General features: G+C 32.1%; 1 protein-coding gene and 1 long non-coding RNA gene across 2 annotated transcripts; both read left to right on the top strand.

The window, feature by feature from the left end:
• The first annotated feature begins 2,143 nt into the window (after positions 1-2,143).
• LOC117691905 (uncharacterized) lies at positions 2,144-7,103 on the top strand. The gene is made up of 3 exons (XR_010708953.1): positions 2,144-2,331; positions 3,652-3,843; positions 6,918-7,103. It is a non-coding gene; the product is annotated as an uncharacterized lncRNA (long non-coding RNA).
• A 19,617-nt stretch (positions 7,104-26,720) lies between these two features.
• Positions 26,721-51,861, top strand: LOC117685378 (uncharacterized). Its single transcript, XM_066070446.1, has 4 exons — positions 26,721-26,774; positions 48,135-48,543; positions 48,631-48,806; positions 50,167-51,861. The coding sequence occupies exons 2-4, from the start codon at positions 48,318-48,320 to the stop codon at positions 51,595-51,597; spliced, it is 1,833 nt and encodes a 610-aa protein (XP_065926518.1). The 5' UTR covers positions 26,721-26,774; positions 48,135-48,317; the 3' UTR covers positions 51,598-51,861.
• The last annotated feature ends 20,228 nt before the right edge of the window (positions 51,862-72,089 follow it).

Genomic DNA, 72,089 nt, shown 5'->3' with positions numbered 1-72,089 from the left:
CATGAAGTGAGGTATACATTTTGTTTTCATCGACAACGTGTTACAACTAACAATTTCACAAAAAAGTTACGGATTTTACACACTGATATTTTTTTTTATTTTTGATTATTTGCATTTATTTCTCTTATTACGAGAATTATGTGGAATAGAAAGAGAGAGAGAGAAAGAGGGGAGAGATAATGAGAGAGATTGGTAGTTGACAGATTACAAATGAAACTTCCTTGGTAAGGGTACAAAATGATGGTTGAAAAAAGACTAAGTTTTAGGGGTTTATAGTCACGATTTTGGTCAAAGAATTATAAACTATGTACCTCGCTCATTACTCAACGAATGACACTCAAGTTTTGATTGCCTATCAAAAATGCCCACCTGAAGCATTGTAATCATTGAAATTGACTCCCGGGGGTAGAAAGAGGCAACAATGGGGGTTTCAATTTTACAAATGAATATATTTAGTAAACCTTTAAATATCTTTTCAAAACCATTAGGCCAGGAAAGCTGAAAATTGTGCAGAAGCATCCTCAGGTAGTGTAGATTCAAAGTTGTGGAAATCATGACCCTTGGGGTAGGGTGCGGCCACAATGGGGGGGGGGGGCGACTTTTTACAAAGGAATATATAGAGGAAATCTTTAAACATCTTCTCAGAAACCATTATGCAAGAAAAGCTTAAACTTGTCTGGAAATATCCTCAGGTAGTGAAATTTCAAAGTTGTGAAATTCATGACCCTCGGGGGTTCGGTGGGGCCACAATGGGGGTCGGAAGGGGTCGACTTCTTTTTACATAGGAATATATAGACTAAATCTTTTAAAATCTTCTTCTCAAGAACCATTTGAGCAGGAAAGCTGAAACTTGTTTGAAAGCACCGTTAGGTAATGTGAATCCAATGTTATTAAAATCATGATCCTCTTGGGGGGGGGGGGGTGATGGGGTCACAAGGGGGGGGGGGGCATATTTTTACATAGGAATATATAGAAAAATACCTTAAAACCTTTTCCAAAAAAGAATTTGCCCAGAAAAGCTGTAACTTCAGTGAATGCAACTTAAGATAGTGTAGATTAAAATTTATTCGAATCACAATCTTTAGGAGTATTGAGGGGGCCACATTGGGGATTCAGTTGTACAAAGGAAAACATTTTAATTATTCACAAAAAAGGAAATGTTATCATATACGCTTTTACTTAAATGCGATCATTTTTATATATTTCTGATTATTTAAAATTGTTTAAACTTTGGCCCCTGGACGATTAATGGGACCCACAAGGGTTTTATAGCTTGATATTACAATCCTGTATATAAACAATTGTTAAGGATCTTTTGAGAACTGCAATGCTGAATGTGATTTGACTATAAAAACATTCTGTTAGAAAAGGGACTTTTTATCAATTTAAGAATATCCAGGGGGAAAGATATTTTTTTGTATAGGATCTACAATCATGTGTTATACAACATTGTCTAGATATTTTGTATTATGACTCCAAGAAGCTGATTTTATAATACTTATTGTTTCTCAGGTGAGCGATGTGGCCCGTGGACCTCTTTTTTTTAGAATCACAAATCAACATTTTTTTTTCTATCAAAACTTGAAATAACAAATCATATCAGATGTGACTAGAACGTAGATTGAGACAAACCTCACCGCACAATATAAACAAACATTTTAAATCATCAATGAGGGCTGTCCCAAAATAACGTAGACAACACAAAACTCAAATCTTTTTGGTGCAATTTAATCACACAATTGTATTTTGTTATATGACATTTTATCAAACTCTACCCATATATTCAAACCATGCTATATTTTTTTTTTTTAAATGAAACTAGTAATAACCTATTTTTCCGGCGGTGCAATGTGCAACTTCGAAAAATTACGGTTTGGCATTAAAAAAAAACACAACATAAAAATATCAGTAGAATGTTTGGATCAAGGGATATCACAAGTGTTTGTTCAAACGCAGAGAAATGAACCAGTTTAATATATATATATATATATATATATATATATATATATATATATATATATATATATATATATATATATATATATATATATACTTGCTTGTAGCAACATTTTAGTTTACCTATTACCAATGCTTACCCAATACCAATATTACGAGAAGGGTATACTTTTCATTTTACAGCAAGTGCAAGCTTGGACAAGACATAGTTTGCGAACCGTGTTCCATCGAAAACAACCAAGTCTTAGCTAACTCTTTCTGCAAAACATGTGATCATCCTGAGCCTTTGTGTGATGATTGCGCTTATCAGCACACTAAACAGAAACTGAGCAGAAATCACGAATTGTGTAAAGATTTGAAGGAGTTTCCAAAAAGGTACGAAAAGCGAAATTTAATTCAAACTTTAGGAGTAAAGGTATACGTTTACTAACAATGAAAAAATTCTACTGATGATAATGAAAAACAATCTATTTTGTATTACAGATCTAACTCTGTATTGATTTTTTTTCACTTTTATAAAAGTAGATCAACGACATACCTTTTTAGTTCATGACCATTGAATATATTCTGAAAATTTAAAAAAAAAATCCTTAAAACTTTTACACTTTGATTGAAATTTTCTTAATTGTGAAAAAAATACAAATACCTAAACGTTAAAAAAAATGAAAGACTGTTTATGAATGGCCTTGACACCGAACAGACACAAGGCAGTAAGTTTTCATTCAGACTTTATATAAATATTTCAGTCTCAATTTCCAAATTTCTTCCCATTTTTAATTAAATTAAACCCCCAAAAAAAACTAAATGATGATAATACTAACATATTTGTAGCATTAAACTTAGTATACATGTATTTACCTTACTCTGCAGGCATAAAACGTTTATGAGGTCAATGTTCATTATTTTGAGATAGTGTGTCTTTTATTGTTTTTTGAGCATTTTTCAATATTTTTGGTAGTGTGTGCCATTCGATTATCTAAACGAAAAAGTGAGATAAAACCAACAGAAAATATGCAAAATTATGTTGACTAACAAATACAATCTTAACTTTGAATACTACAGTAACAGAACTATCAACATTATTTCAATGAAAAACAAAATCTGAAATATTAGTCCGAATTTCCTCTGTGTTGCTAAAGGTCTAATTTTGTTTGATCTTAATTCCTTAATGTAGTAAAAATATTAAATGATATGTCAATAAAAATTTATTTCATAAATACTTTTAGTGTTTAGAACAAATTTTACTTATGACATTGAACTTGATAGCAATCAGAGTTTTAGAACTCAAAGCTTTATGAAAACAGTTTAATAAGATCTTTGCATGGACTGCAATATCTAATATTTGACATGACTATGACATTTTCTAGTCAGTGTTATACAAAAGAAATTCAGCTTCGAAACAAATTAGTCAAAGTATTTTAGGTTTACTGGTCATATTGCAATATGTACAAGCAAAAGATCAGCTTCCTATGAGTAAAAAAATCATGTGAAATCTGGGTTATATACTCAATATATCAAGATTGCGTATTGTCAGTATTATAAGAAACTGTGGTATAAATTTCATTTTATGAAATAAACCAACATTTTATATATAGTAAGCAACATTTTGAATGTAGAAGACACATGCTACTGTAACTAAACCTATATATTTCGAATACATATTTGTAGAACTATGGTATATTCTAATTTTTTCAGCAAAAGTAAAGTTGTGAATGAGATACTTTGCGAACCGTGTTCCATTGAAAACAAACAGGTCTTAGCTAAATATTTCTGCAAAACATGTGATGATCCTGAGGGGTTGTGTACTGATTGTGCTACTCAGCATACTAAACAGAAACTGGGCAGAAATCACAAATTGTGTGAAGATTTGAAGGAGTTTCCAAAAAGGTACAAAAAGCGGAATTTAATTCAAAATTTAGTTTAAAATTTGCTTAATATGAACAGTTGAATAAGATCTTTATATGAACTATAATGCTCATTATTTTATATGACCATCAACTCTTCCAGTCACAATAGAGGCTCGGAGTAATGCATTTAAATTTCTGGAAATAATTTTGAAAATGCAGGATATGTTTTTCTTCATTGCCGATATATTTTGAGTTTAACCCTGTGTGGCTAATTTTATCGTGGTTTTTGTTGCTAAACAGAGCGATGTGGCCCATGGGGCTTATTTAAGAAATAAACAACGTTATTTAGTGAACATGGCGTTATGAATAGTAATTGCTCAGTTTGCATATTCAATGATGCGCGCTAGCGCATCATGGAAAATATGCCAGCAGAGCAGTTGCTATTCATAACGCCATGTTCACTAAATAATCGTTGTTTATTACTTATATTTGCATTTTACCACTCCCAAATACCTTGTATTAGCCTAGACCTTGACATTTAGCTATTGCATCAAACATAAACATTCAGACTGTAATGTATCTTTTGTAAAACGGAAATATTTTAAATATTTTGATATTTTAAATGTTCCCTTTCCTTTGCGGAAAGGGAACATTTAAAATATATTCGTTTTACAAAATGTGGACTTCAAATGAAATCGCCTGAACCACAAAAGAGGACTATTTTATTAAAATATTTAGCCCGAAACTTAATCGAAAATAGATTTATCATATATATGATTTTGTATATGTATTGTATTATATGTCTATGCATTGCTTAACTGCGTTGATAAAGTTCACGCCATCGCTACCTTGATGTACATTGTGACGTCATAATGAACTTTAAAAACACGACGTCATTGACAACGTTACGAACAACGTTTTTAATTTTGTATAACTGTCTGAAGAGCCGACATGGCTGAAAGCGCTAACAGTAAACAATTTATTTAATTTGGACGGTCGCATTCTGTTTTATCTATTTAAGTATATATAGATTTATATATATAAGATAACTTATGTACGTTCACCTGAAGAAGGATGTAAATCCAGAAAGCGCTAGTGAATATTAACTTTGGAACTGTTCATTTTCTTTTTCTTTTTTGATTATTTATACTGTGTGATATCGCCTTTCACTCATTTTGGATTATATATATATATATATATATATATATATATATATATATATATATATATATATATATATATATATATATAATTATAATATAATTATTTGCTATGAGATTTGTATGCTATGCTATGAGATTTGTATGCTATGCTATGAGATTTGTATGCTATGCTATGAGAAATTGAAATTAAGTGCTTAATGATATGGTATGCTATGCTATGGTATGGTATGCTATGAGATTTGAACAAAAACGCATCCATACAGAAAAGAGTTCCACACATTTTGAAGTAAAATAATAAAAAGCCAAAGTTTACCACAAATCTGTAATGTAAACATTTATTTTTTCAAATAAAAACATTTAAAACCGAGTTAAAAGAATGTTGTATGATATGCTATGGTATTTTAATGCTATGCTATGCTATGGTGTATGTTGTAAAAGATATGCTCAAACCGACTGTATATATATATATATATATATATATATATATATATATATATATATATATATATATCAGTGATTTTTATTTCAAAAGGACATATCAAATTGGTTATGTAAGATTCAAAGTTCAATTTAATTTTACAAATTTAAAAAATAAAATTATTCAAAACACATGAAGATGATTGTATCTGTGCTCAAGACGTATAAACTAACAAAGTGTAATCAAAGAAATTGAACGTCGCAGATGTCCAATGCAAACCTAAGGGGAAATATAAACTGAAAGTAAATAGAACCCCGTAAAACTGATTTTATCGTGTTGCTCAACAGAGCGATGTGGCCCACGGGGTTTTAAGTAAATAATACATCTGTTAATAAAAAAAAACCTTTTTGATATTTAACAAACAATTGATTAAAGCTATCAACAGATAAAAACTTTCATTTAGTTTTACTGACAGAGAGAAATAGAGTCGGGTTCGAAAAGAAACAAGAGACAAATTGCAACAATAATTAAGGCATGATGAAAGTGCCTACAGGTAACCTGAGTAGTTAATGAGCGTGAATACAATACGTGTACATGCAATTCAAATTTGAATGACATTAATTTAATTATAATTTAATCATAATTATAAATAACCACTTTTACAGTATTTTTTACAACGCTATGTATAGCATAATTAACACAGTGCCAACATCTTTGTTACAACTATCTTATATAGTATTAAAATAGAAACTAAAAAAATAATGTTTCATATAGAATTTTTCTTTCATGGGTTATCTTGGTTTCACACTTGTATTTTCAATGTCTGTTTAATGTCTTTCAAACATCATGTCTATGAAATTATAACCATTCAAGGCGTACTATATACGATATGTATCTATATTATATATAGGATGATATGATACCAAATGAATCAAAATATAAAAATTATATCATTATTGTAACCAAATTTAATATCCTGATAATGAAGCATATATTATGTCACTGCAAAATCGTATAAACTAGAAAAACAGTCTAAATTAAATATATTCATTGTTGAAAAAGCACCTATTTCGCACAATATCATAAAGTTCTGGTTTCCCCTATTAAAAAAAAAATACGCTATAAATAGAATTCCCTCCTTTGTTTAATTTTCCTTTTAGAAATTCAACATCGGAACAATCTGTCAATTTTTAGGTTTATTGGTCATACTTCGATATTTATAAACAAAATGTCAATTTCTTGAGAGTAAAAAAATCATGTTAAATCTGGGTTATATATTTAATGTACATGTGTCAAGACGGTGTATTATAAGTATTAAGAAACTATTATATAAATTACATTTTAAGAAAAATACAAACTTACATTTAAAATACAGCAATCATGATTTTGAATGTAGAAAACACGCTTCTTTAACTAAATCTTTGCTATTCAAATACTTTAATTGTAAAACACTATACTAGTATGCTTGTGTAATTTTTGTTTATGCTATGCAACTATTTATGTTTGAACTATGGTATATTCTTATTTTTTCAGCAAGAGCAAACTTGTGAATGAGATACTTTGCGAACCGTGTTCCATTGAAAACAAGCAGGTCTTAGCTAAATATTTCTGCAAAACATGTGATGATCCTGAGGGGTTGTGTACTGATTGTGCTACTCAGCATACTAAACAGAAACTGGGCAGAAATCACAAATTGTGTGAAGATTTGAAGGAGTTTCCAAAAAGGTACAAAAAGCGTTATGTTATTTATTATGCATAACATTTTTAAATCTATCTACTAATACAATTTGTCAAAAGTGATGCTCTCTATCATTTTCTTCTGTTCAATGCTTACTTGACAATTTAAGTGAATTAGGACACTTGTTGATAAGAATGTGGACTTAAAATTAATTGTCAGTATGTTTACAATAACGAAGGTGAGTTCATTAATGGTACTTTAAATAAATCGATTAGTTAAGCATTTATCAGTTTATGCGAAAATTATATCCGGGTTCATCAATTACGTCAATTTGAATTTTAATTTTAGTTATTTTGGGAAAGTCAAACGTAGTTGATTTAAGGTTTATGATATCATTTAATATTTATTCGTTTGATGAGATATCGGCGTTTCTGATTAGTCAAAATTATCTGTGATACTAGCATCAATAAAATGTTTGCCATATCTACTTTTCTCAACTGTTCTGAACTAACACTATTTATAGAACGGGAATATCTAAAATAAACACTGTCAACAAAGTGTTAAGCTGTGTCTGTTTTATTGTCAGCAAACAAAATACAACTTTATAAACATAAAAACTTGAAAGTTTAACCTTCAAAAATAGACAAAACACAATATCTTATTCACGAAATAGAAAATTAAGCGTCTTCTCACGATTTCGTCTGCTTGAGATCGATCAACATTACTGCGAGGCTGGCTGTTCCTTTTCCAGAACAATTATAACGAACATATAGGCCCATACATTTTCACGGTAACACTGCTGTTCAAATTTGGTAACGATGATCTTTAAATTCACACAGCACCCTACATGATCAGTCATCAGAAATTCAGAATAAGCGTCGTTATGAGTACAATGCATCAACTTCTTTGGCGCATTCCAAGCGGCAGATACTAGTACACCATCTAAGTACATCACTGGCTATATAGTTACCACAACGTTTACAAAAGTCGCTTATACATACTATTCTTTGTCGACATATCAAGTATTTTCGTCCACGATCGCCTCTCCTTGGATGGTTATGTCCAGTTGCATTTTCCACCGATCTCACATGAAAACTAGTTTTATTACGAATTTTTCTGCACAGTGAATAATATCACAAGCTATCGCATGTATTTTCCTTTCGTTTTCAATTCAGCCGGTTCAGATTTTAACTCTTATTTGTGTTTAATCCATTAAATTCAGTACCATAGCTCTGCATCAGCTGAAGGCGCATCCATTTTGAATATTGTTGTTGTTGTTTTGTATTCATACGCGCCGTTTTATTTACATTATATACATTTTTGATCAATGACACTTCACATTATTTGATTTGAAAATTTTATATTAAACTAGAGACGAGATTGTTGCAAGCAACGATTAGGTTTTCCGTCGTAGCTGCGTCATACTTGTGACGTATTACAAAAAATTGATAGCTGACCATAGTACAATATTAGATGTGTAAACACTGAGAAACAAAGTGTTATATTTCTGTGACCGCGTAGATTTTACGGTGATAGAGAATTCGTCTGGATCTGCATCGGTCGTGTGCAGTACGAACCGGGTGAGGGGAATGTTGGCGTAAAGTGTATAAGGTAAAAGGTTGGGGCGCGCTGTGGGCCGTAAGCTAAAACGAAGGGTAGGTTTGCCGTATTCCCGAAGGTCCACCAGTATACAGTTCCAGAGAAATAAACAAGCAATTGATGCAGGATTCCACATTATTGGACGAGGCTCAACGATGGCAACATTATAACAATTTAACAGACAGACATGTTACGAACAAGTCGGATATGGCCAGAAGTGGCCTCCGGACTTAAGACTCTGGGAGAGTCGGACGTGGCCGGGGCTGGCCGCCGTATTCCAGACTGCGCATTAACAATTGTACATAACTATTTATAAGAATCTTAACAATGAGTATAAATTGCAATTGACAGGTAATGGTATAAGTAAGCTGAGTGAAAGGTTCACAGATATAGAATAATTAAATAAACTCAATGAGTCTTTGATGTCCAAGAAATGAAAATCTGATAATTGCACAATGTTGTTTTAAGAGATTAACAGTCCTTGAGACATGACACCCTGTCTCTTTGAAATCACATATAAAGTCTGAAAAGATCTCAATCACTAAATAAAAAAAGTAACTATGTAAGAAATAAAATGTGAGAAAAAATTACAAAACAGATGTTGAATTTTACAAGTAAAGTAAAAAAAAATTATAATTGAACCGTGCATTTTGCACGATGATACTACATGTTTATAAGCAAATACAGATCTTAACACGGTGTCTCTAGTTTGATTCGCCGCATTTTATTCACAGAGTGGGACTGTGGTTATGCCCGGTACGAAGGTAAAAAGACCATTGGCAAACGTTTTACACGCATTTTTAGCTCACCTGAGCTGAAAGCTCAAGTGAGCTATTCTGATCACATTTTGTCTGTCTGTCCGTCTGTCCGTCCGTTAACTTTTCACATTTTCCACATCTTCTCAATAACTACTGGGCCAATTTCAACCAAACTTGGCACAAATCATCCTTAGGCAAAGAGGATTCAAAATTGTGAAAATTAAGGGCCACATCCGTTTTTAAGGGGAGATAATTAAAAATTAATGAAAAATTTCGAGAATTTTTCAAAAATCTTCTTCTCAAGATCCAGAAAGCCAGGAAAGCTGAAACTTGTGTGGAAGCATTCTCATGTAGTGTAGATTCAAAGTTGTGAAAAACATGACCTCTGGATGTAGGGTGGGGCCACAATGGGGGTCGAAGTTTTACATAGGAATATATAGAGTAAATCTTTAAAAATCTTCTGCTCAGAAACTAAACTGCCAGGAAAGCTGAAACTTGTGTGGAGCATCCTCAGGTAGAGTAGATTCAAAGTTGTGAAATTCATGACCCCTGGATGTAGGGTGGGGCCATAATAAGGGGTCGAAGTTTTACATAGGAATATATAGAGTAAATCTTTAAAAATCTTCTTCTCAGAAACTAAACTGCGAGGAAAGCTGAAACTTGTGTGGAAGCATCCTCAGGTAGAGTAGATTCAAAGTTGTGAAAATCATGACCCCCGGGGGTAGGGTGAGGCCAAAGTGGGGGGTCGAAGTTTTACATAGGAATATATAGAGTAAATATTAAAAAATCTTCTTCTCAGAAACTAATCAGCCAGGAAAGCTGACACTTGTGTGGAAGCATCCTCAGGTAGTGTAGATTCAAAGTTGTGAAAATCATGACCCCCGGGGGTAGGGTGGGGCCACAATGGTGGGTCAAAGTTTTACATAGGAATATATAGAGTAAATATTAAAAAATCTTCTTCTCAGAAACTAATCAGCCAGGAAAGCTGAAACTTGTGTGGAAGTATCCTCAGGTAGTGTAGATTCAAAGTTGTGAAAATTATGATCCCTGGGGGTGGGATGAGACCACATGGGGGGGGGGTTAAAGTTTTACATTGGAATATATAGAGTAAATCTTTAAAAATCTTCTTCTCAGAAACTAACCAGCCAGATGATTCTTTATAATTGTTAAGACTTTGGCTCCAGGACGATTCTTCAGCCTCACAAGAAGGTTCAGAGTTTGATGAAGCTTTATATCCCATATATAAACAATTGTTAAGGATATTTTTGAGAACTGCAATACTCAACATGTGATATGCCTATAAAATCATCCTGTTAGAAAAGGGACTAATGAATATAAACATAAGAATATGCCGGGGAAAAATTGATTTTATTTATACATGATCTACATGTATTATTGTACATTGTCCAGATTGTTTGTATTATGAGTCCATTAAGCTGATTTTATCAAACCTATTGTTCCTCAGGTGAGCGATGTGGCCCATGGGCCTCTTGTTATCGAACGCAAGCGCAAATGAATCTCTTAGTATATATGCGGAGATCCTGGAAATTTTACAGGGGGTTTTGAAAAATAATTTTGTATTTCGAGGAGGGGGAACATGCGCGGATCAGAAAATTTTTCCGGGGTGGGGGTTGAAAAGTCAGACGGTTATTTGAGTTTGCCAAGGGATGTCCGAGGCATATTTGGTAAGTTTATAATGTACATGTAATTGAAAGAAATTTCGCTGGGGGGGGGGGGGGGTCTGGAACCCTTCCCCTTCTAGATCCGCACACGGAGAAGACCGATGCCGGTAATTTCACTGTATTTTTAACCATTTTTATTTAATTATTCATGTTCATAATTAAACAGAAAACCAATATTACCTTTCAAACAGTTAAAACCTAAGATACGAACCATTTAGTCTCGGTGAGCATTGCGTCCGCGTACGAAAATAATGGCAATTTTCAAGAAATTCGGATTGACGATCTGTGTCCTAGGTCGTCCATCCGATTCCTTTTCTGACTAAAAGCTACAGACCTGCAGTTAGAGATTGTCAAACTCTTATTGATTATGTCAATTTTTTTGTCTTAAAGAATCATTTTTTAAATCAATAAAGTTTTACCTTAAAAAAAAAAAAAGAAATCGGGCACAATTTTCAATGTTAGCATTTTACAATTTTATGATCTAATAAAATTTCAAGAAACAACTCTTCATTGCTTTATCCGAAATATTGCATGAAAAAAAAATTACATCGCATTTTTTAAATTACAAAAGGATATTCAAAATGAACTTGGATTAACAGCTAACAAACAGGCATAAAGAGAGACTGAGAACCAATTTCTTCTCTTTTTTTTTTACATCAAAAGAAATTCAAAAATCAATCAAAATATATCTTTTCTGTGTATGCGTAAATGAAAATGTAGATCAGCAAGGGGTTCTTTTTCGTGCAAGCACCTACTTAACAGATTGTTACACGGGTCTACAACGATGACAAATATCGAAAAGGCAATATTGTGGGTAAAGGATGAATGTGTAGTTTGTTTTTTAAGTTTATTTTTGATACATGTAATTATATTTATCTGGATCGGTTATGCTTGTTAGTTTGTTTTGTTTATTAAAGAGGCGAATAAAGAAATGAGTAATTTCCAAGCACGTAGCATCGTTTTTGAAAGTGTGGGGGGGGGGGGGGGGCAAACTCATCTAACAAATCTTGACAAAACTTCACTCATTATTTCATGATTTTCATACCATTTTTTTTACATGCTACCAAAATGGGGGGGGGGGGGGGCAACTCCATGATAATTCAATTTTTTTATGTAAATCTTATAAAAATAGTTGCTTCGAGAAAAAGTGGGGAGAGGACATCTTTATGTCATATAACATGTGAAACTTATTTCATTCCACCCACAAGCTTGAAATAATGAAATAATTTTAATGAAAACAATATAAATAGACGTCATAAATCCCACATCTAACGACATATTACCACTTGATTCTGCGCGTCTTTTTAATGAATTTATAAACAGGGGCAAATTCTAAAATGTATTTTTAAAGGTAATGTTAGCTGCAAGTCTGTAGACCTTGTATGAAAAATTTCGGATGGTAGTCAATTTTTCCGGGATACAGACCGAGCGGTACATATATGCAGCCAATAAATACTTTGTTGAGTAATGCAAGCCTTTAAGAAAGCAATACTTATATTTGTTTAAAATATAACACCCAAATACTTCGTCTCACATTCGCTATTTGTAGAACAAGCAGAACCAGTATCAGTCTGACCGGCCTCACCATATACATTGTTGGAATTTTATTGTCCTAGCATTGCATTGATCTGCATGTACACAATTTCTTTTAAAAATTAAACACTTAAAGTGTTAATCTATATGGCTACACATAACGTACAGACGTGATTCAAAATAACCCAGACGGAAAACGGTAAAGAATTCAGTCATTGAGTCTACGTTTTATAGAACTTGTAAGAAAACATATTGCGGGTCTGAATGTTTGTTGATATGTCAATCTATCAATATACAGTTTGTTAATTATTTTCGATTGCCAAGGCTACAGCGTATTTGATAAACATTGAAAAACATTTTTTCCATGTCACTTTTTTCCATGGAAGATAGCAAATACAAGTATAAAGCATTTATGAAATTCATTTAATTACCTCTTTAGAATTGTGTATGGAATAAATAATTTATAAGTTGCTGCTAAAGGTTGTTTGGTATATTCGTTTGTAGATGTTTTGCAAGTAAAAAAAACCGGCAACGCGGGGCAAGTCATAATTAATATCCCTAATAACCGTAACTTAAAACTAGCGGCTTTGGATTCAAATATTATCGTAAACGAATATTAAGTTCACTTTTTAAAATCATCTCCACGATGATAATTATATTATATCCATCGCAAATCAGTATTTATTTTTTTGCTTTAAAAGAATTGTTCTATCGGTAGCAATCCCGCGTTCGATTAAATTACCAGAGTATATTTGTCATATCAGTAATACACATTGTGCTTTATATGACGGCCGTGTATACGTATTGTAGAAAAGTTGAGTGTAATTACCATGCATTGGAACCATTTTATTAACACATCTCCCAGTACTGTCTCTGTTACAGTAACACAGTGGGGCGCTAATCGTGTACGTCCAGCTCTACAAGCACATGCACTGTCGTCTAGGCGACGGCCTGAATACAGCTAGCGACTCTCCTATCGATCTGTTACCTGAGTCTCGTAATGCATCTAAATATAGACAGGGGAACATTTATGAAACAAACAACAAAAATAAGGTCAAAGAGGTTTATCTATATGAAATGAAAATGTACATATGTATAAAAACATATGGGAATTTTATGTGGAATTGTTTTTGCGCGCTACATGTATCAGTTAGTGCATTAAAAAGCCATTTCATAACCTCATAAACGTGCGCAACCCCACAAAAAATGGACCGAACTGACAACAATTTTTTCTGCAAATACTGACTATTAAATTAAATTGAATACTATAGAAGGATTCAAAATTAAATACTTTACAACTTTGCTTCAATAATGCATTAGAAATGTTTATTCCTTTTTAAGTTATTGACAAGAAACTTTGGACGCCTCTAACTCCCTTATTATAAGGGCCAGCCCCTTTTTCGGTATACCGAATGAAAGGTCTGGGTAAGACCAAGAACTTTTAAAATACATGTTCTAACAAATTTTTATCAGGTAGAAAACTAACACGGAAAATACGCGAATTTTTTTGATTTTTTTTCTTACCTTTGGTTCAACATCTATACCACCCCTTTTATTTGCATTTAAATAATAAATAAAATATATCTGGCACAAATTCAATGTATTAGCTTCCAAACCAGCCCATCTTTGAGACTCTGCCAGGCATCGTTAAAGCTAAACCCCCTCGACAAAAGAAGTCGTTAAATTTTACTAAAAGGGGAATAACTCAAAACCGGATAGGGATTTTCCTCAACTAAAATATGCAACGACAACATCACGCGGCATGTTATCAGTCCTGAAAATTTCAAAACAATCGGTGAACAAACGAGCGAGATATTAAGGATCAAAGTTGGCGTCTAGAAGAAAAAAAAGTAATAAGAAATTTGAATTTTTTTCAGAATAATAGTAAGAGCGGAAAACCTTAATGATAAGAAATGAAGATAATAATTTTTCTATTGATCGCGCATTGATGAAGTTTTCCGGTCAATTTTTTCTTTGATATGTCGATCAATAGAAAAATTATCTTCATTTCATAAATCAATGCAAGTAATGGGCAATATACTTTAAGTCAAGATATAAGTTGTTTTTGTTTTGACACCGCATTGTAAATATAAAATAACCTCCGATATTTAAGATTTTTATTTAAGTACATTTTAACTTACAGCTGCTAAACACTTTAGACAATTTTATAAACAAAAATAAACATATTCGGTTGTTAAAAGACAGGAACGAGGTACATGTAAATGTAACAACATGTAATGAGAATGCTCGTCCGGGCATTAATGCCAACAGTACACATAAGTACCAACTAGCTAAGGACGTCGTTTACTCGGGGTTTGAGTTCTCAAATTCGAATTGTTATAAAGTTCAATATCATAAGTATAATTTGCTCTAAACACTTCATGTATTTATAAAATGAATTATTATTGACATAACATTCGATATTTTTACTTTATTATAGAATTAGGCTTAAACAAAATTGGACTTTTAGAAAAACAGAGGAAACTCAGACTAAAACTTTCAGATTTTTTTTTCACTAAAATATTTTTGTTGATACTGTAATATTCAAAGTTAATATTTGATTTGTTAGTCAACATAGTTTTTCATATTTTCTGTTGGTTTTATCTCACTTGTTCATATAAATAATTGAATGGCACACGCTACAAAAAATTAGAAAAATGCTTGAAAACGATAAAAGACATCATATCTCAAAGGTTTGATCATTGACCTCATATAAGTTTTATGACTGCAGAGTAAGGTCAATATACTTAGTTTAATGCTATAAATGTTTTAGTATTATCATCATTCGTTTTTTGTTTTGTGATTTTTTTTAGTTTTTTTTTTTTTGTTTTGTTTTTTTTTTTGTTTGTTTTTTTTTTTTGGTTTTTTTTTGTTTTTTTAACTGAATAAAAAATTTGCAGGGAATTGAAAACTTTTAGAGGAAATTTGGACTAAAATATTTATAAAAAATGTGAATGAAAACTTAATGCTTTGTGTCTGTTTAGTGTCACTGCCATTCATAAACTGTATTTCATTTTTAAAAGAGTTAAGCAGTTTGTATTATTTTTACAATTAAGAAAATCTCAAACATTGTAAATTTTTTTCAAGAATCTTTCGTAATTTTTCAAAATATATTCAATGGCCATTAACGCAACAAGTAGGTCATTGACCTACTTTTTTGAAAATGAAAAACAAGTATTCCTTTTAAAGGAGTGATCGGCAATAATAATATATTGATAGCTAGAAGCAATCAACATGATCAGTTTGATGTAAATTAATTAAAAAAGTTCTGTATTTTTACAAAATTGGAATATTTTGAATCTGCATGTACACCATAATTTCATCATTATAAACCGTCAACCAATTTAATTTTGAAATAAATTTGGAGAAAGCCGCTCGTAAACTCCTTGTCTAATTTTATATTTTTAACGTAATTATTTAATGTTAATGTATCTTCTTCTTCTTCTTCTTCTTCTTCTTCTTCTTCTTCTTCTTCTTCTTCTTCTTCTTCAGAATACTGAGTAGGGCTCTTCAAAGAGCATTTACACGTACACAAAAAAAGAGTTGTATTAAAACAATTTAATGCGACTGAAAAACATTGAATGCCATCATAACTTGCTATTGAGGTCGCATTTTAACGTAACTTTGTTTATAAATCAAGCCGTCTTCCTATCTACTATTAATCAACATCAATAGATCGAGTTCATGGAGCATCTTCTTATGATTGAGGTCAGTTCATCGAGGTCAACTGCATTACTGAATGAATCTTTCGATCGAAATTCTTACGCGTGAGACAAAATGTGCATTCTTGAATTAACGGGTCGAACCGTATTTTATGTATGTTTGCATCTCTTAAGGTAAATGAATTGAAATAAAACTGAAAATGTTATATACATACTAAACCAAACTTCTTTTTTTTATAAGAACTACTTCTGCAAGCGGAATGTGTGCGCACGTGGAAGCATTGGCCTAATGCCTCATATGGACACAACAGTGATCGGCCGAAGCCGATCAAAATAACACTTCCATGATAGATCTTTAGCACACAATAGATGATTTTTCGTAATCATCAGTGGAATTTTTTTCATTCTGAGTAAACGTATACCTTAAATATAATATATGCGCATATATGTAGACAATGAATCGCATGTATCATAATATGACGGATTTATGCACAATTTCTTCACAGTAATACATACATGTAGAATTTTCCGACATCTCCTCAGAAAACAAGTATGGGGTAGATTTTTTTTTATTGTCGAAAAAGGGCTCAACATTAACGAATTTAAGGTGGCTAGACACAGCAGTACATTATTTGATCGATCAATAAAGAATCATTTTTGAAAGATACTTTCACAAAAATGATATCGATATCATCTTCAGATTATTTTAATGATTTTGAACAAAATCCTATTTATAAGTTAGAATATATCTGTCAATTTTTTGCAAAAACTTCAGTCTGATTAGCTGTATAATAGTTTGTTCGGTTTTTTTAATTTCATAATACATATCGACATCTTATAATAAACTACAGTGTAATTGTTAATTATGAATTTTAGAATAATTTTTGTCTGGATTAAATCAAATAATGTTCTGGTGTGCTGAGTCATCTTAGATACAGGGCGCTTCTTCGACGATGAAGAAAATCTAACCGGTACATGTACCCATACTTGTCTTCTGCTGAGAGAGATTATTAGTGGGCAGGTTCTGTGTATCACCATAAAAAATTGTGCATTAAACCGTCATTTCAAAATAAATGCCATTCATTGTACAGCAAAACTCGTTTATAACGAATTTCAAGGGACCATAGAAAAAACTTCGTTATAGCCGTAATTCGCTATACGTTTATAACGAATTCGTTATAAAATAATTAAGGGTTTTTCCGGCTAACAGTTTTCTAAACTATCGTAAGTTATAAAATTAGTATTACCGTCATTTAAAAAAAATGTCAATATAACCATTTCATTTCAATTTCTTAAAAAATTCCGTATACTATTTGAATTTCAGTATTTTATATATGCATCTTAAAATTGCATGTTTCTTCACTGAAATTTGAAATGGAAAAAAATCGTTATAAAAATGATAAAATACGTTAAAATTTTGCCAGCGGGGGTCTTAAAATTACTTCGTTATAGCCGTAAATTCGTTATAGCAGTGTTCGTTATATACATCAATTTGCTATAGGTTTATATAAGAAATTTGCCGGGACATGAATAATAATTCGTTATAGCCGTAAATTCGCAATATCCGTGTTCGTTATATTCGAGTTTTGCTGTATACATATGTGAATGTATTATATTCAAGCTAATAGCTACCTATTTTAATTGTTGGCATTATAGCCCGAGTGAACATTTCCGTTGTATGTTGTTATATGTATCTTGTTTTTGTCGCTCCCAACCGATTCTTTTTCTCTTTGTTTATAAAATTGTATGAAATAATTAGCTGTTATAAGTTTAAATGTAATTTTGTAAATTTAAAATATCAAAAGGTTATTTATATTGAAAAATACTATTTTTGGCATGTGGTTTTTTTTTCTATAAATAAATTTCGTATCGATTGAAATCAAATTTCAAGCTTAATATATATCCACTTATTTTTCGTATTATTTTCCTGTTTTACTAAAAAATACAAAAAAAAAAAGATTTACAATAATAAAATCATGACATCGATCTCTGTTTTGAGTTTGAGGAATAATATTTCAGAAATGATTCTTTTTTAATACATCTCAAAAAAAAATTGGGCGTGTCTAGGCAGCTTTATCAAAACAATTCCCTAAGCTAATCTTTTGTACTACAAAAGAATTTTGCCATTTTTTAAAACGAAATTTACAATAATCTGTCAAATTTATTTTTTTTAAGTTGTCTTTTTGTACTGCAAATTATATTTCGAAATATTGAATAGTTCTTATGAGTAAAAAAGAAATCATGTGATATCTTAGTATTACATTTAAAAAAAAAATACATCAAGGCGATGTATTATGTTTTACAAACTGTGATAACAATTGCATTTTAAGACATAAACATTCAAAAATCTTTTTAAAAAGTGAAAACCTTTATGCTTGTGTAATTTTAGTTTATTTTATGCAAATACTTACTTGTTGAACTACGGCATATTTCATTTTTTTTTTCAGCAAGAGTAACCTACTTTGCGAACCGTGTTCCATTGAAAACAACCAGGTCTCAGCTAAATATTTCTGCAAAACATGTGGTGATCCTGAGCCGTTGTGTGCTGATTGCGCTAAGCAGCATACTAAACAGAAACAGAGCAGAAATCACAAATTGTGTGAAGATTTGAAGGAGTTTCAAAACAGGTAAAAATCGTAATGCAATTTGAAATGCAACATGCTTATGATTCCACCTTCTAATTACAACTGTATAAATAACTAGAGCAGAGCTCGTGGCAAAGCCACGAGTAGGTCTTCCGTTGTTGCTGCGAGTTGAAAATATATGTGATATGGTGTCAAACGATTATAATTACTAAACTTTCAGTTCTGCTTTTGTTATTAAAACGTGTTGTGATTGAAAGCCTGCATATAAAACGTGTTTTGAAAAAGAAAATAAGAAAATGTTTTAGGAAAACTATTTGTCGCACACGATGTAATCGTAACAAACATTATTTAAAAAATGAAATATTTAATGGCGAGTTAAATTTTCAGGGGGTAGCAAGCATTGTTGTAAACAGTATGTACTCATGGGTCATGTCAGGAATTGTGTTTTTTTTTTTAAACCGAACCCGTTTACAAAACACGTAACCTTTTCTCTAAGATAACTTCTTTATTTAAATATTTGTAAATTTTTGAAGACAATGTGCAATTTAGAATTGTTGCGTGCTGACAAAATTTACAGACCCTGAAACGTACTACTATACAACAACAAAAAAGCGTGCGACTTACGTGCGAAAAACGTTTCGTAATAACCGTTTAGCGTTTCGTGTGAATCGTGAAGCGTTTCGTGTAAACCGTTTAGCGTTTCGGACAAAGCGTGCAGAATTTCGGACATTGCGTTTAAATCATTTCGAGCAAAGCGTGCGAGAACCATGTGAAACGTTTATCAGATTTCATTCGGAACTCTCTGACAATTTGTTTCAAAATGGAGCCCGTGTTTTACATTACATGTACTTTAAACTGTTTGTGATTGGCAAAACTCTCTTGTAGGTATTTTCATGAAAAAAAAAATCTAGAAGAAATGATATACTTATCTTTTAACAAAATTGAATTTATTTTTAACAAACAAAAGAAAGGTATATGTATTAAAAGACGACTAGTTACAGAGTACATGTATATATAACGTTTTTATACGATGTTTCAGTACTGGTACAGTTTTACCGGTAACGAATATTTGCCAGTATCGAATAATTTTTAGAAAAATTATTGGTGGAAGACAAAGTTGAGGTTTTAAAAAATTCTAGCTAGGTGATTATAACACAGAAATAAATATTATATCAGTACGTGAAGTTGTTTGCCATTTGCACGATTATTTACCGAATTGTTTAACAATTAAAAATGTGCCCCAGATATGAGCTACCGGATGTTCAAAGCAGAAAAAACGAAAGTGTGAAAACAATTAAGCCTAACTATGAAAATAAGTTTGTTATTGATCCCTATTTAGTGAATAATTAGTAAATATAATTCATTTAAAAAGATAATACATCATATCAAATAATAATGGAGCTTTGAATGAAATAACGACTTCAAATAGAACCACGTGTAGTTTTCCTAGTTACGGTTCACTGCGACAGCAGTATTATTTGGCTGCAAAAATTGATAGATATACGGAAAAAACAAAGGAAAATGGCAACTACTTATCATCAATTACTATTATAAAGTGTTTTTATGAAAATTCAATATTATAAAGTAACGGAAATGAAAACTGTTCAAGTCCAGTTTCAATTTGACCGGAAAACGGTATGATAAAAATAACGATCATATAATTTGTTTAAATGACATATTCCCACAATCGTTTTTCCTTGTTCATTTATAAGTCCATTAACATGTACCTCTAGAATATTTTTGAAATTAATTCGCCTCAAAATATTCGGTCAGAAGTGATAAAGGGCGCTTAATTCGACACTGGGAAACGAATTCGAAACTAGGAAACTGGAGGGGGTGTTGAAATTACTGTCTCCGTAATTCATCCTTTATATTTTCGGAAGTTTGATACAGTTTAGAAGGACAAAGAAACGCGATTTAAACAAAAAATAAAAACATTTGGAATTTTGATAATAATAGTTGCATGCACGAGAAACCGCATACTGATTCGTTACCGGTAAAATGACTGTACAATATTAAAATTCGCTATACATAAAAAATATTAAATACAGTTAGCAAAACATGATTTCTGTTGGAACAAGCCTTAATCAACTTTAACTTACACGAGCATGTTTTGATAAGCATGTATCTTTTTTTAATTTATTTACATCGATAACTCTTATTGAGACCACTCGCGGCACACATAACCTCGGACATCGGGTGAGACCTGCACCTGGCTGAACCTGTCAATCAAACTCTGTGTATTTGTTTTCATTGGATGGTCAAGCGTCTCTTTTTTTGTCAATAGCCAATGGAAAAATTAATCACTTCAAGGTAATTGGAATCAGTATCTGATGAAGCACACAATTTAAATGATAGAAAATTTATTAATTATTTGAACAAAATTAAATGTAAACATAGAAAGAAAACATACTGATCATTTCTATGAATTGCGGGAAGTAAGTTCTTTGGAATCCCGATTATAGATATTTTTACAAGTAATTATTTTAATTACTTAAACCACTGTTAACGGAAAACAAGACGTAATTAACGCACAGGGATTTGCCTACAATGTACACAGTCATGCAATAAATTATTAAGGGAATCTTTACGAATGGAACTTAATTCAAATAGATCATGATAATCTATATACACTGAACGCCGTTATACATGTAAGGAGCGCCGGTAATATATACGAAGATTGAGTCAAAAATTTAAATCATTTTTATTTCTGGTTCTTTTCAATACAATGTTAAATTACTTTGAAAAAAATCCGAAATAGTAATTACAACTTTCTTTTTTGTTTAATCATTTGAATTTTTTCTGAGGTACATGGATATGTACAGAACATATTTATTTACGCGAATGATACGACATAGGAAAAAAATTATCGGATGTTTGTATAACATTGTTTTCTAACGAATGTGACTAATTTAATTTTAAATATTTTTCAACATTATCAATGTAAATAATATCAGATTTATTTCCTGTTTGTATTTTTACATCGTATTCTCTGAAACCAATAAAAATACTAATGTTAGAAGAAAAAATAAAATCCCGCCGAATACTGAAAAACCGATTTCAGTTTGTAATCATACGGATTTTTATTTTTGGTATTGACTATTGAGTTACGGTAACATTTTTTCTGGATGATTTTTTTATTTATATTTTATGTAGTAAAAGCACCATTCCAACTGTTACTCAATTACATAACAATTGATGACCCGGGGCTATAAATGTTCTGAGCTGTGTGCGCTGAAGCGACACAAGATTCTCGGTCGCACGTGGCGATTGAATTAACACAGACTGACCGAATAAACAAACGGTTGGGAAAGTGAAACAAAATGTTACACATAAGAAGAAGCCACCAAAAATGATTTTCGACAGATCTTGATATCGTTTCGCCCCCCCCCCCAAAAAAAAATACAGTGCGAGCTCCTGTCAGCGGGGCGGGAGGAGGGGGGCGGGGGGGGGGGGGCAGCAATGAGTTCGCTTCCATAATGAAACGAACATGTAGAAAAACTACAGAAGTGATTAATATGTGACCGACAGAATCTAATCTAAAGTTGTTTAAAACTCATGTGAATATTCTTTTAAATAATCATCGAATGCCTCAACTCAGGACATTCTTTTATCGTTCTAGCACCTACCGCAAACATGTAACATGGAACTTTGATTATAATTTGATTTGATTTTTAAACTACCTTGTACGCTATCGTATACACCAATGCTTAATCAACTGTACAAGTAAAATAAATTTATCTTTTCATCTTAAACCAAAATAATAGTTGAAAACATAATAAAATATAGTTGTGCCCGTGCAAAATGCCAAAATATGAAACATGAACGCGTGATAAGGTACAAGATCACGAACCGACCGCGGATCACTTGTCCAATCGTGCCGGATCTCCTCAGCCATGGGCGATGGATGATCATCATTTAAATGTTTAATATTTAGGGGGTTGTTGTTGTTGTTGATTTAAAACATTATTTGTACAGTTTATAAAATATTTTATATAAACAAACCAACCATTAATTTATGTCTGACGATGTTTCCGATTTGGGTTAATATCGTTCATTAATATTCATTTACACTCAAATTTAATTAAATAAATACAAAATGGACAAACTTTTATAACATAAAATTAAAACAGTTCTTGTATTTACGACTATATTAACTCAAACACGTTCATATGCATGGAAGTGTGCGTCTCGGTGTGCGAATCTTGTGTATAAATAACCGCTATGTAGTGCAGCCGTGGCTGAGATCCTCGGCCGTGGGCGAACGATAGATTACGTAAAGGTACAACGCACAGACCCACACAGCTCAGAACCCAGTAAGCCTTGAAAATTGCAGTATAATGACCTTACTCTATCAAATAGAAGTTATTTATTTTAAACTTAAAACCCACAATTTATCTATATCTATTATTGCTTTAGATTGAGAATGACATTGCTTTTATTAATTAACTGAACGATTTCTTAATTGACACCCAATCGTTTAATCCATAAAAAAACATGTGCAATCAAAACGAGCATTTTAAGAACTTAACAACAATGACTTAAACTCCTAATAAAAGCACGTATATTCTAAAAAAAACAATTCTTATGAATTAATGCCGTTTGTATAAACCAGCATACTTTCTGCGGTGACTTTATGCCAGTTGTACGCGCAAAGACTTTCGTTAACTTGTCAAATGAAAACAGGTACATGTTAACATGTAAAGCTTTTTACACTCATACTACACAAATCACATACAAAATAACATTGTAGCGACCTTTATGAGATCCCAACAAACAACTTTTCCAGCGACAGCCATATCAAAATACTAACCGTTTTTGAGTTATTAAGCAAACTTTTTTAGGGGCCATTGGCCCTTAATCTAAGGGGCCAGCCCTTTTTTATTGGTGTCAAATGAAAGCCCACTATATTTTGCACAACTTTTATTCTACATGTCTTAACAAAATATTTTTCGTTTAAAAGATATAAAGGAAAATATGTCTAAATTTTCGCACTTTTTTGAATCCTGTTTTTTGACCCCCTACCTTTTCCTAAATAAAAAACGTAATCTAAAAACAAAAACAGATGTGCACAACTACAATGTCTCTGTTATTCAAATTCGTTGGATTCCCATTCCCTGCTATCATAGTCTCGGAGCCTTTGTCTGGAAACAAAAGGCCCTAAAAAAATTTAAAAGGGGAATAACTCTTTAACTGAAAGGGAATTCTAAATTTTATGAATTGCTTAAGATAGTGTTTTGTAAAGTACATTAGCCCTGAAAATTTGAGCAAAAACCGTTCAGAAATAAGCAAGATATGAAGCCTCAAAGTTCGCGTCTAGGAAGAAAAAAAAAATCTTTCCCGCACAATAATAGAAAGGTCTTCCGTTGGAAACGGAAGACCTTAATAAAGAAGGATACAAAAGGCATCATGCATCTCTTTCTGTTTAATGGTTACTTGACAATTAAAGTGAGATTTGACGCTTGTCAATAATAGTGTGGACTCGCAACTATTTATCAGTATTTAATTTTTATAGGAAAGGTGTCTTCATTAAATAAATGGTGGAATGATACTGTACCTAGTTTGGATAGTGTATTATATATTAAGTCGACTACAGCCAAAATGTCAATCAAAGTTTTAAATCAATGTTACATGTATATTTGGGAAAACATATTTTATTCACTTCTAAAAAAAATAATTGACATTAATGAAAATTATTGGCATTATACTTTGACTCAAAATTTTAGTCTTTAACAACGCATCGTAAATATACAATAACCTTGAAATCAACACAAACATGCATAACGGCGCAAAACGGATTTTGCGCGCTGGCCGTGCAGTACACGGTTGTTTGAGATACAGGTAGAGTACAGTTATCTGCAGTTTGCCTTTTTTTCAAAGAATGAGGAACATTCATTTGTTTGAGCATCTCATTTTTTGTTTTATTATTTGTATACATATCTAATTTTAATTTTTCAGGTATCATATCTAGTTTGATATACATTTTAAAAACAATAAAAATAAGATAGACAATTATATATCCGTGCTAGTTATTAGATTAATTAAATTTACCAAATATAATATTACAATATTTAATGGTACAAAAAAATCAGCTTGAATTTTTACAAGCATCAGCATTGACTTACACGGAGCAATAACAATTTACATAGTACAAAATTGGCCATATATACATTCTTATAAAGTAGCATCAAATTGATTAAATTCTATTTATATTCCATAACTTATTAACGGTATAATATTCTTAAAAAGATATAACCGATAATGGGTCAAACAAAATTTCATCAATTGAAAAATGACATAATGTTTATTTATCGAACTAAACATTTTCATAGGAGTGAAAGGAGATAACAGTTAAAAAAAAGAAAAGCCATACATCTAATTTACATAAGTTTACTTCTATAATGGCAACTGCTGCATGATATTATAGCAAATACAGAAACTAAAGTGAACACTGGAACCACTTGTTCACACAGGAAAAAGTATACTCTATCCATTTATGCCTTAACATGTGGTATAAACAATTAAACGTCCAGGTGAGTACTACTAGTAAGCTAAAGATTACGCTAAGCATTAGAACATCGAAGATCAAGCACTCGTGACGGTATGGGTTGATTCTCATGGTGGCAGCTTTACTCTAAAAAAAAATGAAAAAAAAATTAACAGCAGAGCTATACACGCCGAACTATTCAGTTGAAATCAATCATCTAACTTAGACTTAAAACCAATTGGGCAAAACAAAAAGGATAAAAGGAAGGGTCGGGTGAGTCAAATTCCTTGTGGCGACTAATGGAATGATCTGCAGAGAGTCCGTGACGGTATTTAGTCCAATATGTTACCCCAAAGTGCAAGTGAGGGCCAGAAAAACGCATAAATTTCCCAAGGGGTTGAAGAGTTGCTAATTACAAAATGAGATCTTTAGCTTTGATAAACTATTTAACTTTGATGAGGTTAATTCATTTAAATGGAAAAAGGTGACTTTGACATTAACTCATATTTTTGTCTTGTCAGTGAACATGCAGTTGACTGTGGCATTTTAGCATTTTCTTGGTCACATTTACTCAAGGTTCATGTAAAACCAGATTTAATTCAGATGGAACATTTAGTAGAAAATTCTTTAAAAGTTGCAAGCTTTATTGAATGTTACCTGTTGACTCGACATTTACTTTAAGGGTCGTGATACCTTATGATTGTCCATTTCTTTATATGATTGATCTTAAACAAATTGAATTTGTCTTTCAAAATTAATTGTCAAATTACAAAATTCATTTTTTTAATTGCTGGAATTAATTCAAGAGAACTTTTTTTGCATTTGATTTATTTTTCAAGATTTGTCCAACGGTGATAAATAAAAAACAAGAAACCATGTTCTCAAATAATTAAAGTATGAATTTGTGATCATATGCTTGCAGAAAGCAAATGGCAATCAAGTTTTATTTTCAAAGCCATTCGAAGAAAATGGCACGTCTAAAAAAGACATCTTAAAACAATATTTTACCATATTCTTTAATGTTAACTTCAAAAGGAGAGGATATTGGCATTTTTTCAATTCCAAAAAGAATTGTTATCTCTTGATAAATTTCAAAATTCTTCAAAATTATTCTTAGAGTTCGAACTTACTAACTATTAGATATAACTTAAAGACGTTTTTCAAGAATTATCTAAATGGTTAACTGATTTAAATTGATTGTATTCAGATTGAAATTACTTTTCTTTAAACGTTTTGTTGACAGCGGTGTGGTTTTTGTAAATAACAAAGATTGATTCCTCTTTGTCTTTTTGTAGTTTCCTAGATTGAGTACATATCATTTACACTGATTAAAACAATTATGTTTCAGACCTTCCGTTGCTCATGTATCAGAAAATAGTGGCGAAGAAGAAAATGAAGGTTTAAGTGTAAGTAGAAACACATAACTAATATCCTTAGATCTTGTTTGAATTCAATAAAAATTCATAATAAAAATGAGTGATTAAAAGATAAATTTTTAGTGTATTTTTTATATTACAAACTTAGTTTATATTTCTGTTTTCCTTTGCGTTTTAACTCAAATTATAAATATATATTATTCTTCATCACTTCTGAGTAAAGTTCTCCCAAACACAGTGAATTAAACAATGTTTTAAAACCTTTCCAAAATAAGAAATTTTAAATATATTTTTATTATGCCGATTTAAAAGCTTATTTTGCTATGTAAGTGGCAAGTGTCAAACTTTGTAAGTGTGATGATCTGTAAAAAGGCAACGCTTTAAAGAATGCGCCATGTGTTCATTATTCACAGTCTCGCCCTCCCGTTACCTTCCATTCCAGCTCACCGTTCACAAAGCGTTCAGAGTTCGATAACATTACGTTGAGTATGCAGTTAGCAATTGTACGCTTGTTCACCGTTCAGATGTTTCCATATTCATTGAAATTTAGAACTCTGTGTTTATATCATATTAGATAAAAACAGAAAAACAAAATTAATTAAAGAATGCGTTCGTAAAGTGACAGGACATTTATAAATGGGGGACGTTTGCTCAAAATAAATAAAATATACTGATGATATATGAGAAAAAAATTATGATGATAATATAATATTATATATCATATTTAATACTGATGATATTTCTATTTCTTTTTTGTTATAAACAATTCATTGTAGAGTTATTTTTCACTAACAAAAGAAGAACTTTTTGAATTAACTGCGATTGATTTTTTTAATTAAGAAAAATCCTTTTAATTTTTTTCATTATAATGAAGATTTTCTTAACTGATAAAATATAACATACGCGGCTATGTTAAGGCTGTGCGAAGCTAAATAAATATCGAAAAATGATACTATTTTAATTATCAAATAATACTTTAACCAAACGAGTTTCTTTAAACTTTTATTACAAAAATTAATGATGACATCCAACATTATATTTGATGTATTTTTGTGACGTCATATATTTTTCTTAAGCACGCGACGGGTGTATTCGAACACGGTAAATAATCTATAAAAATCGTCAAAGTTAACTAAGACGTCATATCGCATGAAGTACAGACAAGTGACTTTCTACATATTGCTGTGAAATTAATCGTGCAGCCTTAACATAGCCGCATATAGTTAAAACTCTTTAAAAAATCAAAATACACTTAAAAATATAATACGCTTAAGAATGGAAGTGGCACTTAATAGATAAGCTTTTATTAAGTGTTTTTTTTTAAATATTGCAATCCGAATTCCATCATCAGTTTTCAAATCCATACCTTCTTTTATAGTCTGTCCAAAGTTATCCATCACGTTTTGATGATTTTTAATGAAAATACACATACAATGTACCTGTGAAAGAAGTACAGTTGAAATCAATGAAATGGAAAATATCCAAGATATCTTTTTTTGACAAATTATCCCTTTTCACTCATAAAAGTTTACAGGAACGAAAACAAATTTCTTACGGAGATTTATAATGGAAATGTTTACATCTTTTCTCCATTCTGAAGTACTCGGAACACCTCACACAATCTTTAAACATTATCATGCGGGCTTATTAATGGCTGATGCAATGCAAAATTGCCGTAGTACGGAAGCCCATTTAGGACCTATCAAAAAATATTTTTGAATTTGATATAACGCATTCTTGAATTTGTTAAAACGAATTTAAATCGTTATAACGAATTGATGAATCCATTATAACGAATTAAATTTGTTATAACAAATTTTAGGAATTCGTTATAACAAATTTTAGGAATTCGTTATAACGAATTTAATCTGTTATAACAAATTCGCTGAATTCGTTATTTCAATTTTTTAAATCTGTTTTAACAAATTAAATTTGAAATAACAATTCTTGAATTCGTTATTTCAAAGTTTTAATCCGTAATTTCGGTTTTTTTAAATCGGTTATAACATATTTTCACCCAATTTGTAATAACATATTACATGTTTTCGGGAACAAATTAAACGGGGCGGACTTCATTTGTCCCATATCGGCGTACGACGAAACGGCGAAATGGTAAATAAAGTAAACTGGCGTAAGAACATAAGTGGAGGAACATATTGTCACAGCTGTTGCTGTAACCATGGAAACAGATGTAACAATTCCAAAAGACGCTTTACTTTATCGGCTTTGCTAGAATTCCTACATAGATAGAAACAAAATATTTAAGAACTGCTATATATGTAGCAACGCATTTTCACCAAAAATATTGTGCAGGATATACAGATATACGGGTTTCTGCGCAAAATTTCAAAAAATTGTTTAGTCAATGCTATTAATTATTGAGCATGCTGATTTATAAAAGGGTACATGCAGCCCAGCCAATGTCGAACTTATGTCATAGAATTTATTTACCAGAATTTAATGCAAAAACCGCATCGAAATCGATGCAAAAATAATGGAGTTACGCCTCTTCAAAGTGCATATTTTTACCTCTTTTAGAAATCTAATCAAGAGAAAATGAATTTAGACGTCACGAGGTCAACACAAGGGAAATTTCCTTACAAAGCTATCCAAAATATATTCAATTTTACAGCAAAAATGATTGATATAGGTCTGATGTTTTGACGTATCTAGTTATTTTAAGTATTGTAAATTAAGAAAGTTGTATCCGTAATTATTTTATTACAGTCAGATTTCTTTTTAAACGATTTTAAAATTTGCTATTCTAATCGCCTTTTACCGATGAATAGGCTATCTTTAAACGCTTGCATGTGCAGATTTATGTTCATTATTCATATTTATTTTGGTCGGAGCGTGTTCAAATCCAATGAAGCTTGAAGGGAGTTATGATAGATTTGATATGCACGCTCCGACCGAAATTATCACCTCATAATATTCAAAGAATGATGCCTTTTTGCTTTTAATTATATTATTTCCAGTTTCTACACTTCAAAACAACATTTCAAAACCAGGTTTTTTTCCATGCATAGCACATGTTATGTATTATTGCAGCCCAGGGTCAGAGTAAGTACTACCAGAGTCGGTGTACGTATCAACAGGGTCTGTATACGCATAACCAGATTCAGTATACCCATCACCAGAACACCAGGGTCTCAATACTTATCCCGAGGGTCAATGTGTCTTTGTGCACATCACCAGGGTCTGATTACCCATAGCCAGAAATCCACGTACCATCACCAGGGTCTCAATGCCTATCACCAGCGTCAGTGTACGTTTCACCAGGGTCTATATGCTTATCATCGGGGTCTGTATACTAGTATTAATAGGGCCAGAGTGCACATCACTCGCGTCTGTATACTCATATCAAGAATCAGTATACCCATCACCAGGGTAAGTTTACCTATAACCAAAGTTAGTGTATCCAATTGCAAGAGTGTGTACATGTATACGCGTAATCAGAGCCAGTATACCCATCACCTGGGTCTCAATACCTATAACAATATAGGGTTTGAGACCCTGGTAATGGGCAGACCCTTGTGATACGAACACTTGCCTTGGTGATATGCATTAAGACCCTGATGATAGGTTCTAATGACTTGGTGATGACCACACAGACCCTGGTGATACGTACACTGACCCTGGTATTAGATATAGACATCCTGATAATCGTAATATTGACCCAGGTTATTGGTATACAGACCCTGGTGATACGAACACTGACCCTAGTGATACATACACTGACCCTGATGATACGTACACTGACCCAGGCTTGTTGTATGCAGACCCAGATGATGGGCACGCAGACCCTGGTGATACGTACAGTGACCCAGGTTATGGGTATACAGACCCTGGTGATACGAAAATTAACCCTAGTGATACATACACTATGCTATTAAAACATTCAAAAATCCTCATCCGTGGGGGTATGGGGAAAGGCGTACCTTTAACTTCAATTCTACAGTTTATTTCCTACCTTTCATTTCAGTTTTTACATGGTCCCAAAAACATTGAGGGGGGGACTCCTTGTTAACTCACCTTTTATATGTAAATTTAAGAAAAATGTTTGCTGCGAGAAAGCGTGTGCTGAAGGGGGTAGTCTAGCTCGTCCCCCTGCCCCTGCTCCACTCCACAACCCCCCCCCCCCCCCTCCGATGGTAAGTGCCTGTTGTTTGCCTGTAACATTGCTCTTTTTTATTCTCCCAAATACTAATATTTATACAACATTTGGTGTAAATCTAATGTACACAACATTCCTTTCTCTTTTAATGAACATTTATAATGTAAATTTCGAATTTTCCTCAACGTTTTTAATTGCGCGAATATCAGTTCGAAGTTCCTCCAAACAGCTTTCGAAATTCCTCCCAAACGTTTACCGAACAAGCTTATTTTTTAAAAAAGATTGGTGAGCTAGCCCTGTAGCCATCATAAAACACAGAAGCAGATTTCTTAAAACATTGGTTTAAATTTCTGAATCGATTAATTAACAATAGGGAATGCAGATGGATGTATGGTGATGGTGATGGTACAGGTGGTGACTGTGCCTTAATTATTATGTTTCTACTGTAATTTCAATTCCGAGGTGAAGATCGGAAAACATATCCGAGGTTGTTTTCCAAGCTTGAAAGTAGTTAAGATAAAGCTAGCTATTTATCATAATATCTAAAATAACTTTGCATTATAAGACCTAAGCTACTATTACCTTTTGACATTTACAATAAAAACCTAAACTTCATGTGAAGATGATAAAACGAAATTCACGTGGTACAGTTTATCTACAGTAGTACAGTATTTCCAGAATCCCCTACTATGGAGTCGAACATGCGTATTCCAGTGAAAAAGACTAACATAGTTGCTAGCGCTCGAAAGCGCTAGCAAAAAGTCGGTACACGCATGCGTACATCCTGGTTATAGTGCCTGGTTGTACTATATAAAATCAAAGTACTGAAGAACTGATTGGAGTTGATTTTATCGATTATTATTTATTTTAAAATCAATGATATGTTATTTTGCATGGCAAGTACTTTCCTATATGTATTTAAATTACGCACATTTTTAATAATATGAATTCTTCCACAGGAATTTCGTAAAAACCCAATATGTATCATGTTGTATACTATCCAAAGATCTATTCTATAAAACTACGTATCAGTAATCGGAATAGTTATGAGAAATTGTATGGATCCAAGCAAAATTGAACTCTAGTCTCGTTCAACCAGACTCTCAGCTGTATCCGTTAATCACCGACAAGCAAGAGAGACTCTCTGCTTGTCGGAGATTTACGGAGACAGCCGAGCGTCTCGTTGAACGAGCTCTAGATCTGGCGTAGGAATATATAAAATGTACGACTTCAAAAATTATCTAAATTGTTCGTTCCATTTCAAATCTAACTATTAACAAGGTATCTATAAATAAGTTTCCTTGAAAAATAATGCTTCAGAACTCATTACATCGAATTTATCGATTACAACTAAATGTTGTCAGCAATGTTCATTTGTACTTAGGTCCAAACACTATTTCACTTTCGGTTTGCTTGAGTAACTGCATACATGTAGGAGAGTTGATTATAATCAACTCCCAAAAATAGCCTATTCTATACATCGTTCTGATGGAAAGTTGGTTCACGCATGCGCACATCCTGGTTATAATGCCTAGCTACATCATATAAAATATCATATTTATTTTTTAAGTGTCCTTTACTGTGATAACCCAGCCCAATAATTTCATAAAAAACGAGCGACACAAAATGGGCGTGTCATACAGCAAAACCGAAAAACAGTATTGGCTGCGCTGCGTAATAATACATAGCATGTGTTATTCATTACAAAACATTGGTTTTAGAATGTTGTTTTAAAGTGTAGGAATTGGAAATAATATAAATATAAGTATTAAAGTAATAAGGAATCTTTCTTTGAGTATTATGAGTTGATAATTTCGGTCAGAGCGTGGCCATATCTATCATAAATCCCGTCGAGCTTTATTTGATTTGAACACGTCCCGGCCAAAATCACCTGAGACAAGTAATATTCAAAGAATGATTCCTTATTCTTAAATCAATTTTATACCAGACCGGTATTTTTTTTAAGTATGACGTAATCTCACGGTTTGGTGATGTAATGAGATGAAAAATGCAGATATATGTTAATAAACCAGCATGCTCATTGATTTATAGCATTAATTAAGTAAAGTTTTGGAATTTTGCACAGAAACCCGTCGAAACAAATCTGTATATATATTGTATTTTTGGTGAAACTTCATTTCTACATATAGTTCTTAAATATTTTGTTTCTATCTATGTAGGAATTCTAGCAAAGCTGATAAAGTAAGATGTCTTTTGGAATTGTTACATCTGTTACCATGGTTACATTTACTTCATTTAATACAATTTCGCCGTTTAACGCCGATCAATCGATCGGTGCATTTCGTCGTACGCCGATATGGGACAAATGAAGTCTGCCCCGTTTAATTTGTTTCCCAAAACATGAAATTTGTTACCACAAATTGGGTGAAAATATGTTATAACCGAGTTTAAAAAAACCGAAATTACGAATTAAAGAATTCTTTATTTCAATTTTAATTTGTTATAACGCATTCAAAAATTTGTTATTTTAAATTTAATTTGTTAAAACAAATTTTGAAATTTGAAATAACGAATTCAGTGAATTTGTTATAACAGATTAAATTCGTTATAACGTTTTCCTAAAAAATTGTTATAACAAATTTAATTCGTTATAACGGATTCAACAATTCGTTATAGCGATTTAAATTCGTTTTAACAAATTCAAGAATTCGTTATATCAAATTCAAAAATATTTTTTGATAGGTCCTAAATGGGCTTCCGTACCGTATACTTTCTCTTTTGGGATGTATATTGAAACTTAAAGCGTTTCAGAACAGATATTTTGGATATTTTTCATATTAGTGGATGAGCGTAGTTTGACTTCAAAGGTATTTATTATTATCGAAATATCAAGTGAAATGTGGTGGAAGCAAAAACTCGGGACAGAGTATAATTCAACTTAACACAAAAAGAATGATGATAATACTTTAATATTTGTGTTATCAAACTACTTATATCGTATACTTAGAAAAATACCCTTGTCCGCCCTGTGCGATATAAAAAGTTCGCCTATATGTGTGTTTAAACCCTAGGGGTGTGATATAAGATTTATATCACACCACTTTCCGGCAATCTTCGGTTGTTATATCCCACCCCTTTCCGTTTATCATCGGCATTTATAACGTAAAGTTCGTAATGCGTCGTTCAACCTCGATCTCCGTGTATGACGTCAAATAGTTACGTCGACGTCAACATGTTATACCTACAGCTGGCACCAAAAATGTCAGGGAAGTTAATCATCGATCAAATACATAGATACGGAGCGATTTGTTAACAATAATCGTTCATCACATTTTTTATTGTTTCTTTAATATTATTTTATTTTATTGTTTATTTAATATTATATCGGTCGCGTTTTAGCAGCCTTCGAGCCTCACGGCTCTCGGGCTGATATACAGTGACCTCGAGCTAATATAGGATGCGATATAAAAATTGCCATGTAATAATCTATATATATTGGCCTTGTTCTGCTGGTTAAAGATTTATAGGCTAATGATCAGAACATTGAAATATGGTGCCTTTTATTAATTTTAAGCATTTCTCAATATATTTGAATTGCAGGCCGTATAATTATCTTAATGAATAAGTGAGATGAAACTAACAAAAAAAATATTTACTTTGAATTTCATAGCTCTACTAAAATGATTTAGCGGAAATCAAAATCTAATGAAAATTTAGTCCGAATTTCCTTTGTTTGCTTTAAGGGACACGTCACATCAAATCTTTTTCATCTAAAACATTTCATTACAAATCAGTTTACAACGATTTTCCGGTTTGACTAGCATAAGATAAGAACATAACAACTCAATTAATTGTGCTGAAAATCTCAGCTGCAGTTGATCTTCGAGTTTTGCCGATCTTTAATGAGATAAGAAACCCCTGTGTGTTTCAGTTGTATTCGTCTGAGACGACCTAGTCAGCAATCGGCTATATAGTAAATAGAGCAATGGAAGATAAGTTATTTACCGAGGATATTGAATTTGTGTTTCAAATGATAATGTTGAAATAAAGCACCATTAAATTAAAGTGAATTTTATTGATAATAGATTTATTGAATAGCCTATAACTAGATTATGCACCCTCTCCCGAAAAGAGTAGTAGGATAATATAATATGCAAAATTACATGTAGTACCATTGCTTAATACAGTTATTCAAAAATTATGTGCGCATAAGATACCGGTCAAAATAACTAGTAAGTAAACTAGATATCGTTTTGAGTAACGAGTAGGTCTTCCGTTCTTTTTTTTATATATTTTTTTATATTACACGATGAAATGTCGATACTCTCTGCCAAATCTGAGCTCCTGGTGAAACTGGTTTTTTGTGTCGAGACCGGAAACGGATAAGCGAAAGTGATTAATGAAAATAAAAGCGAGGAGCGGAGTGTACATTTCCTAGACATCACTGTTTATTATGCTAGATGAAACAACCAAGAACATCTGTTAACCTTATTAAAAACATGACTTGTTTGAACCCTTCCGGTCAGTATCGGAAGTGACAGTTGACAAAATAAAACCCGTTTAACACATCTTCAATCAATTGTCTATCATTCATAAAAGTTCGTGTCTCAGTCACTTACAGTTACTAAAATCTCGTTATCAAATTTGTAAAATGGATATGTACCTAAGATAAATTGATATAACTCACTGGAAGTAAAATATGATTGCTTATTTAACATTGTATACTAGTAAACATGTAAAAGATCGTGTAATGATAACAGTGACAAACAGAAGTGACGACGATTCAAACAAAATAATGTAAACACGAAGACATACTTAGGGCTATCATTCCACAAAGTTTGGTTGTTCAATACATACCCGTTTTTGAGATCTCGTTTTTTGTCTCTTAAAAGAAAAAGATACACGGAAATGCTCAGTGAAAATGAAAGATAGTATTTCTTGAACATTATACAACTGTACTTCATTGTTTATCAATTTTACTAAAATTGTCAAAGAAAAACAGTTAAACTTTTAAACAGCTTGATTTGTTTGAACCCTTCCGATGAAGGCAGAAAATGACGGTTGACAAAATGAAAGCGATTAAACGCATTTTCTATTGAATGTCTATTATCTATATAAGTTTCGTGCATTGATCACTTGACTTTCTGATATCTCGAGGGTAAAACATTTATGTTAAAAAAAAAGCTTTCCGAGATATTTAAGACATCTCGCCGGAAATAGAATTTTTTGTTACATGAGATATGTAAGAATTATTACTTATATTTCAATTCTAAATAAAACAAATTAGATGCTAACGAAAAAAAATAATTTTTGAAGTGCTTCCGGTGACGACCGGAAGTTATGACGAACAAGACAAAATAGTTTAAAGACATCTACAACTATAGGTATATAATCCTACAAAGTCTGAATGCTCAAGTCTAAATCATTTTTGAGATCTCAATGCGACAAGCTTTTTGTTGAGAGACAGGAAACGGACGACAGGAAATAAACTTCGAAAAAAAGAAAAATGCATACTCGAGATATAATTATTTTCTATCACTCCTAAACATTTCCAAAAAATATATTGTGCCATATCTGAGAAATCATGTGTGTACAAAAAAGTGGAACAAAATTCGTACCCAATTTTCGAGCCATTGTGAGCTCTTACATGTAAGAATGCGCCACAGGCGTTAAAAAAAACAATACGCATAACTTCAGACTATGGTCTATATATCCTGAATATTTCATATTCATATCTCTGATAGTTTTTGAGATCAACCGTGCAAAAAAATGGGACGTAAAATGTACAAAATCAGGGATCAATCGGTACCAGAAGTGAAGACGGCAAAAATATTAAAAACAAAATGAAATCAGATCACTTCCAATCATATCTGACAAAATGGTGCAAATCGGTTGGATAGTTTCCGAGAAAACGCGTGTACAAAATTTGTTGAAAAAAATAATATTAACTAGATACGACATCGTTACGAGTAACGAGTAGGTCTTCTGTCCGACTTTTTAAATCCCTAATTACTTAATACATGGGAGTGGTAGTAATTTTTTCGGATAAGTATTGTTAGGATCAACAACTTTGTTTCTATAATGCATTACAAAATCTTTATCATGTTTAAGTTATTCGAAATAGAGTTTACGAGTGTCAATTTACGATTTAGCCCCTAAATGATTTTATTGGAAAGAACTTTTGATTCTCTACCACTTTTCTTATATATGTCTTAACAAAATATTAACTAATAAAAAGATACAGATCAAAACGTATGAACATTTTGAATGAAACTTTGTACCCAATTTTCGTGCCTAGGAGAGCTCCAAGAAATGGCGCCACTGGCGTAAAACAACATAATAGTGCACTTCAAACTATAGACCACCTATCCTGAAAATTTTGTATTCATATCTCTGATAGTTTCTGAGATCAGCTCTGCACAACATAGGTCGTAAAATATAGAAAATCGGTCGTTACTCGGTACCGAAAGTGGCGATTTTAAAATTTCAAAAAGCTTCTAGAACTATGACCTCTGGCAATCATCTGTGAAAGAATGGCCAAATTCGGCCGAATACTTCCTGAGAAATCGCGTGCACAAAATTTGTGAAAAAAAAACCAAGAAACAGTACGAAAACAATAAGTAATAAGTAAAATAAGGATCTTAACTAGACGCTCGTTGCGAGCAACAAGAGGTCTTTAGTTTAAATACACCTAACGCTATTTGGATACTTTTTCTTTTCGATAATTTCTAAACACTTCTTAAAAATTCAATTTAATCCTCTCTAAGGATTCAAAAAGACATACATTCAAGCGAATTTCGAACATGTTATTTGCTTTTGATTAAAATAAGATCGCGGAACATTAACTGGCTAATTGGAAATATACAGCTTACGTCAATTCAACTTATTACAGTCAAAATATTTGATATGGACGGGAACAAATCGACGCGGACGTCTGAAAAATTGGATTGAAACTGTAGTTATAGAAAGTGTTTATTCAATGCACCTCGGTGTTCCTAACTGTGGGATCAGTGATTACATCTGTAAACATACACGGGTGGTCAGTTTTCACACCTTATCGTAGTCAGCCGCTCGTTCTTATAGTTCCTTGTGTTAACTTTGGAGGTTTTTCTTAATCCCAGACAAACAAAGATTTGTATCAGTGTATAGACATACACAAAGAAAGAAAAGGTACATTGTCTATAATAATCATTACTTTTCAGCGTTGACTTTCAATCAGGAAGAAGACAACCATAAAGCAATGCATTTCAAATTATTTAGATTTATAGACATTAACCGGTATCGAAAAAAGATACATGAGTTATTTGTGGATGTCAGATGTACATTTAACTTCTAGCCACATTAGTGCGTGTTGAATGTTCGTATTCAAATACTAAAATATTCGTACGTGAGAGAGAGAGAGAGAGAGAGAGAGAGAGAGAGAGAGAGAGAGAGTTCATAGCGTTTTATAGTGTTCAAGAAATTAATATATATACGTATTATATGTCAAAAAACCCATGTATACATGCATCCGTGTATCTACATATATAAATAAATTCTAATCGGACATCCTGTTAAATCCATGTAGAATACTTAAAACGTGGGTACATTGCTAAATGTTGTGTGCATACAGTCATTGAAATGGCAGCATTTCTTTGATGTTGGCAAAGTGACCCAAAATTTACGTTTTTCATTTCCTTCCGGAGACAACCGAAGGTGACAGCCAACGTTTGGATATGCGAGAGACACTGCGGCTAAAAACTCTCTACCATCCCTGAAAATTTTAAATTTCTATCTTAAAAACTGTTGGAGAAAAATCGTGAACAAGCATAACATAAAATCTTTAGTATCTCGGAACCGGAAGTAACGATCAAAAAATTGATCTATAGATTTCTTACAAATTTTGTGCTAAATAAGATCTATAAGCTTTATAAAAATCGGCTGAAGCGTTTTTGAGAAAACGTCAAAGAAAAAAAAAATAATAGGGGAAAAGAAACAAAGCAATATCAATAAGGTCTTCCGTTGCAAACGGAAGACCTAAATAACAATAACAAACTGTACGGTCTTCCGTTGAAAACAGAAAAAACTTAATAATAAGAAGAAACAGTACGAAAACTATAAGGTTTTCCGTTTCCGTTTCCAACGGAAAACCTTTATTAAAGTGAATTTGAAAATTCTGTGATTAAGATAATAGCAAATTGTTATCCTGTCAACAACTTTATTAGATCTCAATAATCAGTGAAGTTTCAAACATGTTTAAAAATGCAAATTGGTCCAAACGTGCAGATCCAAAACACTCATTTAAATAAGGTTATTGTTGACCTAAATATTGTCTCTTTAAAACTTTGAGCACAATGATTTAGATTTTTTTTTTATATCAGATACATATATTATTTCTTTATGTGTTTTTTTTCTACCAATTGATTTTGCAGTAAAAATCCATTCATTTTCCATCTGAATCTAATGTCAGTATATAAAAAGTCACCAGTTAGCATAACAGTTCGTTTTTTTTTTGGTGTTTTTTTAAAGATTGATCAACGGAATATATTATAGACAACTCTGAAATTCTGTAAAAAAAATGATCTTAATAAATTTATTAAAAGAAAGATCAGATTCCATTGGGATAAAAAAAATTCAAGGAGTCTGAGATTAACACATTATTGAATCTGAATACTATGTAGAAAAACTATTGATAGTTCTGTTATTTCAATTTCAGTCACAAATTATAATCTTTGTATAAATTAAAATGATTTGAAATTAAATGAATGCAAAGAAGTCTCAAAGCAAACCCCAAAAAACATGATCCAATAACACACTTAAAATAAAAATAAAAAGAGATGTTGAGTTATCAGTATTAAGATTAAGGTATACCCCCGATTTTGCTGACCTCAAACCATTTACAAACATATTAGCTCACATGTACAAGTATTTCTGTTATCCAATCCTTAACCGAGTTTTTATATATTATCACTTATTTTGTGTTTACAAAATTCTTTCTTAAGCAACAATGATTCCATATTTTTTATGATGTTTTTCTTTTGAAAATCCAACATCTGATACATTTTTCGAACATTAAACAGACAAGTCAAAAGTTAAATGAACAGTTTATCAATTTTTCGTCAAATCATTATTAATTGCTGTGGAAAAAGAAATTATAACAAGGTCCTCAGACTTTTAATATCAATAAGCAAAATTTATTGAATCCCTTTGGTTCAAAGATACAGCGAATGGGTAGTGTGCATCGGCTTTTACTTTACACCGATAGTTTCAGATCTCAAGGGCCTCAGATATGAACTATAATAATCCTAATTTGACAACTCAAACCCTGAGTAAACACCATGTTGTTTACCCAACGGAGATGTTTTTTTATGAATCAAGTAATCATTTATTTTATTCTTTTTTAGTTTTCAATCTCTTATGTAGATTATTCATTTTTCTCTGATTTTGTTTCTTAAATCAAATAAGACACATACAATGCAGTATAGAATTAAACATTATCTGTTGATTTATTAATGATTTTGGGGCACTGAACTACTTGTAAATGTATTTTCCAAATAAATCACATACACGTGAACAGATTATTAGACGCACGATATTCATCCTTCTTAACCATCACAAAAGATAATTCTATAATGTACTTAGTAAAATTACCGAACATATGTACCGGACCCTCCCGGGCAAACATACAGATAGATATCCCTTGGACCCCCCCAAGAAAAAATATTCTTTGATCCGAGTATGATAAAGTTATCTTAAGTTTAATCTATTTTATTGTTTTACTGTTTTATTGCATTAAATTAAAAGCACATGTTATTGCACAAGTTCGTAAATAGAGAAAAACAATACTTCAACATTATTCTGAATATAGTCTGAGGATAAGTCCCGCCCACCGTTTATGTGAAAAAGTTTCAGGGAATGTATCTGCTCATGACCGCGGAAATACATGTAGTAATCGAGAAAAACAGAACAGGGGAAGATAAATGACAGTTTGTTTACCAAATTTAATGAGAACAACATTTTTTGACATTCACACAGTTCATTTCTTGATAAAGTTTCTTTTAAAAAAGATAAACATGATCAGTAAACATCATGTATTTTTACAACATGTATTTTATGTCATACCTGATGAGAAAATATATAAAACATAGCGTCAGTAGTTCCCTTTTCGGGTGGGGTGAATATGATTTGTTTTATTTGCAGCAAATGTCTAACTTACGTAGCTTAATGAAAAAACATTTCGTTCTTTAAAAACATTCACTTGTTATAAGCGGCGTATATACATGTACATATAGCTTTCAATTTAGCTTTAAAATGGCAGAGCTATCTTCCTTCTTAGAAGATATAATTATTTTAAAAATATTCATTGCGTGGGTGATGAAAACATTTAATCAAAATCTAAAAAAGCATTAAAGGGGCATGGTCACGATTTTGGTCAAAAATTATTTTTCCGATTTGAATAATTACAGTGCTTTGGTGAGATATTCCTAAAAGGCAAGCAAAATTTGAGTGTCATTTGTTAGAGCTTACAATTCTTTGACATGTAATCAAAGTTTTTGTTTACAATTTGAATGTTGAAGTAAAAATTTGAAATTCAGACCTAAAAGGAATGTGTTAAACGTTAGAAACTGTTTATATATGCATAACATGAATAAAAAATTATTTTGAAAATATTCATTGCGTGGGTGATGAAAACATTTAATCAAAATCTAAAAAAGCATTAAAGGGGCATGGTCACGATTTTGTTCAAAAATTATTTTTCCGATTTGAATAATTACAGTGCTTCGGTGAGATATTCCTAAAAGGCAAGCAAAATTTGAGTGTCATTTGTTAGAGCTTACAATTCTTTGACATGTAATCAAAGTTTTTGTTTACAATTTGAATGTTGAAGTAAAAATTTGAAATTCAGACCTAAAAGGAATGTGTTAAACGTTAGAAACTGTTTATATATGCATAAAATGAATAAAAAATTATTTTGAAAATATTCATTGCGTGGGTGATGAAAACATTTAATCAAAATCTAAAAAAGCATTAAAGGGGCATGGTCACGATTTTGGTCAAAAATTATTTTTCCGATTTGAATAATTACAGTGCTTCGGTGAGATATTCCTAAAAGGCAAGCAAAATTTGAGTGTCATTTGTTAGAGCTTACAATTCTTTGACATGTAATCAAAGTTTTTGTTTACAATTTGAATGTTGAAGTAAAAATTTGAAATTCAGACCTAAAAGGAATGTGTTAAACGTTAGAAACTGTTTATATATGCATAACATGAATAAAAAATTATTTTGAAAATATTCATTGCGTGGGTGATGAAAACATTTAATCAAAATCTAAAAAAGCATTAAAGGGGCATGGTCACGATTTTGTTCAAAAATTATTTTTCCGATTTGAATAATTACAGTGCTTCGGTGAGATATTCCTAAAAGGCAAGCAAAATTTGAGTGTCATTTGTTAGAGCTTACAATTCTTTGACATGTAATCAAAGTTTTTGTTTACAATTTGAATGTTGAAGTAAAAATTTGAAATTCAGACCTAAAAGGAATGTGTTAAACGTTAGAAACTGTTTATATATGCATAACATGAATAAAAAATTATTTTGAAAATATTCATTGCGTGGGTGATGAAAACATTTAATCAAAATCTAAAAAAGCATTAAAGGGGCATGGTCACGATTTTGGTCAAACATTATTTTTCCGATTTGAATAATTACAGTGCTTCGGTGAGATATTCCTAAAAGGCAAGCAAAATTTGAGTGTCATTTGTTAGAGCTTACAATTCTTTGACATGTAATCAAAGTTTTTGTTTACAATTTGAATGTTGAAGTAAAAATTTGAAATTCAGACTTAAAAGGAATGTGTTAAACGTTAGAAACTGTTTATATATGCATAAAATGAATAAAAAATTATTTTGAAAATATTCATTGCGTGGGTGATGAAAACATTTAATCAAAATCTAAAAAAGCATTAAAGGGGCATGGTCACGATTTTGGTCAAAAATTATTTTTCCGATTTGAATAATTACAGTGCTTCGGTGAGATATTCCTAAAAGGCAAGCAAAATTTGAGTGTCATTTGTTAGAGCTTACAATTCTTTGACATGTAATCAAAGTTTTTGTTTACAATTTGAATGTTGAAGTAAAAATTTGAAATTCAGACCTAAAAGGAATGTGTTAAACGTTAGAAACTGTTTATATATGCATAAAATGAATAAAAAATTATTTTGAAAATATTCATTGCGTGGGTGATGAAAACATTTAATCAAAATCTAAAAAAGCATTAAAGGGGCATGGTCACGATTTTGGTCAAAAATTATTTTTCCGATTTGAATAATTACAGTGCTTCGGTGAGATATTCCTAAAAGGCAAGCAAAATTTGAGTGTCATTTGTTAGAGCTTACAATTCTTTGACATGTAATCAAAGTTTTTGTTTACAATTTGAATGTTGAAGTAAAAATTTGAAATTCAGACCAAAAAGGAATGTGTTAAACGTTAGAATCTGTTTATATATGCATAAAATGAATAAAAAGATAGACAAATCAGCTTGAAAAACGTTTTAATTTGTATATGAACCTATGTAAACAAAAACAAAAACAATTTTAATATCAAAACATTCAAGAATGCACCGTTTAAGAAACTGCTCCGTACATAAAGAAATGAAACATGGGTCTCTGAATTAAAGATACGGTTGCTAGTTATAGAGTTATATAAATCTCCTAATTGTTGCTTAGTGTGAAGTAATTTTAGCATTGTTTAATTTTTCCCGTGAGCTGCAGCCGGCATTGTTATTCCGATAACCCATATCAAAAATCAGTAATCGCCGTTCATTTGCATTTCAAAATGTTAAATGCTTAAATTCGTCGGTAAATTTGGTTTGGTTAGCTTTACATTACTTCACCCCTATTTTATGAAATAGTTGTCAACGTTCAAAGGTTCTAAAAAACGCGATCGTAACTAGGGCTTCAACTTTGTATGAGATTAAAGTTGATTTTTTTATTTTGAAATGTTTTAAATATCTTAATGGGACTTAGAAAATTTTGAAAAAGGTATCTTTTATTTGAATTTGAATGTCCAGAATTGTCAATGTGGATGTTTTTAATTCTTTTTAATAATTTGAATGTCAAATATTGAAAAATATTGAAATGATAGTTCCAGAGGGTGAAGGTCTTTGTTTTGTAAACAAAGCTCGAGTTCTGTAATTGTTCAGTACATATGTGTTGTATTAATAAGTTTAAATCTTATTTTGCTCTTTATAAAATATATTTTTTCCTCAAATCGTACACATGCCTCTTTCAGCATTAGAACCATATTTCAAATATATCCATATCAATTTTTGGGAGTTGATTTTAATCAACTCTCCTATGCAGTTACTCTTGCAAACCGAAAGTGAAACAGTGTTTGGACCTAAGCACAAATCATCACTACTGACAAGACTTAGATCTTGAAAATAACAGATACATTCTGTGTACTGTTTGCTGAAACATTAATTTGCAAGGAAACTTATTTATGAATACCTTGAAAATAATCAAATTTGAAATAGTACGAACAATTGAGATATTTTCGTAGTCGTATGTATTCTTACGACAGAGTTCAATTTAGTCTCGTTTAACCAGACGCTTGGCTGTAAACGTAAATCTCCGACAAACAGAGGTAATCTTGGTAGTCGAAGATTAAAGGCGACAGCCGAGCGTCTGGTTGAACGATACTATATTAGATAATTATCAATATCTAATATTCATAATATTATCTAATATTCAATATTGATTGGATCCAGACATGTGTACAATTTTTAGAAATATTTCGATAGATGATTCATATGGAGTTTTCTCGAAATTCTAGTCGGAAAAGTTCGAGAATTCATATTTTAAAAATGTGCGTAATTCAAATACAGATTAGAAACTACTTGCCATGCAAAATAACATATCGTTGATTTTAAAATTAATAATAATCGATAAAATCAACTCCCGTTCGTACTTTAATACTTTGATTTTAATTTTAAAATGCCTTTCAATTAGATTAAATTTTGCTCACTATCCTTAACAAAAAACAAGAATTAACTTTAAATACCAACGTTAAATACGCGCATACCAAAAAGGATTTAAAATCGTTTTAAGAAGCGTTACTTCAAAAATTTGATTCCACAAACTTTTTAGAAAGTACGTAATTGTATAAATTTTCAAATGAAAATTGCATTTTTTTTTTAAATTATGTATAAAAATGCCAACTATAAAAACAAAAACGTTTCGTTTTAGTAATAAAAAAGATGACCACGCTTTACTTCTTCAGTGGATTTGTTTCCGCTTATTTACTTTGTTAAATTGAGTTTTAGGGTCATAATCGGATTACACACCAGTTGCTTTGTATTCGCTATTATTGTTATACCCCTGTAAAACAGTTATTATATAACTCTATCCGAAAAAATCCAGTATTTTGATTGTTGGACTGAAACTGTTTGATTGAAACTGTTAAAGTGGAATGCTACAACAAAATTGTATTTGATGGATCATTAGAGTATCATTTCTTAAGCAAGATCGCGTTGTTTAAAGACGGATATATGCCCTTAATTTGTTTTGTACAATTTGTTTTTGTATTTTTAACGAAAAAGTAGAAAATCTTTTTTGGTAGCAAGAAACGCACTGTAGAATAACAAATATGATGTGAATAAATGTATAAAATAAATATCTAATAAATCATGTCCAGTAATGACAATGTGACGTTTAATTTTTTTTAATAAAAAAAAATATTTATGAAAATAAAAAACTTCTGATAATACTTTTCAAACCTGTCGATAAAATTTTCCATGTTCTTTACAAAAGAAATGTAAGGCAATCATTTTAAAAAGAAATTGAATCAAATAAATGACTTTTAAGATATATGACAAATTTTCATAATTGAACCACACCCGATCGAAAATAAACCGATCCCGAATTGAATGATAGAAAAATAAAATATATAACATTTTCACCCAAAAACTAGGATTTTGGTTGTAATATGGTTTGTAAATTAGAAGCACATTTAAACATTTAATTGATTTTTTCTCTTAACATGAAGAACGTTTGTTGATTTTCCTTTTTTTTATTGGCAATTTAAATCGGTATCAGTTTGTTTTTATCGGGATCGGTCAAATTTTAAAATAAGCAATATTTCTAAAATTACGCCAATTTGATTCAATTTCTTTTTAAAAATATTATTGTCTTATATTTCTTCTCCATAAAAACGTCTCCTTAAAAGATTTTATCCATAGGTTGGAAAATTATTAACAAAATATGTTTTTATTTACAAAAATAATTTTTTATTAAAAAAAATTCAAAACATCTTGTTGACATTACTGGTCATGGTTTATTAGATATTAATATTATGCATTTATTCACATCTAATTTTAAATTCTACAGTGCATTACTTGCAAACAAAACAGATTTTACACCTTTTCGAAAAAAATATAAAACAAAATTCGTATAAAAAAATAAGGACATATGTCATTATTTGAACAACGCAATCTTGGTTCAGAAATTATACTCTAACGATCCATAAAATAAGTTTTGGTGTAGCATTCGTCCTTAAAATCGATCGACTGCTAAAAAAGACTGTTGGCCGGTGACGTCACATTCCACAAAAACGAGTTATTGATTAGAAGAGGCATGGCAGAACAGTCGTAGACTGTGTCTCGGACAACAGCTGATGAGTCGGTCCGACAGATCAAATGTAGCCCTCGACCCCAGTCAACAACTATATATTGTTTTTTTTTTGTTTTATTTTAACTTAAGAATCTCTCTTGCAGCCTTAACGTTATGAACACCTTGAATGTGCACCCCTTTGATCTGTATGTTATAGATCAAACTCTGCAAGATTAGAGGTCTAAGCGCGTGCGTGACCAGTTCTGATTTTGCTAGTGATCAAGATTGTATGTATGAAGAATTAACCCCCCCCCCCCCGAAGATTATACTGCAAAAGCTATTGATAAAAGCTCCAAAAAGCTTGTGTCTAAGAAAATAAAAAAAGGCTTCCATTGTTGAGGCCACACACAATGTAAGACAAAAATATCTCACACTGTTGTCTCACAGATCAACTAAGAAGGGGACATTTATTAATAAAAAAAATATTGCGTCGAACCTTATATCCAAGCTAAATAAAACCCAAGGGAAAAAAGATTTTGCTATGGGATTTCAGCAAAACATCTTTACTTAATCTTTTAGAAGTCAATGACTGTTTAACTTCCTTAAATCAGAAACCTTATTCAATAGAGCTTGTATCTACATAACATTATCATCATTAAAAAAAACCCACATCACTTTGAAATTCCCTTGCATATACTTATTTAGGAAACAATCAAGAAATCGAGTCATAAAAGTCAAATACTTAGTATAATAAAAAAAGGCGATGATACAGTCTATATAAAACTATTTAACAAAGGTGATAGTGACTTCATTAAATGTGTTTTACTTTTTTTTCCGTTGTTCAACAGGATTATCTATATAATGTTTACATGATATAAAAATTGTAAATTGTCTGTGGTCACAAATATCACGATGTTTTCTAAGTTTAAATTTCTGTATTCGGGTTGTTTAATGTGCTGTTCGTGTATACGTATGCAGGTGCGGGTGCGTATATTTGTTCCAGTTTCTCTTATATAAAATTCTTTGCATCCGCTACAGTTAATGTTGTTTACTAAAATAATATTGTTAGATGCCCATGACCCGTTCGCATGAATAATAAAGTCCTTGTTCCCGAAATTGTACGAATTTCCGATTTTTATGTATCGGCAAGTTCCACAACGGAGATAATTACACTTACTGACCGAATATAACTGACGCTGTAGAAAAGAGGACTTGCAAAGTATCCATCAGAGATTCTTTGGGCTATATTTTACTGTTGACAGTAATTTTGTATTTAACTTATATTTTTCAGCACTTCGAACATTTTCTCATTAGTTTGTAGAATGTTGTAAAGTTGGCGTACGATAGGAATTACATATCTGTTGTAAGGCTTCAATGTGTGCACGAGTGGTAATATCTTTAAATCAGAGGTATATTTTTCTGCTTTGTATCAAATTATAGTTTTGTCTCAGTGGTTTTAAGAAGGAAAAAAAGAAATTTTTACAGAGAGACGGACAGAAAAACGGAGAGAAAGTGAGACGGACGAGGGACAACAGTCTCTCAGGATAGGTCACTTGAACCTTATTTTTATAGGAGTTTTAAGATATACCGTCTAAATCAGTACAAGTTATATGTACATGTAGTGAGTAAAACGCTGGTTGATATTTGTTGATATCGGTAATATCAAATACGACAATCCGTAAAATATATTTATGCAAATTTACAGATTCATTTATTTTTTACCGTAGACCCCTGGGAAACCTATTGCTAGTCCATCGAGAATTTTTTCGGACTCTGTTGATCTTTGCTGGGAAAAATCTGCAAAAAAAGTTGATTATTACCAAATTCGCTATAAATCAAAGAACGGTCAAGAAAAATGGAAATTCGCTGAGACTGACGTTGATCAGAATAAAATTACTATTACCGGATTAATGGCAAATACAAATTACATATTTCAAGTTCGAAGAGTATTTCAAGACCAGGAAGGAAAATACGGGCCCGCAAGTGATGATGTGCGTACAACCGAGTCTCTAGCGACACATTTACTCGGGTTTGCCAAGGAAGTTGCCAATGGAAATCCAAAAAAATATCAACTTTTGGCGGAAGAGTTAAAAGACTCACGAAATCCTGACGCAAAAACAAAACAGGTTATTCTTGGTACGATTTGAATGGGTCTTTGTTTACCATTTTCTTATTTGTTTTAAGATTTAAAGAAAAACTTCCAATTTTATTTGCATATTACAGGAGAATTTAAAAAGACAGACTCTGAAAAGACGATAATGCTTGTTGGTGCAACTGGTTCGGGAAAAAGTACTCTAGTTGACGGCATTGTAAACTATGTGATGGGTGTAAGTTTTGATGATCCCTATAGATTTACCCTAATACAGCTGGAAAAAGAGGAAAACAAAATGGAAAATCAGGTACAATTGTTAAACAATGATCATTTTAACTATAATCAAATTGAATTTAATCGACATTCAAATTGAAATGATTGTGATATAATTTCAGATTTATTAGATTTTTTGTATATATCTATATCTGTATCTATAGATGAAATTAATTATTTGAATGTTTTTCAAATACACAGAATTTTGTCTCAATAAAATGTAAAAGTTCTTTTAATGCCATTATCTTTGAAAAAAAGTATAAATCATACCCACAAATTTTCACGACCGTATTTTAATAATTTTAAAACTTGTATTTTTGACTGTTAAATTGATTTTCGTGCAATGAAGCCTTCTATCATTTAAAAATGTATAACCTGTGTTCCGTTCATATTTATAACCTGCGTTTTAGAAACAACCAACACCAGCGTTTATACCTTATGGCCATTAAATATGAAGGTCATAATAAAGATCAAATATGATGACGTCATGCAGGATTTTTATCAATTTTTTTCTTACGTCAAATATACTTAAACATCAGTTTATCTAAAACCCACGGTCATATTTTCATTATTTCAATTCACATAACGGGGTCATGACAATTGTGCTGCTAAATTTTATTCACACTTAAACAATACAATTTCGTTTTAGAATTCGTCAGATAAGTGTTGCAAATATTTGTCTTACATGTAAAAGATGATTTAAAACTGCTATTTTTACATTAAAATAGATCGGAAATTACATTAAATCAGCAGTTAGAATTCATTTCAGAATCTGCAGGTAATAAAAAGTGAATATGTATTAATATCAGTACAGCCAATTGCAATATTTTAAAAAGTAACCCATTTGCACAGCGAGGTCTATTTCATTTTGCATTCCACTGAAAGGAGATTCAAATGGTAGGTTCGATGTGATGTGGGCAACTATTGTCAAGTGGGATTTTTTTTTAATTTTAAAATTTTATTATATTTATTGATTTCATTCAATTTCATAAGAATTTAACTACATGACATTTTAATTTATTTATATTGTACTGTGTTTAACTTACTATAAACTCAACAAAATCATTTTTTAACAAATCACAATTTTTATTTATTTTTAAAGAAGAGAATGATATGATTTATAATGCATCACATTATCAAAAGCGAATGTTAACTAAGTGAAAAGGAGCTTTTTTAAATTATCTTTAATTTTGCACTGCAAATATCACTGAAATGCTTAAATAAACAATAACAGGTTACACGTAAGTCGGAATTAGTACCGTTTTTATTGAACAGAGAAAAATAGTAAAGGATTCGCGTCCGATATTCAAAAGTCACATGACCACAAATGTACCAGCGACATACAATATTCAAAATTAAAGCTTTTTGTTCTTTATCAATTTGTTATTTTGTAGGCTGTATCTCAAACAGAATGGATCACAGTTTATAAGATAATGCCTAGAGCCGGCAGTCGATTAGAATATTCTTTAAACATCATCGATACACCGGGATTTGGAGATACAAGAGGAATAGAGAGAGATCAACGTACCATTGGTCAAATTCGGGAATTGTTTTCAAAAACAGGGGCTAAAGGAGTTACTTACCTTGATGCTGTTTGTTTCATCGTAAAAGCTCCAGACGCACGCCTGACCGTTTCGCAGAAGTACATATTTAGTGCAATTATGTCGTTATTTGGCAAAGACATTGAATCAAATATTTGTACATTAATCACATTTGCTGATGGTGCAGATCCTCCCGTTCTTGCCTCTTTAAAAGAAGCTGATCTTCCATTCGGTTCCAACTTTCAATTTAACAACTCCGCATTGTTTGCAGAAAACACAAATATACCAAAGACGTCATTGTCTCCCATGTTTTGGAAGATGGGATGTACAAGTTTTAAAATTTTTTTCGATACAATTTCTAAATTTAAAACAAGAAGTCTCACTCTAACAAAGGCTGTTTTAGATGAAAGAGAAGAAATAAAAACAATACTATCTGCCATTCTCCCTCAAGTTAAGGCGGGGCTAACTAAACTGTCGGAGCTTCGAGACGAATTAGAAATATTTAAAAAACACAAAAATGACATAGAAAGCAATAAAGATTTTGAATATGAGGTGGAAGAAACTAAACAAATGTTGGTAAACCTGGACCAGGGGCACCATGTAACAAACTGCCTACAATGCAATTTTACATGTCATGATGATTGTAAAATTGCAGATGACGATAATAAAAGTGGATGCGCTGCCATGAAGGACGGTTACTGCACGGTATGCATTAAGAAATGTATATGGAAAGAACACAAAAATGCACGATATAAGTTCATTTATGTGACGGACAAAATTAAAAAAACTTATACAGAAATGAAACAGAAATACGAGAAAGCTATAGGGTCTAAACTGACTCACGAATCCTTTATCGCAAACCTATCAAAAGATGTTGAACATCTATTCGCATATGTCAATGGAATGATGACAAAAATGAATAATTGCAAAAGCAGGCTAAAGGAAATAGCCTTAAGACCTGATCCTCTCTCTACAGTTGAACATTTGGACCAAATGATTCAGGCTGAAGACATGGAGAGACATCAAGGGTATCAACGTCGAATAGAAATGCTGAATGAATTCAAGCATATGGCTGAAATTGATAAAGATTTTGAAAAGTTTGGTGCCAATTATCTTTCAGCAAGAATGGAAATTCAGTCTATTGGTATTCCTGCTGATGCAATAGTTGATGATGGTGAACATAATCCTCAAGGTGGAATTATTAATTTGATCAAGCGGATCTTTTCCTCACCATTTCAATCTGACCGAGAAAAAGAGAAAAAGAAACTTAAAAAGAACTCATAGATAGTGTTCCCAAGCAGTTTCTTTTCATTACAATTTACAATTTAGGAGTGCTTTTACAGTGGTGGTATATATGTGTTAAAACAATTTCAACGTTTCATATTTGACGCGGCTATGTTAAGGCTGTCTGATTAATTTCACAGCGATATGTAGAAAGTCACTTGTCTGTACTTCATAAGATATGACGTCATAGTTAACTTTGACGTCACGATCTGCATTCCTTTCGATCGTTCTTTGGGAATGTATTGTAACGTAATAAGTGATATTCATTGTGCATAGACACTGTTGTAAATACTAGTGATACTAAATTCAATATCACCGATATGGAGTATAAAAAAATCAACGGTTTTAAAGCTTCGTAATAGATAAAAAAAAATACTCATAAAGGAATGGTTTTGTGACCCCCCCCCCCCCCCCTGCTACGTGTAATCTAATGAATGGTGATATGTATATGCATATAAAAAACGGCTTGGCGCAAGTGAAAGATAAAAACAATCTTAGTATATTTTACGTGAAATCGGGAGAGAAAATAAGTACCAATGTGAATCTTGCTGGGGGAAACCTACCGATTGACCCGATTTTGTGTAAATCAAGCCTAAAAGGTAAAAATGTGCCTAGTTTAGATGGCAGTGCGAAATGTTTTGACAATATTTCAAATAAACGAAATATTTATATGAACCCCCAGCAAGAACTGCAAAGTACATTACTTATCGAAGGATTTTTCATAAAAATATTTTTGATTTAATGTCATTATTCACTTGCGCCAATGCGATTTTTATAGATTATTTACCGAGTTAGAATACACCCGTCACGTGCTTAAGAAAAATATATGACGTCACAAAAATACATCAAATATAGTATTGGATATCACTATTAATAAATGTAATAAAAGTTTAAAGAAACTCGCTCGGTTAAAGTATTTTTCGATAATTAAAATAGTATCATTTTTCGATATATATTTAGCTTTGGACAGCCTTAACATAGCCGCGGAGTAAAGAATCGAATTTACAGTAAAAACTGTTTATCAATATTATGAGAAAAAAGTAAGAAACAATTATAAAGCCTGAATTTTCATTTAATATATACCAGTAGTAATATCTACACGTATAAAGGATCAGAGTGCCTGTTGTCTTTGTTCATGACTAGCTTAATTTATGATTTATATTCATACATTATATCGCATCCACAAGAAGTTACATATATGATATATAATATCTACTTTTCCAAAGTGTTTTCAACAATTGACTAGACTTTTAAAACTATCATATTAAAATGTAAATACACGTAAGGCAGTATTATCAATAAATCAAGTAGCAAATTCCACTAGTTTTGACGTTACAGATGATAAGTCTATGTTGCTCCAGTTAATCTATCAAATATTCTTTTTTTCATTTCTTTTGCTGACGAAAAAATTGTGAACTAAAATCCATCTCATTGCGAGCAACAATATGTCTTTTTTTTAAATGCACCTTAAAATAGACTATCAGAGTAGTTGTTCTTTTTTCATCATTTCTTAACACAAAAAATATTTATACAGGCTGTGAAAAGGCACTATTATTATGATTTTTGATTAAAATAAAACGGAAATATGAAAAATTATAAAGTTCAAATGGAGTTTTATTTAATGTGCGCATTTAATTACATTGAAATATGCATCTTGCTACTCAATAAATTGTGGTTCTTTTTTAAAATTACAATGTACACTATTAATTCAATGTTTATTTCTTTGAAAAGTAAATGGAATGTTATTGTAAAGTGTAAATAATAATGTTTATAGTTGTTAATATTATTGTTTTAACGTACGTTGGATACAGTTATTTGATAGATGACTATGTATTAGACAATTGTTTAGCTCCGCTAGCGGTACAGTACAGATAAAACTTGTAATGTTGAATGACTGAATGATATGAGATTTGTAATTTCTTTTAAAAAAAAAGTAATAAATGAAGAAAAGCAAGATTTTTTTATTCTTCAATTTCCATTCAAAAGTCTTTTAAAAGTATGTACTACTTATTAATGAGCTTTATTCATGTAGATATTTACTACAATTTGAAAAAAATATTGTTTGTGCATTTTTCAGTTACAAAGAAAAGCTCACAAAAACTTAATCAATACGACATTTTTAAAAATAAAACCGTCGTTTGTCAGCTACATAGTATAGGCAATGTAGTACATTTTTTTATTTCGAGGTGGTTTTTTTTGTTTTTGCTGTGTTTTGAGTTTTTTGTATGGGTATTGGTAGCTCCTTCGTACACTATTTAACACTATTGTATTAAAACGGTTTACAATACGATAACTCTGAGCTGATGTTCGCAGCTATAATATAAAGCATCTGGTGTTTTCCTTATATATATACATCCACACACGTAGTATTATATGAAAAAAAATTACAACACCGAATTAAACTCATCTAGTTTCATTTTAAATCATCTGATATTTAAAATGAAACTAGTTGAGTTTATTTCGGTGTTGTGATATATTTCATATAATACTACGTGTGTGGATGTGTGTATATATATATATATATATATATATATATATATATATATATATATATATATCTATATATATATATATATATGTGTGTGTGTGATTTCTTCATTGCATTGTGGTTCTTGGTTGTATTTCAGTTTGGTCAAATGATGTTGTGTTTTTAACGAAGAAAAATGATCGCGTTTCTCATATGTTTGACATTATTTAAATATGCCTACCAAGTTAAGAAGAACATCTAAACTTAAAATCTTTCAAATTTATAACCTTATGCAGTAAATGATACTACGTGGTTTTGTATCTTACTTGTTCTGTTTCAAAGTGTAGCGACGGAAGTGAACTGTATTAGGAAGCGATATTTGTTGAAGCGAGTAAATAAATTTAACACGTAAATCTGCGTAAAGGTGACGACAGTGTCAGTTTAATTTCATATCACAATAGCTTTAAAACTAAACAATTAGTAATAAATAGGGATTTTATTTCTTTAGGTTTACCTTTCGGGATCAGTTTAATTTATTTCCATTGATTTACTTGTTAATTTTATCAATATTAAAACCTGAAATATTTTCAATAAATCCAGTTCTGTTAAGATACTGTACATTGTAGGAGAACCAGTTGAAATTATTAAAGCATCATCTATTCATATTCTTCACAACCAAGTGTGATACTTTTTATGTCTTTATTATTCTAAGAAATTCAGCCGCATGATAGAAAAATATAAAGGGTTATATGATCCCCAACAAACTTTTTGATGGTATTATAATCTTATCTCACTCCATTCTGTAACACACAGGCCACTATGTCCTTGTGAAATGTAGAAATCCATTTCTTTTTTATTTCCAGAGTTAAAAAAGTATCAAGTCTGGTAAATTATATAGCCCAAGAATACATATCACCACATTTCATTGTCAAAAGTCTTCTTAAAATATTTAAACAATAACAAACCTGGAATCCGTTTAAAGTCATATTTTTCATAAATCAATAAATTTCTTTAATAAATCCAGTTCGGTTCCAATTAATAAACTTTTCTAAGAATAGTTTAATTCATTCAGCTATGCATCCTAATGCAAGCTTATGAGTAACATTCAGTAGGGTAATTAGTTGCCAGTTATTTTTTTAAATATTGCATAGATTTTATTTAGATTTTGATATACAAGCTAAATTGCCTAGTTTACTACATTCTGATAATTGTCCTATGAATTCTAAATAGGTTTAGTACCAAAGTTAGTTAGAGGCAGTTATTTTTTCTATATCTTTATATATAAATGAGAGAATAAACATACATTCAAACGCAATATATTATTGCTGATTATGATTTCGTTTTATGCGTATTTGAAAAAACTCCAAATGTGAGGACAGAATAGAAACAAACATTACGGTTCTATAATGATATTTTCATTCCTTTTTTAGCCGGGCTCTGTTGAAAGCTGAGTCCTGTCTGTAAGCAGGCAAATCGCCAATGTTACTATAAATAGCACAACTTCAGAAGTAAACAAAAAACCAAACAGAGTCAAAGTAAAAGCTTTCAATATACAAAATAGTTACACTAAGAGCCTCGTTTTATAATTTGTCAAAAGTGTTGGCATTTTGTTTTTGGTTATTTTTAATTTCGAGATAATTGTCTATCTTTTTTAGTTTGTTTTTATTAATAACATGTTTTAAAAACAAGACTATGCAATTTGGACACATAGAATGCGCATGAATTTTCATGAATTACTTTGCTGCTCGTTGAAGAAATGGGGATTGAATTTATAACGCTTGTTGCTAAATTCAAGGCAGCAACTGTTTAATATTTTTTACTAGACAGACATTTTTTTGTTTATAGCCGCTTACAAAATTTGGTCGCTCTCTGACGCTTTGCCGACATTAAAAGCATGAGAGAGAGAGAGAGAGAGAGAGAGAGAGAGAGAGAGATTGATTCAGTCTTTACTACAAAATATGCATAAAGACACAACCAAAAAACCCGGCTTTCAGTTCTTCAGTACTTTGATTATTTATAGGAGTATAGAATCATTAAGATCTATTTCTCGGCTATTTCCTTTATGAAAAAGATACAGTACAGCTCACGAGTATCCCGACACCCACCGTGTAAAAAACACGGTGGAAAACGGTCTGTGTCGCACCGTGTACACGGTGTGACACCGTGTATGTGTATTGGAAAATTCAAGAAAAAGCACCGTGTCGCACCGTGGCCGCCCGTGTAACTCCGTGGCCACTGTGTTACTCCGTGGATATTGTTACCTGAGACGTTGATAGAAATAGCGTATGTTTAGAAATAAATAAATTATGGCTAAACAAGGGTTAAAACATATATATCCTTTTCATAATTAAAAAAAAAGAATGTCGACTTAAGTTGCATGGACCCAGAAAATTGTCGGGGCTGTCAACGGGAAGTTCATTTTTTGTGATCTGAAAACTCGACGTAATGGGTACCTTTTAATTCATTTGTTCTTAAATAAATTGAAATAAATTCACGAAACATATTTAATAATCAATTGATATATAATCAAAATTCAAATCAATTTAATTCATCGTTTTTTTTTCTAAACACACGTGATGTTGTAACTGACGATCCGATTAGAATGTCGGGAGCTTAAACGTCTTATTTTCTGTTATTTGAAAACACTTTCTGATTTATTAATTAATTTACAGCCTTACTTTAAACCGATTAAAAATGAGAAATGAAAACATTTCAGATCATGTTTAAAAAAAAAAACAAAACATGTTGATGTGCTGTAGTAAATAACAACCCCATATTACCGGTGATTCGAATAATTTGGACTTCAGCTATTTATGTAGCAATAAATAAACAAAAAATCACTTTTATATTATAGATTATAGATAAATACATGTACAAACTTTTGTTGAATTATATTCAAGCATTGTATATGTACTAAAAATATACCCGCATTTCAGAAAATAACTTTCAACTTTATTTCCGTATAGCTTGTAATGGCCTCGTGATTTCACTCGCGCGATGTACGGAAGCTGATCAGATACACAACATTGTCTTTCATCTTGGGTTCTATACACAACAGGTGTTATTGTCTGTCTTGTTAGGTGTCACTGTAATTTACAACTAACTGTGTGTATATTTGGATGTCTGAACAGGTGTACTCGAGATGCCGTTATTCACACCTTTCCACGGACACCTGTTTGGTAACTCATCACAACCCGTCGTGTGTATGGTCTGAATATATTGTTAGTTGAATGATTTTTCCTAATCTCTAACAAACAAAAAAAAATGTCAGTAGATATGTACACAAACAACTATACGTAAGACTATCGGCGCGTGGATACGGAGAACAATTCAGCAACTCTATAAATGCGGGAATTTCACAAAGTATCAACTTGCGATAAGAAATTATTTACCGGGTACCCATACATGTACGTACAAAAAAAACCTGATTGATTAAAAAGATGAATGAGATAATACCGGTAGTTTTTTGCAAGCATTTAGAACAAACACAACTTTATTTACTTTATAATCAATCTAATATGTGTGATGTGAAATAGCGTCGAAATTTTAACGAAAAATCGTGTACTTTACAAACTTTAAGTCATTGTGTTGAAATCGTTATTAAAGCCATGGATCTAAAATAAATGAATTAAATTCATACAAATAGAACTCTTATAATTCTAAAATGATTGCACAAAAGCACACACTGAGAGAGAGAGAGAGAGAGAGAGAGAGAGAGAGGGAGAGAGAGAGAGAGAGAGAGAGAGAATGATTCCAACCCTCATACATGCAGTATAAGAATGAAGAAACTAAACATTTCAAACACTAAATACTTCATTGTTTTTGCGGTCTATCTCGCGGGCTGATTTGATTGACAGGGATAGCATGTGGACTCTGACTGCATAGATTCTATCGCAATTTTAGGGAAAAGGGTTCAATATAATGGAAACTATAAATCTAACTTATTACACTGAATTACAAGTAAAATGTACTTAAAATTAAACTCATACTGGTACGTACTCTCTCTCTCTCTCTCTCTCTCTTTCTCTCTCTCTCTCTCTCTCTCTCTCTCTCTCTCTCTCTCTCTCTCTCTCTCTCTCTCTCTCTCTCTCTCTCTCTCTCTCTCTCTCTTATATGACGATAATTGAACAATCAAACCGTAATTATTGCAATACTGAATAGTTTCTTGGAACACAAATAATTCTTTAAACTAAAGTTGCTTATAAAGATGAAATAAAAAATTATCAAGTACTGATTCACGGATTCTAAGCGCAATGAATATGTACTGTGCAGTACTACATGGACAAGTAGTACATCACACATATGTATAAAAGAAAGAACATTTGAAAATATATTAAATATAAAGCTGCATAATTACATGTATATTATTTAGAGAAAGTACATTTGTTTTCAACAACCCGTTATATTTGTTATCGTTGAATAGAGTATAAGTGAGAAACGATCACAGTTATGATTCTATGCACTATTGAAACTGCCAAACTACAATAACTACGATTACTACTACGTTTAAAAACGGACTGAAACAAAAACTTATGGAACCGTGAATTTGAATTTTAAAAAGGAAAAGAAAGTGTTAGTGTATAAAATTGATCAAACCTTTATGTGGGCGATATCGACTTTCTTTGTTCTTAATATCAAAAAAAATCAACCGTAACAATCGCATACGTCTGAAAATTGCGTGCCTAAAAATTTTGTTTATTTATTTTTATTTCTTTATCTTTTTCTTTAATTCTCTTACCTACATCAATAAATATTTTATTCTTTATAAATTTTATTCCTAAATCCTCCTTTTTTCACAGGTAAATACCGCGTGTTACACCGTGTAACTGTCCGTGTTGCATCGCGTTGCACCGTGTCGCACCGTGTTTTTTCTTGTTTCGAGGCCGTAACAGAGAACAATAGATCAAAGGTACCGACACTTCCACGCTCAGCGTGGACTTTCAAACACGGTGGTCGGTGTTTTTGTCGGGATACTCGTGAGCTGTACTGTATATAATGACTTCCCATGATTCTCGCATGAAAATCAAGCAACAATTATTTATTAACAAGTCAGTGTTTGACAGGTACATGTATTATCGTCATTTTCCATTTAAAATAGAACTTGTTTAAACAAGTTTTTAGCATATATAACACAATTAACTCAGATAACTTTTAAGTTTGTCAAGTGCGTGAATAGCAAAAAATAAATATAAAGTCTTGATTTTGAGCGGCGCCTTGGAACTGACATTTGGTTTAGAGTGTCTTAGTTCAATAAGGTACAATCTCGTATCGGTTTATACTGACCTGATAACGATAAATTTTATAGTTTTAATACATGTAGATCAATTGTTTGTACGGTATCTTTTGTTTATACATTCATAAATGTTATGGAGCATGACTGTTGTTACCACCCTTATAATAATGGTCTATGGCAATAAAAAATGCAAAACAAACTCGAGAAGATGGCGGTCTTCGAAGATGAGAGAGGAATTTTAATGCATATCAAGTTATGAAATTCATGTCAGCTTTAAATATATAGTTCACTGCTTTGAAACATTAATTAAGACTTTCCATATTCAAAATCAATCAAGGACATAATATATGAAAAAGCAGATATGTCTCCATGCAAAAAATATTTCCTTTGTACATATGGACAAAACAAACAAAATTGTTCGTATCAAAACAATCGCACCTTTAGTGTGAATAAAATAAACCTACAAATTCACAGAAATAAAAATGGCATGTTTTGAATAAATGATTAATAATACGTCATTTTAGGTAAGACAAAGGATGACAAATAAGGTAGGAAATGAATTAATGTGTGTACTTGTGCAGTCTATAGGTATTGTGAACTAGTTCTGACAGGTATAACATATCGGATCAATAATTATTTTTGAGTACTATTATTTTCATACTTTATCGTGAGTATTCTTTTCATTCTACAAGGTCCATACATACTTTCCAAGTAAACATTTAACGTGGCTCTATACACCCACAGTATATTCAATAGAAGACCACACAACATATACTTATCAAACATTAAAATGATGATAGTGATACTATAGGTATTTTTGAAGAATTTATTAATGATTTTTTCGTGTTTTTGTTAAACAATTTTTATAAAGTTAACTATAAACAAATTGAAAGAATTCTTTTTGTCACTTAACACTTAAAAAAATATAACTACACTTCATAATTTCAATTTCAATTTTTTTAGTTGTTTCCCAAAACATAACTTTTAATATCTTCTTACTCTGTAGACAAATCATCTGAAAAAGCTGCTTTTTGTTATAAATAAAATGTTTTTCAATAAATGTAACATCAAAAATTGAATGAAAATCATTGCAAAATCAAACCCAAAAACAATTTAAATTTGATTTGCTGTGAAAGTTCCTCAGGTAAGAGTTATCGTTTTTAGTCCCACGGCCCAAACACATTTGGGACTTTTCAATTTCTGAGTTGAAGGAAATTTCCTAAATAGTGTGTTAAAATGATAAAAACATACATATTTCATTATAGGTCTATATAAGTAAATATATTCACTTGAATGCAAAACTAATTCAAATAAATAAAGGGGAAAATTAACTTATAGAATGTATGTATCCCAACATGAGATAAATTCAAAGCCACCCTCCCATCATCTTCGCTAGCCAAGGGTTTTCGGTCCACTTTGCTCCCCATAAACCCTTCGCAGATTTCGTTACGAAAACGGTGATGTGCTGCCGCTATCTAGCGTAATCGAATTAAACGACAGGTTATATACACACTACAGCATTAATACAACTTGAAAACATGTTGACTACCGAATATCGGAACATAAATAACGATGCTATAAAATACGAATTAAGTTATAACCTAGGGAAAGCACGGAATGTTTATTCATAGTGTTTTGTAATGACCTGTACCGGGAATGAAAATTCGCCAATTTATATGAAAGCATTCATGCGATAAAATCAGGTATCGTTGTCATGAATATTGTGGACCAAAGAAATTAAATAAAACAGAGCTCACTGAACCTTTAAAAGCAATAACCATAAGCAGGAACGTATATACTAAGGGGATAGGCAACTTCTACATTCGCCGTGTTTACTTCCTATGCTATCACACGAGCCTTGACAAGTTTGTAGAACTATGGTCAATCCCAGTAAAATATATAGGGTTTTAAAGCGATCTGGTTAGATCATCGTTGGGGAGGCACTGTACTCGAGAACGTGTGTCTCAACTTGTTAAAAGCACCGAATGTTTTACCAAAAATCACTTATGTGTTTTCTTTTAAAGTTTATATTTACAAGCACTGCGATTGGATCAGCTACTCGCAGCTGCAGCCAATCATAAAACTTGTCACCGAGTTTTCGTAATGAAATCCGCCAAGGGTTTATGCAAAGTGGACCGTAAACCCTTGGCTAGCGAAGATGCTCTCCCATCCCCTTAAGAAGGTATGGGACATCGGTCGATATTAATATGGATTAAAGTACGCTATAATGGTAGTATGTTCACCGATTTAGAATTGTCTTTCTCATTATTTAATCCAACAATACGTTTTAGAAAACTTTTGATAAGTACAAATTGTAATACCCCCCAACGGGAATTAAACTCATGACCTACAGGTCCGAAGTGATTCCTCTAACCCTTTGCACTTAGCAGTAAGATGACAACAAAGGGAGAGAAACTATGTAGTATTAAATTATACTTGATTATATTGTTTATTTCAATAAATAATACAACACAACATGAAGGTGTCCTATACCACCTTACATGTAAATACTGAATTTTCCAATTTTTAAATAAAATGTTTTCATTTAACGAATTGTTTTAAAAGAGCGGTCTACATACAATGCGCCCCAGTTGAAATCAGCCAGTACCGGAATTACATGCTTCAATATTATTTTTTTTGCGTACTGCGTCATCAAAAAGTGGTGTATAGAGCCACCTTAAACAGTAAAAAAGTAATGCTTTCTTTGGTGATTCATACGAGATATAAAGGTGGCGACATTGCAGACAAGAATTACAGAAGCCGTGTCAGCGTGTTAAGCAATCTTGTTTGCAATGATGGCCACCTTCATAACCCGCATAAACTATAACTAAAGCTATATAAAAAGGAAAAGAAAAACTAATCAGTGCAGCAAAGGAATGAAATTGTGATATCTTGTTGATCTTTATTAGCATGTCCTGTCAAAATGCTTTCAAGATATTTGGAAACGTAAAAAAAATACCATAAATTAATGTTTTGCTTAAGCCTATATTTAAATCAACATATAGAAACATAGAATTGTGTTCTGCTAAGGCTTACATTTAAATCAACATGCGGTGTTAAACTTATAATTATATAAAAAACTAGATCGTTCTCGTTGCAAGCAACGAGTGGGTCTTCCGTCCGATATTTAAGTAAATGAGATAAAAGCCTTCACTTTAAGACAATATTGTTAATCAACGCAAAATATTAGGAAAACAAATTTCGGCACCAGGGGCTTGAACCCGGGTCGCCTGGGCTCATGTCCACGACTCTAAAGGCTGTGCTACTCGGACTCTCACTTCAGTGCTTTGATGCTTAATATCTCAGGAACGCATCAATCGATTTTAAAAGAAATTACATATTTTGAATCAGTCAAAGAGTCTCCATCAACCCGTTAGAAAAAATATATAAAAAGCAAAAAGTTGAAAAAAGTATTTTTTTATATTTCCTTCCGGTGACGACCGGAAGTGACGGCGGACGTTTTTATGACCATGTTGCAACAGGTAAAAGTGATGCCTATCTTCACTGAAAATTTCAGCCCTATATCTTTATTCGTTTTTTGGATCTCTAGCCGACAAAATTGACTTTTAAAATTCGTAAACGGATGATAACTTCCGACCGGAAGTGATTATCAAAAAATTGACACGGCAGTACAAACTTCAGATGCCGACACATCAACCCTTAAAATCTAAAGAAAATCTAATGAGCCATCTTCGAGACATCGCCAGCACAAAATTTGTAAGACAAAAAAAGAATAATAACTAGAGCAAAGCTCGTTGCAAAGCAACGAGTGGGTCTTCCGTTAATGTCGGAAGTAAAGCTGGAAGTTCCTGTAAGAAGCAGAGCTCTTAAACCAATAACAAGAGAAACTAAAATAAAAAGATGAAAAAATCGAATTATTCCTGGTATGACTTGCCAAAATACGAATGATTTTAAGTACGAATTAACAAAAACCTTTTTGATTTTAAGAACGACTTAGCAAAAAATTCCAATGTGTTTAAGTACGACTTAACAATTATTTTTGGTACGAGTTAACTTTACGATAAACATTATGCTATTTTTTAAACCAAGGACGCGGAATCAAAATTTCTGGAAAAATCAATTTTTAAACCCCGATATCTCTGTAATGCATCGTCCGATTTTAAAACGGTTTTCAGTGTTAGATTCAGCTTAATAAGCTTTAAAAAACAAATATTCATTTTTGATTTGATCAGAAAATTCATTTTTGCGAAAAATTTGTTTTACTTCCGGTTTTGAGCTGAAGTGACAGATTTTCATTTCGAGCCTTATTACAGAGGTAAATCGACCAAATCATAACCATTGAAAATTTCAAGCCTCTATCTTAAAGCGAAAAGTCCGGGACAAAATTACTTTTTGAAATTTTTAAAAATGACGTCACGTCAAACGGAGGTGACGTTCTCTATAAAACTTTTAAATTTTTAAGGGACGCTTACTTGCAACAATCTCTGAAAATTTCATCAAAATCGGTTAAAAACCTTTTGAGTTATGAGGCAAAAAAGGAGTCAGAAGAAAAGAAAAAGAATAATAACTTGACACGATCTCGTTGCGAGCAACGAGGAGGTCTTCCGTCCGATTTTTAGAAGAGGAAATGACCTTGCCTTTTATCTTCATCAACGAAACATATCAGGAAATGCAGATGTGATCTAAAAGAGCGATGGATGAAGGATTATCCACCCTGTAGGATCCTTAATTTTAAGGACCAGTCCCATTTTATTTCATATTAAATAAGAGGTCTTTTGGCTTAATAACAGGTCTAATAACCTGTAATAAAAAGAAACCGAAGAAAAAAAAGAGGGTCTTCCTTTGTAAACGGAAGACCCTAATAACAATAAGAATAGAAGGGTCTTCCGCTGAAGACGGAAGACCCTAATAATAAAAGACTGTTTTTGTCTAAATTTTAATTGAAGAGTGTTTTTCAACTTGTACTACAGTCCAACAACCCTTTTATGTTGATTATTTTAGTTAGAAAATTAAATAAAAAGGAGAGAAAGTAATAGAGAGAAAGAACAAATCTTGGCTCCGGCGACATTAGAACACACAGCCTTTGCAGGTGTCTCAAAATATGGCTGACGAGAAATAATTCCCGAATTTGTTTTTGAATTTGGGGCGTTTCCGCCTGGGAGAAGAGCTGAGTTTTTGTATGAGATGAAAAACAAAGTGTAAGATGTCTGACTATTTAGGTTTGGTAACAGTGTGAGGTCATTTGTAATATTGATGCGTGTTTGTGTCTGGAGGGTGGTGAAAAGACCCGAGCTTGATTTTCGTCTTAAATAAAAGAGAAGAGAATTTGGAGGTGTGGATCTCGGATTCGGTCAACAACAATTTGGGGAAGTCCTAAAACAATGACTGATGCATTTTACCCATGTATTTCAGTGTTGATAATTTTTTTTCGTGTCGTTTACGTTTATGTTTGACTGTTTTAATTTAGCAGGATTAATACAATCTTTATAAATGTAGAAATAACGAAATCAGTAACACGTAAAAATTTGAAGACAGTAATTTCCACAGTTCTAACATTCATTAGTAGTTCACACACTATCGTAGATACAGACTAAACGGAAAACAAGAAATATACATACAACATAAATATTACGCGGCTGCTTACATCCCTTGTACTCTGTAAATTTTAAGTCCCCGTACAGGCTATACTCGCCGTTTGATCTCAGGAATTTCTTCTTAATTGTTCAATCCGCTGCATATATGGCAGACAATAAGAATGGGGTCCGAGGTACATTTACATAAAATTTCATTAGGATTGCGTGAGGGACTCGGGAGTTAGAATTTTTTTTACAGTACATGTCAAACACAACAACTAAAACTCAAATGCCGAAAGCTTCATAACTCTGTTAATAATGAACGAATTGGTCTGGTAATTAGTACAGTAATCTAGAATGGTAATTAGTTGAAATTAAAGGTCGAAGATCAAAAATCAAGTAAAATCGGGCCCTAAAAACTAAATGATTTTATGAATTTGGAGGGGGGGGGGGTGGTCGGTCGGTCACTTCTATATTAAACGTAAAATATTAAATTCTAAATATCACATATTGCAACATGTGGTATTAAATAAAATACATATGTTAAAAACAATGTATGAGCGTTGTTTGAAAGATGTAACTATTGATTTTTTTTTTACATCTTTTTATTTTTAGGCTCAAACACTCATAAACGGGTGGTCAGTTTTAAATCTTGTCGCAGTCACCCGTTCGTTTGTATAGTTACGAGTATAAACTTCATCCAAGACAGGCAACAGATTTGTATCAGTATATAGACATGCACAAAAAAAGAAAAAGTACACCATCTTTAATAAAAATGACTTTTTAGCGTTGACTTCCAATCAGTAAGAAGACAATCATTTCAAATTATTTGAATCCATAGACATTATCCCGTAACTTGAAATAAGTACAGGTATAATTTTTGGATGCCAATGTACATTTAGCCTCTATCCAATTTACTGCATGTTACCTGTACTTAGTTCTTATGTACTTTAGAGAGAGAGAGAGAGAGAGAACGAGAGATTTTCTAGTTTTTGTAGTGTTTATGGAATCAGTATATCAGCAACGTATGTCAATAAACGCATGCATACATGCAAGCGTGTATCTATATATGTGAAAAAATACTAATCAGTCCTCCTTTTAAAGACATGTAGAATAACGTTGGTGCATTGCTAAATGTTGTGTGCATACAGCATTGAGATGGCGGCATTTCTTTGATGCCGGCAAAGCGACCCAATGAACTCTAATGCGGTCGTACTGCAGGGGCGCTTCGGCGGCATGTCTTTGATGGCGGCGATGCGAACTGCTGACAAAAACGAGCTCTATATTTGTACTAAAAAAGCTTTTATTATTTTTATTTATGATAAAAATAAAACGGAAAACAATAAAAACCATCATATTAAAGGTAAAATCGTTAAACAAAACAAAATTAGGGAAGAAAAAATAATCGGCACTCGGGGATGGAACCCGGGTCGCCTGGGCACAAGTCCAACACTCTAACGACTGTGCTACGCGGACTCTCGCTTCAGAACTTTTGAACTCAAAATCTCGGAAATGCCTGGATCGATTTTAACACGAATTTCATATTCTGAAGTGTTTTAAGCGTCTCTATCGAATAAAAACATAAATAAAATTCAAATCTAAAAATTTGAAAAATTAAGGTTTTTCATTTCCTTCCGGTGACGACCGGAAGTGACGGCGGACGTTCGGATATGCAAAGGGCACTGCGGCCGTTCACTCTCTACCTCCTCTGAAAATTTGAAGGTTCTATCGTAAATAATTTTTGAGAAAAATCGTGAACAAGCAAAAACAAAAAATCTTTAATATCTCGGTACCAGAAGTCACGACGAAAAAAATCTCGTGTACTTTTCTTACAAATTTTTGTCATAAACAAGACCTGAAAATTTCATGAAAATTGGCAGAAGCATTTTTGAGAAAACGTGACAGAAAAAAAAAACTAGACACGATCTCGTTGCGAGCAACGAGGAGGTCTTCCGTCCGATTTTTAGAAAAGGAAATGATCTTGTCCTTTATCTTCATCAACGAAACATATCAGGAAATGCAGATGTGATCTAAAAGAGCGATGGATGAAGGATTATACACCCCGTTGGATCCCTTATTTAAAGAACCAGCCCCATTTTATTTCATAGTAAATAAGAGGTCTTTTGACATAATAACAGGTCTAATGACCTGTAATAAAAAGAAAAAAAAGGTCTGCCTCTGTAAACGGAAGACCCTAATAACAATAAGAATAGAAGGGTCTTCCGCTGAAGACGGAAGACCCTAATAATAAAAGAGTGTATTTGTCTAAACCTTAATTGAAGAGTGTTTTTCAACTTGCACTACAGTCCAACAACCCTTTTATGTTGAATATTTTAGTTAGAAAATTAAATAAAAAAGGAGAGAAAGTAATAGAGAGAAAGAACAAATCTTGGCTCCGGCGAGATTAGAACACACATCCTTTGCAGGTGTCTCAAAACCTGGCTGACGCGAAATAATTCCCGAATTTGTCTTTGAATTTGGGGCGTTTCCGCCCCGGAGAGGAGCTGAGTTTTTGTACGAGATGAAAAACAAAGTGTAAGATGTCTGACTATTCAGGTTTGGTAACAGTGCGAGGTCATTTGAAATATTGATGCGTGTTTGTGTCTGGTGGGGGGTGAAAAGACCCGAGCTTGATTTTCGTCTTAAATAAATCGAAAATAGAATTTTGAGGTGTGGATCTCGGATTCGGCTAACAACAATTATGGGAAGTCCTAAAACAATGACTGATGCATTTTACCCACGTATTTCAGTGTTGAGAATATTTGTTCGTGTCGTTTACTATTATGTTTGACTGTTTTATTTCAGCAGGATTGATAAAATCTTTATAAATGTAGAAATAACGAAATCAGTAACACGTAAATTTATTCGGTAAAAATTTGATGACAGTAATTTCCACAGTTCTAACATTCATTAGTAGTTCAAACGCTATCGTAGATACAGACTAAACGGAAAACAAGAAATATACATGCAACAGAAATATTACGCGGCTGCATACATCCCTTGTACTGTGTCAATTTTAAGTTCCCGTATAGGCTATACTCGCCGTTTGATCTCAGGAATTTCTTCTTAATTGTTCAATCCGCTGCATATTTGGCAGACAATAAGAATGGGGTCCGAGGTTCATTTTCACGAAATTTCATTAGGATTGAGTGAAGGGCTTGGGAGTTAGAATTTTTTGTTATAGTACATGTCAAACACGACAATTGAAACTTAAACGCCAAAAACTTCATAACTCTGTTATTAATGAACGAATTGGTCTGGTAATTAGTACAGTAATCTAGAATGGTAATTAGTTGAAATTAAAGGCCCAAGATCAAAGATCAAGTAAAATCGGGCCAGAAAAACAGAATGATTTTATGAATTGGGAGGGGGGGGGGGGGTCGGTCGGTGACTTCTATATTAAACGTAGAATATTCAATTCTAAATATCACATATTACACAATTTCTTAATAAAATACATATGTTAGAACAATGTATAAGCGTTGTTTGAAAGATGTAACTATTGATTTTTTTTTTTACATCTATTTATTCTTAGGCTCAAACACTCATAAACGGGTGGTCAGTTTTTGAACCTTGTCGCAGTCACTCGTTCGTTTGTACATGCACGAAAAAGGAAAAGGTACACCATCTGTAATAAAAATGACTTTTTAGCGTTGACTTCCAATCAGTAAAAAGACAATCATTAAACAATGCATTTAAAATAATTTGAATCCATAGACATTATCCCGTAACTTGATATAAAATATGTATAATTTTTGGACGCCAATGTTCATTTAGCTTCTATCCACTTTACTCCATGTTACCTGTACTAGTTCTTATTCAAATGCTAAAACATTTGTACGAGAGAGAGAGAGAGAGAGAGAGATTGCATAGTGTTTTATAATGTTAAGGAAATCAATATAAAAGCAACCTAGCTAGGTCAATAAACGCATGTATACATGCATGTGTGTATCTATATATGGGATTAAATACTAACCAGTCCTCCTTATTAAGCCGAGTAGAATAACGTGGGTGCATTGCTAAATGTTGTGTGCATACAGTCATTGAGATGGCGGTATTTGTTTGATGCCGGCAAAGCGACCCAGCGAACTCTAATGCGATCGAACTGCAGGGGCACTTCGGCGGCATGTCTTTGGTGTCGGCGATGCGACGAGCGTCGGAATTTAGAGAGCTGATGACAGAAAAGATCTCTATATTTGTACTGAAAAAACCCGCTATTTTTTTTTTTATTTATGACAAAAATAAAACGGAACACATTCAAATCCATCATTTTAAAGATGAAACCATTAATCAAAACACAAATAAGAGAGAAAAAAGATTCGGCACTCAGGGACTGAACCCGGGTCGCCTGGGCACAAGTCCACCACTTTAACGACTGAGCTACGCGGACCCTCGCTTCAGAATTTTGGAGTCAAAAATCTCAAGAATGCGTGGATCGATTTTAAAACGAATTTCATATTCAGAAGTTTTCAGAGCGTCTCTATTGAATGAGAAAATAAAAAAAAATCAAATCCAAAAAATTGAAAAATTAAGGTTTTTCATTTCCCTCCGGTGACGACCGGAAGTGATAGCGGACGTTCGGATATGCGAAGTGCACTGCGGCCGTTCACTCTCTACCTTCTCTGAAAATTTGAAAGTCCTGTCTTGAATACTTTTGGAGAAAAATCGTGAACAAGCAAAAACAAAAAATCTTTAATATCTCGGTACCAGAAGTCACGACGAAAAAAATCTCGTGTAATTTTCTTACAAATTTTGTCATAAATAAGATTTAAAAGTTTCATGAAAATCGGCTAAGGCGTTTTTGAGAAAACGTGACAGAAAAAAAATTAATAGAAATAATAATAGAGGAAAAGAAACAAAGCAAAAACAATAAGGTCTTCCGTTTCCAACGGAAGACCTTAATAATAGTGAAAAAGAAACAAAGCAATAACAAGAAGGTCTTCCGTTGGAAACGGAAGACCTTAATAATAATAAAAAGAAACAATAGAATAACAAGAGGGTCTTCCGTTGGAAACGGAAGACCCTAATAAAAAGAAACCGAAGAATAACAAGAGGGTCTTCCGTTGGAAACGGAAGACCCTAACTAGACACGATCTCGTAGCGAGCAACGAGGAGGTCTTCCGTCCGATTTTTAGAATATGGAATGACATTACTCTTGATCTTTGTCAACGAAACGTATCTTGAAAAGGAGGCGGGATCTAAAAGATCTAAGAGTAATGGGTGAAAGACTATCTATCCCTTTGGTGTCCCTTTTTTTAGGGATCAGCTCCTTTTCATTCATTTTAGTAAAGAGGTATATTTGTGTACCGCTAATAAGTGTTTAAAAATTGGTTACCGTTTTTTGATATCCGGGAAAAATCGTTTTGATATCCGGTCCTAAAACTCCTTTTAGGGTCCAGATAACAAACAATATATGGTCGTACATTATTTTGATCTTTTGTTCAATATTGCTTTTCAAAATTGTCCTCCATTTTGAGATATTGAGCATCAAAGTCTTGGACTTCTGGCCCCTTAAAACCCCTAATTACATAACAAAGGAGTACGTGATTGCCATGTAAAGGTAAATAACCTTAGAATTAACATAATTGCTTCTATAACGTAACACAAAATATTTCACAGTAAAAAGTTATCATTAAAAGACTTTAGAGCCCCCTCAGCCCCTTATTTGAAGGGCCAGTCCCTTTTCCTTGGTTTCATATGAAAGCTCGTGTCACTTCAAACACTTTTTGTTCAACAAGTACATGTACTTATAAATTTGTACCGTTCTCGAGGTATATTGAAAGGGTTGTTTTAGGGGCCGACCCTGTATATCCCGTTAAGGACCGCATAACAAAGAAATTATGGTTGATTATTGTTAAGCTCAATATTTTGAGCATCGTCTGTTTAATATTGCCTATCAAAAGTTTCCTCCATTTTACGATATTAAGCATCAAAGTTTTGGACTTCTGGCCCCTTAAAATCCCTAATTACGAAACATAGGAGTAAATGATTGTCATGTATAGGTAAATAACGTTAGAATAAACACAATTGCTTCTATAATGTAAAACAAAAAATTTCACGGTAAAGAGTTATCAATAAAAGACTTTAGAGCCCCCTCAGCCCCTTATTTGAAGGGCCAGTCCCTTTTTCTTGATTTCAAACGAAAGCTCTTGTCACTTCAAACACTTTTTGTTCAACAAGTACTTACACATTTTGTACCGTTCTCGAGGTATATTGAAAGGGTTGTTTTAGGGGCCGACCCTGTAAATCCCGTTAAGGACCGCATAACAAAGAAATTATGGATGCATAATGTTAAGCTCAATATTTAGAACATCTTTTGTTCAATATTGTTTTAAAAATTTGCCTCCATTTTGAAATATTGAGCATCAAAGTTTTGGACTTCCCTTAAAATCCCTAACTACGTGACAAAGGAGTAAATAATTGCCATGTGTAGGTGAATAACGTTAGAATGAACATAATTGCTTCTATAGCGTATCACCAAATATTTCACAGTAAAAAGTTATCATAAAAAGACTTTAGAGCCCCCTCAGCCACTTTTTTGAAGGGTCAGCCCCTTTTTCTTGATGTCACATAAACGCCCTTGACTTTATAAAGATTTTTTGCTCTACATGTTATAACAAAATATTATTGAGGAAAGAGATATTGAAAGAAAACCACGAAAAATCACGACGCTTTTTTAACCGTGATTTTCGAGCTCGGGCGAGCTTCGGCGCTTTTGGTCACAGGAAAATATATATACCACATGTCAGGTCTACAACCTTTTGTCAACAATCCCTGAAATTTTGAACCCAATATCTTAGATCGTTTAGGAGTTTACCCCTGGACAAGCCGACCCTCTGAAAATCGTTAAATTTTGAATAACTCAAAACCGGAAGTGACGTCATCGGTAAAAAAAAATTCCAATAAGGTTCAGACCACTATCTATCAAATCTGAAAGTTTCGTGTTAAACGGTCGAGTAATTTTTGAGAAATCCTGTACACAAAATTTGTAAGAAAAAAAAATAAGAAGAAGAAGAATAGGGAAAAAGAAACCGAACGAAAACAATAAGGTCTTCCGTTGGAAACGGAAGACCTTAATAAGAAGAAGAAAAGTGAAATAGAAACAATAGAATAATAGTAGGGTCTTCCGCTGAAGACGGAAGACCCTAACAATAAACTTACCTATATTAGAGCGAGACAAAGCTTAAATCTGTTATTGGTGATGTGAACATTGCCTGTCATTCTTTGCAAAAAGGCGGAGCTACATGTACGATAATCC

Source organism: Magallana gigas, chromosome 9, assembly GCF_963853765.1.
Source record: "Magallana gigas chromosome 9, xbMagGiga1.1, whole genome shotgun sequence".
NCBI classification, from domain to species: Eukaryota; Metazoa; Mollusca; class Bivalvia; order Ostreida; family Ostreidae; genus Magallana; species Magallana gigas.
The sequence above is the reverse complement of the archived record's forward strand: the minus strand, read 5'-3'. Positions and strand labels throughout refer to the sequence as shown.

Bases quoted from the DNA above. Each gene is read 5' to 3' on its own strand.
- LOC117685378 (XM_066070446.1), top strand. From the start codon at position 48,318: ATGGCAAATACAAATTACATATTTCAAGTTCGAAGAGTATTTCAAGAC. The intron at 48,544-48,630 runs GTACGATTTGAA...TGCATATTACAG, and splicing joins AACAAAACAGGTTATTCTTG to GAGAATTTAAAAAGACAGAC. The intron at 48,807-50,166 runs GTACAATTGTTA...GTTATTTTGTAG, and splicing joins AAAACAAAATGGAAAATCAG to GCTGTATCTCAAACAGAATG.